General features: G+C 34.2%; 2 protein-coding genes, 1 long non-coding RNA gene and 1 pseudogene across 3 annotated transcripts; 1 reads left to right on the top strand and 3 right to left on the bottom strand.

The window, feature by feature from the left end:
* Positions 1 to 32346: 32346 nt before the first annotated feature.
* On the bottom strand, positions 32347 to 52364 carry LOC111994082 (linoleate 13S-lipoxygenase 2-1, chloroplastic-like; annotated as a pseudogene).
* LOC136068422 (uncharacterized) lies at positions 39800 to 44460 on the top strand. The gene is made up of 4 exons (XR_010629776.1): positions 39800 to 40545; positions 41157 to 41283; positions 43667 to 43746; positions 43962 to 44460. It is a non-coding gene; the product is annotated as an uncharacterized LOC136068422 (long non-coding RNA).
* Positions 52365 to 60816: 8452 nt separating the features above from the next.
* On the bottom strand, positions 60817 to 64173 carry LOC136061520 (S-adenosyl-L-methionine-dependent uroporphyrinogen III methyltransferase, chloroplastic-like). The gene is made up of 4 exons (XM_065775561.1): positions 63798 to 64173; positions 63610 to 63679; positions 62799 to 63076; positions 60817 to 61762 (listed from the first exon to the last, which is right to left on the bottom strand). The coding sequence occupies exons 2-4, from the start codon at positions 63653 to 63655 to the stop codon at positions 61613 to 61615; spliced, it is 474 nt and encodes a 157-aa protein (XP_065631633.1). The 5' UTR covers positions 63656 to 63679; positions 63798 to 64173; the 3' UTR covers positions 60817 to 61612.
* A 196-nt stretch (positions 64174 to 64369) lies between these two features.
* Positions 64370 to 68410, bottom strand: LOC111988572 (S-adenosyl-L-methionine-dependent uroporphyrinogen III methyltransferase, chloroplastic). The gene is made up of 5 exons (XM_024020364.2): positions 67764 to 68410; positions 66908 to 66985; positions 66711 to 66780; positions 65924 to 66201; positions 64370 to 64898 (listed from the first exon to the last, which is right to left on the bottom strand). The coding sequence occupies exons 1-5, from the start codon at positions 68304 to 68306 to the stop codon at positions 64749 to 64751; spliced, it is 1119 nt and encodes a 372-aa protein (XP_023876132.2). The 5' UTR covers positions 68307 to 68410; the 3' UTR covers positions 64370 to 64748.
* Between the last annotated feature and the right edge of the window lie 3679 nt (positions 68411 to 72089).

Here is a 72089-nt window from a genome sequence, read left to right as displayed (position 1 = left end):
ATGTTCCTAACATGATTCACATATGTCTTAACAATGCTACTTATATCGGAATAAAAATCTTCAGTCCCACTCCACCAATGATCATTAAAAATAGGAAAGGGCATTTTTATTCTCTTCTGCAATGTCAAAATTGAACTGTACCAAAATGAATCTGTGCCCCATATACAACTTTGATATCATAAGATTTCTACTTAGTTATTACATAAACTTTTTTAAAGATAAAAGGTAATGAAAGAAAATTAATGGAAACTGCCCCAGTCAACTTGTCCTTGTAATTTTTCATCATGTTTTGGTTTTGTCCGTGGGAAATTGGAACTAGCACCACTGTGACTTTGAGAAGAATAATAGTTAGAAGAGCCATCTTTTCTTCTGCAAGAAGAGAGAGTTTAAGATCTATGACTACGCCTAGGGCTAACATCATTCTCCAATAGTTAAATAAAGGAAATAAGGGAATAGAAAAAGGAAACACGGACCGTGCAAAATGGGTGTGGACATTTCAGAGATACTGAGAAACTTCGTCACGGAATCATCATGGAAATTGTTTGAAACAGCGCTGTAAGTGCCATGAAATTTGAAATCAATTTCCAGAGATATTGTATATAGGGAGGGATTGGCATGAACAAAGTTGAAAACTCTTGCTACACAGAGTCAATACTTTGAGGGGAAAACATACATACCGACATAATGCCGTGCAAGGTGCGAAGATATGGCAAAAGAGCTTACCCCGCGTGGTCAGAAATTTTAGTTGCAAAGAGATTTCAAGCATGCAAGCCTCTATATTTTTATGAACTGGCCGAGACGTGTAGTGCAAGTTTCTTTGTCGACAAGTATTATATTTCAAAAAAAAAAAAAAAAAGTATTATATTTCAAATTTTAAATGCATCTGTGAACATTGTTATAGTATCTTCCTGGCAATAGAATACGAAATTACATGGTAAGGTTGCTCTCCATATTACCAATAACATTTTATTTCTTTACTTTAAGAATCTAAATATGGTATATTTTACATTATTTAAAATATTAAATAATATAATAGAAATATGTTTTTAATTTGTAATTATTTAATCTAAATGATGAAATGGATATATTTAAAAGGGACCAGAGCTTTTTGTGATAATTTGTGACTAAAGTCACCAAGCTTTGGCTTCTTAACAAACACATTCAAATGAAATTTTCAATAGGAGCAATGCTAGAGGCATAAACAATTTTACAAACAAGTAAATCACCAAAGATGCATATAGAGACAAGAGGGTGAGGAGAAGGAAGGGAGATAGTTGATTTGATTTGATTTTTTAATAAGAATTGTAATGAAATTTTGAAAAAAGTTAGTAAAATTGTTTGTGGCTCTTGCATTACTCCCACTAATATGTAATTAAATAAATATAAAAACTCACATCAATGAAATTTCCGCTAATATACTCTGCAGTTTCTCTCCCCACATAGCCTTATGAATTTGTACATAAATGAATTTGTGTCATAGATATAACAAGGAATGAAAGAAAATTAATGAAAACTTTATCAAGGACTATATATAATATTGTATGGATCATTTTATTCATTTATTTTTCTTTTGATGAATAAATTGGTATCATTATTTCAGCTATATATTACCATGAAAGGTCCATTTTCTTAATCAAAAATCAATTAGCTTTTACAAAATCAAAACCAACTAATATGGTCTATCAATGACGCTAGTAAACCATTTCTTTCCTTTTTTTTTTATTATTTATTTTTTGCCTTGGTGTGTGGCCAGATCAAAACCAATAGGCCAAGAATGTATTGACCCACTGTAATAAATTAACCAATTAATTAGCCAAGTTAATTAATTAAGTTAATTAACTTGCAATACGCGTAGTAGGACAAATGAATCACTAACTACGTTAATATGCAGCGGAAAATAAAGTTGACACGATGATTTGTTTACGAATGAGGAAAACCTACACAGAAAAAACCCCCACCAGGTGATTTTAAGATCACCACTCCTGAAAATTTACTATTATCCCAACAAGCGATTACAAGTAAAGGAATCCTAATAGTTTATACCAATCTACAGTTGAACTCTTACCCTAATACCCAATTGGACTTGTTCTGTAATGATAATCTCTCCTTTTAATGTACCGCCCTCAGTACGTAAAAAACCAATCGATGCATGGATCCTAGTACGCGGCTTACACACCAACTTAAGAAAGATGTTGGCTGCAAAGTTCTTCAATTTATCCACACGATGAAGATCATGAAACTCCTTGGTTACAAAACTATGGCGTACTAATGCAGCAACTTCTTAAAGAGAAAGATGAATTAGGGCAAATTGTCTCCGGTCACAATATACTTGTGTAAAACCTTTACATCAAGCTGTATACGTACTTGCTTGCATCATCTATGATAGTCCTTAAAATAATCCTTATATATGTTTAGAATTGTGAGAAAAGAAAGCCTAAACATGTATCCACGGATTGGAGTAAAATCAAATTTGAAAAACTGATTTTCTTAAATCTCGATAGATAGGGTATCTATTGAGTAGCTGTCGAGCATCGGGCTAAATTGCCTTTTAAATCTCGATAGATGGTAACTGTCGAGCTAGCTGTCGAGTTTTAAAATCCAACACTTCTTCACTTGATTCTTAGATAGACGTGCATGACTTTAACACTTAAACTTGAAACCTTGTTTTTTGAAGTATTAAACATATTCTAGATCTACCCAATTACAAGTAAAGTGCATTTTGTCAAAGGATTAGCCAATTCTATAATGACATATGTTTCTAACATGATTCATATATGTCCTAACAAAAACTAATTAGCTGAATGGTAGGACAAAGATTGTGTATTATTTTAATTTTTTTTGAAGGGAGAAAAAAATTATCTTTGAACGTTTTGTTAATTAAAAGGACCAAAATGCAAAAGACATAGATGCCCAGATGCAATGCAATTTGGACATTTCCCTAAATAAATAAATTTTATTCCAAAATGCATATTATTAATTTTTTTTTTTTAATCCTGGGTGTTGGGTCTATGTTTCCAATGCAGAGTACATGCAAATTTTTTTTTTTTTTTTTAATTCAGAATGCCTAATTAATTATATTTATGTGCATGTAAAGAAAATGTGACTCGTAAATTCAAAAACCCAGGAAGAATACCACATAGGTTTGCATCTCCCAAAAAAACCTAGGAGGCCCAAGTGAATGTAGCTATGTAGCTAAAGTCTTTTCCTTTTATTTATTTATTTATATAAATTAAGAACACATCGTTGTTGATATGGCAACTCTGAATTGGGAAAAAAAAATTAATATCACTATTAACTACGTCAGCATTTATTTTGACACAATAGCAAAATATTAGGAACTAAATTGACATATTTGAAACATTAGGGACTAAAAATGTAATTGAATCTAATTATTTTTAGTTTTTTTTTATTGAAAAAATATTTTTTTAATAATAATAGAGTTATGGACAAAGGAGTGACAACAACAATACGTAAGTGCAAGCTTATTGGACCAAAGTAATAAAAAAAAAAATTCAAATTAATGAAAATTGAACAAAATGAAATGGAGTAATTTTTATTTTCATTTCACTAAGTTCAATTAAAAAGCTTTTTTTTTTTTTTTTACAAGAAAATATAACAAACATAAACATATATTTATGTTTACTAAAATTGTTGTTATTTTATGTTGTTTTTATTTCGGTAATTAGTATGAATAATAATAATAATAATAACAGTAGTAATAATATGCTCTTTTTAGTGGGTTTTAAAAACGCTGTTATAAGCCCTTGGAAACGCTGCTATAGACCCAATTTTTTTTTGTAATACCCTTGGAAACGCCACCAAAAAACGCCACTATAAGCCCAATTTTTTGTAGTGCATACACAGGACGTCTAATAAGGGAGATAAGGGATTATAGAACCGAAATGCGGACCATGTGAGAGGGTGTAGAGGTTAGATACTGAGAAACGTCGTCACCGAATCATCAAGGAAATTGATTTGTAATAACGCTGTGGGTGCCATGAAATTTGAAATCAATTTCCAGGGATATTGTATGTATATAGGGACGGATTGGCATGAACAAGATCTTGCAACTTGCAAATTGCAACACGTACAGAGTCAATATTTGCGGGAAAAGCATACACCAACGTAATGCGGTGCAAGCTGCGAAGGTGGTAGGAATGTTAAGGTGCAAGCTGGTGTAAAAATGGTTACCCCTCGTGGACGTTCGGAAATTTCAGCTGCAAAGACAATCATGCATGCATGCATGCATGCCTGAATTTATTATTAAATTTTTTTTTTTTTTTTATGAAAGCTTCCTGCATTTTTTTTATGTGTAATGCAAGGGAGTCAATCTCGAACTGGAGACTATACTGGTTTTACCAGATATATTTTGATACTAGTCAATACCGGTGTATAAGGTTGTCAAAATCGGAATCCTACGTAGGATCATAGGAGATAAATAGGATCGTGGATCGTAGGATCAAATCATAGATTGTAAGATCCTACATATTTTCAGATTTTAAGCAAAAAACTTATTAATAGTGACTTTGTATGTTATATAATCACTTAAAATATGAATCCATCTATTAAAAAAAAAATTACATCATAAAATGTAATTTGCACGCACTACATCATTCTTATGTCAATCTAATGAAACAAAATATATTTAACTTTTGACATAATGTATCTAAAAATTTTAGTACATGTTTAATTAGCAACTAAGTACCAAAATATTATCTACACATATGGAAAATGTTTTCTAAATTCTAAGTTCCAAATCCAAAATAAGTTAGGCTAATTAGCATATAAAAACTAGCTAACTACAAATTTATAATATGTAATCCAAAAAAGAATTCTCAATCTAAGGTAAACTAGCTAATTACAAACATGAAATCCAAGAGAATTCTCATTTTAAGGTTCTTCTAACCTAATTACTGTCATTGTCATATCCCGTTTCATCATCTATATCCTTCCTAGTATCAACATCCAAAACGTTAAACTTAAATACTATAGGTTTTTTCGAAATTTTATGTTGACATAGGGGTAAATTTGGGACTTCAATTCATTATTGGGCTTCTAATAACCCGTTGGGCTTGTGGGTTTAGGTGGATTATCTTACCCAAATGAATCCCACTTAAAAAAAAATAAAAATAAAAATAAAAAATCAAGCCAAATGGTAGGATTGGTAGGATCCCATACGATCCTACCATTTTTATGATCCTGCTACGATTTTAAACTTTTTGGTGAGGTGAGATCATAAAATCGTACGATTTTACGATCCGAATCACAATTTTGACAACCATGCCAGTGTACCATTTTGGGTTTACCGTTATTTTATATATGTGTGCGTGCGTGTGTGTGTGTGTTAATAAGTATAAAAGTTTACCATAAAACATTACCTCAATTCAGAACAAATTATTCATTATTTTAAACTTTAACATCAATTAAAAGAAAAAAAACACAATATAAAAAATAGAAAATTTAATTAATCATTGCATACTAAGCAAACAAATAATACCAATAAGTTAATACAAATAAATTATCATTTTGTCCTTACAGAAATTCAAAAATTCCAACCAAAAAAAAAAAAAGTTTTCCCTCTACCGTCTGGTATGCCCGGTACTGGCCGGTAACACCTGAAATCGGCCAGTATGGCCAGTACATGGCTGGTACACCCAGTATTTAAACCAATATGAAACGTTGGCATTTTGATACTAGTATATGTAGTAGTACGGTACATACCGACCGGTACGGCATCGACTACCTTGGTGTAATGACTTAGTGCAAGTTTCTTTGTCCCCAAGTCTTAATTGTAATATTTCAAACATATATTAAAATTGTTAATATCTTCCTTGTGAATTCTTCGGAGTTACGTGTGTGGTAACTAGGATAGTATATGATTAAAATTTTTATTTTTTAGGTTCAATAAAGTAAATTATATTATATTATTTGGATATTTAAATAATATAGCATAGATACACTTTTAAATTACCGTGCAAGGTCCATTATATTTAATATAAGATCAATTAATAAAAAGGGCGGAGCGACAAAGCAGTGCATAATTTTTTAGAAATATATATAATTAAAAAAAAAAAAAAAAAAAAAACATCATGTCCTTCATCTTACAAGCACTTATATTCGTTGGCCAAGCTCAGTCCCCTTTGACACTAATTAAGGTTAAATATGCAAAGTACATAAATGTTGAAATCATTTCTCTCACATGATAGTTAGTCCCACATCCTATATGTATTGGGTAAGTTTGAACTCGTTTGATTCCAAGAGTAATTATATAATACTTTAGACTTGCAACAAACGTACTTACTCCTATCTCCCTCTCACTTAACTTAATAATAGGTCACATTGATTAAAATTTAAGATGAGATATACTATTTATGTGAAAAAAAAAGTATACGACAATATTGTATTCTTTGAATATTGTATAATTTATTTTCTAACACTAAGATATGTGACACAAGGTTAATGCATCATCCCAAAATAGTTGCAAACTTGCAATAAATAATAACTACAAATTAAGCTTTTGTTATGAGTATGGTTTTTTTTTTTTTTGCTATTATTTATGGGAAGTTGTTCAAATTAATTAATCATTATTCTACTAAAATTGTAACATTGTCTGAATAGAAAATATTAAAGATATTAAATATTTTATTGTATAACATTTACAAATTAACTAACATAACAATGAATGTAAAGGTGGATTTAAACAAAATAATAAATTAATTAAATAATTTATTGTGATTGTTGATACAATAATTTGTAAAAACTTATGTTAATTATGAAATTTGTAGCAACTTTTACGTAGTAATTATAACCAAAAGAGAAAAATGCACGAGATAATGAATCTGTTGCTGTGCTATAATCGCACTATGTCGCCATTTAGTTCACTTTTTGGTTTAAGATTTTCCCCCTAATTGCTAGTGTTAATGTTAAAATGCTTTTGTTTGTTTGATCAATGCCAAACCTCTTTATTCCGTTTGGTTGAAACTTATAAAAATAGTGACTACGTACCATGGCAGTTGTTTGAAGTTTTAGCTAAAAGGTTGTAATTAAAAATGAGTCATGTAAACGAGTGCTTTTAGGGTAATGATTAACAATTTATTTTAGGAAAATTTTGATACCATTTTTATGGAAAATAAAAAAAGCTGTAAAAATATTAATTACTTTTTTTTTTTTTCCTTTTCCCATAAAACATTCTTTAAATGAATTATTAACAATTACCTTAAGGACATCCGTTAACATTTTACATATTAAAAATATGTAAATAAGCTCTTTATCCAACTATTGCCTAGCAAGATTGTCTTGCCTTCTTTAGTGCCTGGTTTTTTGAGATAGTCACATATAACACGGGACGGGAAGTAGGGTTTCAACTATGAAGCTCCTAGTGTTAAACATAAATTACTCCCAAATAACAAAATAAAATAATCATAATATTAAAAAGATTAAAGGATCCAATTAAAAAGGCGTGAAAATTATCATCAACACTTAATTAAGTTAGATAAATCATGAACTATCAACGGGAAAGCAATTGCATGCATGTATATTGAATTTCACTTCTTAATAATTAAGGTATACTTATACATCAAAGTGAGCTGCATCAATCCAAATTTCTCTACCTTTGTAAACCCTAGACTACAATCCACCTTGATCACCATTTTAACTTTCCTCTTCTTTTTATTCTTTAATTACAAATTTTCTTCTAAAAAAAAAATTTTAAAAAAAAAAAACAATAAAAGAAATGAAGAATATAGGTTAGATGCATAAAGGATATGGTTGCAACTTCCAAATGATTCATAATCTAGCATAAGCAGCTTGCACCCACTTTCAATTCGAGTCATTTGCTATAACTTAAGGGGTGCTTCCCTTGGGCATAGAGGAAGAGGGAGGACTCTTCTTCTTTGAAGGAGGAATCCAGGAGCGCGGATTAGGCGCAGATGGAGGGACAGGATCCTTTCCCAGCAGTTGGCGTAGCGATGGAGATACAACGATATTATGATAAGTGACAAAGGGCTTTCGGTTCATCATTGAGGGATTAATATCGCCGGTTTTTGTTGGATTGGGAACATTATATGGAGGGGCTTTACCTTGGTCAACTGCCCCAAACAACTTGTTTTCGTTTTGTGCATCTGGGAATCTCCTAGCCTCATGTACTGGCAAGCACAGGATAAGAATAAGCACGGGGACTACTATGACTATGACAAGCATATTTAAAATCTTCATTTTTTTTCTGCATGTAGAGATTACACAAGAAAGTACTGATGAGGAATGTCTTGAGGCTAGCTCAAGCTAAAGGTAGCTATTTATATACAAAACGAGGAACGTTGCTGGAAATGGAAATGGCAGAGGAACTTTCGCCATGGAAATTACTGTGAAAAACGAGAGTCTAGCTTTAGGTGCCCATATCCAAATTGAAATCAACGGTGGCATGTATACAGAGCCAAAAACTGTGGGCAAAACCATACCAACAAAATACCGTGAGCCAAGGTGGTGGACGGAAATTTTCTTTGAGGTGCCCGCGGGATGTACAGATCGACCAAGTTTTCTTTGCCGTCAAGTCTTGCTTTCCAAATTTTAGATATACTTAAACATTAAGGGTTGTTTGATTCACTATGATATATCCATGATATGATGGACATTACATTGATGTGATATTAAAATTTTTGGTTTATTTTATTTTTTCTAATATTACCATAATTTATAATAACAAAATATATCACAGCATTTTAATTTTATCACATTTTCCAAACAATTTAATGTTGTATTTTTATACTGAAATTACATTAATGTAAGATTACAATAACATAATATTACGGTATAATGTAACATCACGGTGAACTAAACGCCCCCTAATAATAGTTTTCTAATAGTTCCTAATTCCTAAAAGGGAATTGGAAATTACATGGTAACTAGGGTTGTCTCCATTTTATAATTCTTTTTAAAAAAAAAAAATTGACAGTGTAAATGGTATTCCATTATTTAAAATTTGAACTTATATGTGATTCACTTATATTTTTAAATTTTAATATTTAATTTGATAATTTGTGGAAAGTTTGGCACAAATTCATCAATTTAATGTGTCTGGAACTAATTCAGGATATTAATTTGTACTTTGTAGTTGCACTAATAGCAGCAGAATTAATGTGTGAAATTAGTTTTAAAACTAATTTGAGTTAGGAGTAGCAATTTATGTTTGAGTGTAGAATTCGAGTCATGTCGACTCATATGTATTTGACTATGTGTGTCGACACTAACCCGACACATTTATTAAATGGGTCAAGATTCTTCAACCCTAACATGACCTGTTTATTGAATGAATCAATTGTGTCTACCCATTTATCACATTTTATCAAAGCAATAAAAATAAAAATACAAATTTTAGGATTAACCCAACCGGTCTAAACTATGAAAAACCAAACTAGTAGATTTTTAAATATAAAATTCAAAATTAACAGGAATAAAAATCTCTTCAAGTTCATGCTACTTCTACCCGAATAAAAATCTTCTATCTCATTCCCTTTATGATTCTCTAATTGCCAATCATAATGCAAAAGGATATTTTTATTCGCCTTTTTAGTCTCAAAATTGAGGTGTACCATAAATGAATCTATATCCCTATATAACCTTGATACCATGAGATTACTACGTGTGTGTGTATATATATATATTGAGCAAACACAAGGATTGAAAGAAAGTTAATGGAAACATTTTCAAAGATTATAATATACTATATCGATCGTTTTTTTTTTCTTTTCTTCTTTTTTGATGAATGATACAGTGTCATTAAACGATATATATATATATATATATATATCATGCAAGACCCATTTTTTTAATCAAAGATTAATTAAATTTTATAAACAAAACCTACTACTACGGTCTATCTATCATCTAAGACGCTAATCACCAACCCCCCCCCCCCCCCCCCCCCCCCCCAAAAAAAAAACCTTTTTTAGCGGCGCCAGATCAAAGACTAATATATATTTCAACCATATGATAGGACTAAGATTGTGCTCTATTTTAATTTGTTTTGAAGGAAATATTACTTATCTTTGTACCTTGTATTATACAGCCAAAAATGCAAAAAAAACATAGCAAAATAGCAAATGCCATACGCAATACGGTCCTCTCCTTCCTCTCTTTTTACCATATATCCTTTTTTTTGGGGTCTTTTATTACTTTTTTTAATATTTATTGGATCTTGGAAGTTGGAAGTGATGTTTCTAGTTTTCTTAACCATGCAAACTATTTGATGCTTGGTAGAAATTGCATGGAGATATTTACATCCATAAGGGAACTATACGCGGTTACAACGATGATATGATTAAAATACATCTAGCCGCCTCTATTGACCTGCCCATAATAGGAGAAATTATAGAATCTTTTGGTGGACTACGTCATTTGTCCACCATTCCACTAAAAAACTTTCACTTATTTAAAATTGCTGAATCAATAATTAATTTCTGTTTAAAAAAATTTTCTAACTAACAATTTTAAACAAATGGCAGTTTTTTAGTGGAATGATGGACCACATTAGTTGTCCACTATGTGGATCTTATAATTTCTCCCACAACAGGACACCACTCGTGTTCTTGCCAAGGTGCTTCTTAATTTCTTTCCTTTGTCCTTCAGAAAAAAAAAGGATACAATTCACATACAAAAAAGTCTGGAGAAAATTATAGTCTGCATGGAATTTTTGAATTGAGCTTATCGAGGAGGAATTGGAAGGATGGGACTTTATTTCTGCTGAAGTAGTAATATCAATTAGTCCAAATAATTAACAAAAAATGTGAGGTGGACAAATATTTTTACAATAGCATGCCCACTTATAGCCGTCCAATAAATATCTTGAATTTTAAATTTTAAATTGTACAAAATTGGCAAGCCTTGAAACATTTAATTTTCCCCCTCAATTCAATCTCTTTTTTTTTCTTTTTTCTTTTTTTTAATCTTAATGGCAAAACATAATTATAATAGGCATTTTTTTAATCTATTCAATAGGTAGATAATTTTTTCTTTTTTAAGAGTGATAAAACTGATATTATTGCCAATAACTATTCATTACATATTTATAGCTATTGAAATACTAGTAACACATGAAGCATTTTTGCCATTATTGATACATATTCTTCTTAAATAATTTGATTTCTGCTATTGTCTTTTTTCCTATGAACTAAATCCTAAAAGCCGCTGTAGATGCTACTCAATGATAGCCACCCGCATAATTAGTGTGGAATCATAGATCATCAACATCCAAGCTTTCAAATGAACTTGAAATCAAAAGATGGAAAAAAATAAAAAATTGTCAAAATGGGACGTAAAGATCAATATGATACATTAAATTTCTAAAAGAAAGGGGGGAAAACGTCACATTGCAAGTAGCAACATCATGCACTTGCCTAAAATTGAGATTATAAACAAACCGCAAGGCCTGCCCAAGGCCTAGACCTAAGGCCCCACAACCAAAAAAAAAAAATTCCTACTAAAAAAAGGCTCCATCTCCCATCGTAAAAGACCCAAAATTTTATTAAAATATCATTTTTTAAATAATTGGTACTTTTTAAAAGAATGATGTTAAAGATACCTCAAATTTTACTATAAGTTTAAGTTTAACTAACATGTCACCAATCACATTAAAAAGTAATTCAAATACAAATAAATTAAATTGTTGAAATTCATCAATTATAGTCATTATTACATTCTATTGTGAACATTTTATAGTATCTTTAGTATTTTTATTTTTTCATCTCTAATAAGGCTTCCAAAATAGGAGACCAATAGAAATTTCAACCAATTGAAACCTTAAAATGTTACCAAAAAAAAAAAAATGCGGCAAATGTGATAGATCATTAATTAATGATGACTAATCTCCTCTAATAGTTTAGATCTTAATTTTTGTAAACTAATCTCCTACAAAGCCACACAACAAATGATATCTATAGGGTTGATTTTTGTGGCCTAAGCCCAAAAGAAATTGGTTATAGGCCCAACGAACCCAGAACAATAAATTTGTAGAGAGTGGGTTGAAGGTTTAGGCGCCGACCGGCGTCTTAGAGGCCTGAACATCTTTTCCTTTTATTGAAGAAACCCTTGGAACGATTTACAACTAGGAGATGCTCCTTGGCCATGGGCCGAGGAGACTTTTTTCTCCAAAAAAAACCCCAAAAGCCTCCACTACTGCATTTTGCTTGTTTCTCTTATATACTACTCTCTTCTTCTTCCTGTTGATCGTTCATTAGCCTTTCCTCTGGCCGCCTGTCCCATCAGAGGTCGTATCTATGCTCAAGTGGTTCACCCTGATCGATGTAGCCCTGCCCGGGGGTTGCGTCCCCATTAATGCAGCCAGAAGGGTTAGGTGAACGTATTAAGTGCTGAGGTGACAACTGGCTCTGGGTCTGTCCCCCTTCCCCTATAGTTATCCTTAGTATGCCAAGGACGAGGGGATCCTCGGCGCGGATCCAAAGAAGGGTTTGCTCCCTAAATTGGCCTTGGGTAGTCATCCCTCCTCGGACTGGGCCATTTGGGCCTGGCTTGGAGTGGGCCGTGGCTGTACGATTTCCTGACCCCACAATAACCCCTCAAAATCTTGCTGCACACATCCTTGGGCGGGGAGGAGGATTTTGACATCCTCGGCCTCATCCCCCCCACCCCTCGTTAGTGCTGGGGCCCATTCACCTATCAAGGGCACGTCGCTGACGCTTCGGAACACGTAACGTGTCCATCATTAAATCCAGGCGGCTCTGTGCTCCCCACGTCCAAGGAGGAGTTATCCATCCAACGGTGGAGATTCGTCTGGCATTTATGAGCGGGAAAATCCGCATGGCTCCTCGATCTGGGGTATAAATACCCGTACGAACCGCTTCTTCCTGTTCCTCATTTGTAATCGAGGATATTCGTGCGCCCTTCTCGAGTTCAGACACCCCTTTACTAGCACCTCCAGCACAAAAGCCTGTCTGAGGAGCCCTTTCTCTTTCCTATAAGTCGCTCTCTCTTTGGCCCCTCTTTCTCGTTACCTTTTTTTCTGCTTCGCTTGTTCTTTCTTAGTTCTTTTTAGGCGTCTACTGGGATGGGTAGGTTTAAGAAATACGTTGATACTGAGGAGGCGATGAAGAAATTCATCACCGACTATAAAATTCCCGGCAATGTGAATCTGAGACATTGTGAGGATGGGGAGTGGTGCATATACAGGCAGGAGGGCGAGGTGGTAATTCCCGTAGTCGCCTTCCTTGAGGGGGGGATGACGATCCCCATGGGGCCGATGATGAGGGATTACCTCATGCACTTTCGGTTGGCCCCCACCTAGTGTGGGATAAATGTCTTTAGGATTCTGGGTTGTGTGGACGCCCTGAACGAGAAGATGGGGCTGAGGCTGACCCACCATGACGTGAACTGGTGCTACAATCTTCAGCTTCTTAAGGACCATTCGTATTACCTGAAAATGAGGGACGACAGGGTGCGGCTCATTCAGTGCCTCCCCAAGTCCAGCAAGGGGTTCTATGAGGATTTCCTCATTGTGTCGGGGGAGTGGCATGATGGCCTTCACTGCCCAACAACAGAGGGCACACTAGGTATGGCAGTGGGGGACAGATAGGGTCTCAAGCTCTCGTCACTTTTCTTCACCCCCCTTTCTTTTTTACTAACGTCCTGGTACTTTCCGTTTGCAGACCCGCACGCCTTCCAGCGTCACTTCCATCTAATCAACCGGGCAGACTTGCAAAAGGTGTTGAGGGCGCCGGTGTACATAAACGAGGACGACAACCAGGTTAGGGCCGCCCACATAATTTTGGGTTATACACCTACCCAGAAATCGTTCCCGGTTCCGAAGCACGTCATCCTCGCCAACGATCCTCGACTCNATGATGTATTTCCAAGTATATGTATGACTGTATGGGAATCCTCCAATTTTTGTGATTTTATTCAAAATAATTCACAGAAGGCAAAAATCCAAAGACGAATAAAATCCTTGGATGCAAGGATGTATCGTCTGTAAGCTTTCCTCTAAATAAGGATAAAACATGAAAAATAAACCTAAGGTACATCCATCCAAGCTTAAGACGAGATAAAACCTAAGGTATGTAAAACTAAATCATGGACGAATATTGTGTGTGCAAAACCACTGCTAGTCCATAGACGAATCTAACCAGCCTAACAATCAAACACATGGACGAGTATTTGTTGGAAATATTTTCGCTAAGGACGAGTAAATAATCGTCCCAAGTTTGAATAACATATAAAGCTAGCGAAAAGAAACGTCATTCATAGACGAGCTGTACTTTGAACATAAAGGATTCATTTCACTCTTTTTTGGCGATGTAAGAAGAAAGTCGTTCATATGCTCAAAACGAGATAAAATGGACGAACCATACAACCACGGAAATGACATGGACGATATTAATGAAGTATGTCCATAAAATCTTAAACGTGTTCAAACACAATGAAATGAGAAAATAGAAAACATTTATTCATTCAGAGAATTCGAAGGGTGGACGACCAACGTCCAAAAACCCTTTATGTAAAGACAATATAACTAATTGTATATAAAGCTCATCCATATACATGGACGAGATAATTGTACTTGAGTAAATTTTAATAAAAATAAGCAAAGCCCAAAACACCGGGCATTTCCAACGAAATTAAATAAATTTTCTAAAGGAAAGATAAAATCACTTGATAGATCACTAGGAATCATTGCAGTCTTCGGTCATTTGAGTCACTTCGTTATTCCGCATACGTTCATGAGGGCGGCAAACGACCAGAAGGAGGTCCTTAAAAAGGAGCGCGACTGGCGATACCAGGCCACCAATACTCTGAAAAATTCTGAAGCTGACCTCATCAAGGCTCGACAGGCTCTGAAGGAGGTGACCAGTGAGCGGGATAATGCACTGTCGGGTCTTAAGGGCGCCCAGACCCAGGCAACGGAGCAGACGATGCGCCTACGCGAGGCGGAAGAGCAATTGCGGATCGCGAGGGATCTGATCACTGACCTGCGGGCTGACGTGGCAAAGGCCGAAGGGAATCAGAGGGCAGCGGTGTGGGCAGGGACCAGGCCTGCGGCCAAGGATGAGGCTGATCATGTCAAGGAGATGGCCGAGCGTGCCAAGGAGAAGGCCGACTACAAGGCTCAAGTCCCTGGAGTGTGTAGGCGATATTGTCCCAGTTTTCTTGTAGCCTAAGCCCAAAAGAAATTGGTTATAGGCCCAACGAATCTAAAACAATAAATTTGTAGAGAGTGGGTTAAAGGTTTAGGCGCCGACCGGCGTCTTAGAAGCCTGAACATCTTTTACTTTTATTGAAGAAATCCTTGGAACGATTTACAACTAGGAGATGCTTCTCGCCCATGGCCGAGGAGGCTTTTTTTCCCAAAAAACCCCAAAAGCCTCCCCACTGCATTTTGCTTGTTTCTCTTATATACTACTCTCTTCCTCTTCCTGTTGATCATTCATTGGCCTCTCCTCTGGCCGCCTGTCCCATCAGAGGTCGTATCTGTGTTCAAGTGGTTCACCCTGATCGATGTAGCCCTGCCCAGGTGTTGCGTCCCCATTAATGCGGCCAGAAGGGTTAGGTGAACACATTAAGTGCTGAGGTGACAACTGGCTCTGAGTCTATCCCCCTCCCTATAGTTATCCTTAGTATGCCAAGGACGAGGGGATCCTCGGCGCGGATCCAAAGAAGGGTTTGCTCCCCAAATAGGCCTTGGGTAGTCATCCCTCCTCGGACTGGGCCATTTGAGCCTAGCTTGGAGTGGGCCGTGACTGTACGATTCCTGGCCCCACACTCACAATAAATTTTTAATGGTACATTATTATTAACTAATATTTGTGAGAAAAAATAATTTTTTAAAGAGAGAGAGACTAATTTAAGTACGATGAAATTCTCACATTAAAAAAAAAATATATATATATATGAAATAAACTCCTTTATATATACATTGTCTTTTCTGGTATTTTGACTCTCAAACTACTACTTTTATAAATGCTACTTAAACACTCAGCTTTTTCAAAAACACTTTTAACAGCTTTCACCATACACCGGTGAGTGTTTCCAAACAATTTTCAATTTTTAAACAACATTTCTCAAATTTCAACACACTTTTTAATCCACACGTATTTTCACAAAAATTTTTAAAAAATAATTTTCAATTTTTAAACATGTCCCTAGAGGGCACTTTTTCATTATACACTTTTTGAAAACTCTACTTTTTCATTACGCACTGTTACGAAAAGCTGAACCAAACTCAAAATCAACATATACCCTTCTGTTCGTGACACGAATTTCGAATAATTTTGGAGTACGTATTGGTTTGTAACTTGCCGCATAGCAACTTATCCCAGAATACAGAATTTGTCAAAACCCCTTCCTCAACTAGTTGACACATATAAGTTATTAAAAAAAAAAAATTGATGACATATATGACCTGCGACACGTAGATGAAAACAATCGCCCTGAGATAATAACACATCAACTTCTGAATACATATCACTGTCGATTTGAGTGATTGACGGGCAATGGTAAAAAATTTTCCTGTTTAAACCCTTGCATGATCCTGGTCTATTTTATTTGTTTACGTTAAATATTATTCATTTCAAAATTAATAGATTGTTAAATGAAAAATGTATACTTATATACGCAAGTCTGATGAGAATTCATTTGATGAAAACGTGCTTCAAATGGTTTTAATTTTTCTTAAGATGGTAGACAGAAGAAGATACAACATTCGTGGTTTGAGATTCAACCTCAACATTATCATTGCCTTTCAAAAGTGATAAAAACTAACAAAGTAAGTACAAATTGCAAATGTAATAATTTATTCTTTAACATTTAGATATGTATATAAATAGTAAACAAATAAATGATTATCTAATAAACTCAAGAGTTTAGTTACTATCTAGTTTCAATTTATATATATATATATATAATTTTAAAAATGCCATAATTTTTCATTTTATGAATCTATATTAACCAAAATATTATAATTTATATAATTTGTATTTGACTTGAAAAAATATCATAAAATAACTCTATCACGTGTAAAAAACCTAAAATAGATTAACAATAATTTTGTCTCTCCTAAAATCAAATTCTAAGTTGCATCTCAAATTGCCTTCCAAATAATTGCATACGGGGGAAAAGACTGTTACAATCCTATCGATCCTAGATAAGGTAAAGGTGATGATATTTTGAATAAAATTGTTTTATTAGACCATTAGTGCTCACATTATACTTCACCATTCACATATTATTACATATCTTTTAACATAAAATAACAAAAATTTAGAACCAATGATTTTCATTTGTGATATTTGAATCAACATTCCAATGTAAATTCAAGTTAAGAATTAATTGAAAGAAAAAGGCAAACACTGGATAGAGAATATAATAGAAATTACAAATAACAAGTCAGTGACAAATTGGGGGATTTATCATTTTTATGATAGTGATAAACAATCAGTTACAAGCTCTGAAAGTCAAACATCCGTAGCAAAATGTGTTAGAGCTTATCATACTAAAATTATTATCTTAATTGAGAATCGGAGCAACTAACATAATTAAAGTTTGTGAGAGGCAACACCTGTAATTGTCCATTTATAAATATTGGCAGAAAATTCAGCAAGCAATTCTTGCATGGTGCTGGCATTGAAGATTTAAAACTTACACACCATCTACCCTAGGTTCAGGAAAGTTGGTGATACTTATATCAACATTTTAATTAGGGATAGCAAAATAAGCCCAAACCCACCCATTCTAAGAGAATCCAAACCCACCCAATTATTAGTTGGGTTAAATAAGCATCAACCCAATTAGACTTGCTTGGTGCTGGCATTGAAGATTTAAAACTGACACACCATCTATCCTAAGTTTGGGAAAGTTGGTGATACTTATGTCAACATTTTAACTAGGGGTGGCAAAATAAGCCCAAACTCATTTGCCCACTCAAACTCACCCAATTATTAGTTGGGTTAAATAGGCATCATCAACCCAATTAGAACAGTGGGGGCTCCAGAAATTTTGTTTAAGAGAATCATTAAAAAACCTGAATTAAGAAAAAAAAATTAATAAAAAGAGAACTTTTAATATACAAAAAAAAAAAAAAAAGAATTTTTACAATTTCCTTCTACAAATTTTCAAATTTTGAATTATTTACACAATAGTTTGTTACAAGAATTTATTGCCAATATAGGTAGCTATGACCATTTTATTTTGTTAAGTTTGTCTAAATTTTTATTTTTATGTAATTAATATTATATATTTGTCATTGTTTTTATAAAAATATTTTAAACTAAATTATTAATTATTGATGCACATAACTACACTTATTTATACATAAAATACTTCATTATGTGTTTATCTAATCAATCATATGCTTGAATAATCACTAACTTTGCAATTTTTTTCTTCTATTTTTCTAACTTTATGACAAAAAACTATTATAACATGATAATTATACACATTCATGTAACAAATCCTCTCAATTCCCGTCTTTTCGTCTACACAAAAAATTGATTGGCGTCTTGATCTAATAATAAAAAGCTATCATCAGGAGCAGACGCCATAGGTTGAAACTCTCTAAAAAAAAATCCACTTTATTTCCTAATTATTAAATTATACAAAGTTATATTATACTTATATTATATACAAACATCCACGTACACATCATTATTTACACAAATGACATTATTAAAAAAATAATGCACACAATTAATATTAAACATAATCTTATACATATAATAAAAAATTTATAATAAAAAGTACTACTTACAATTCACAAACACTTACTCTTACTTTAAAGTCATAAAATACTTGTAATAAGGATGCATAAATTTTAAGTCGAAGTGTGCAAAAATATTTTTATGAAAAAGTTAATGTATTATACTAACAAAAAAAATATTAAATACATATATACATATATATAATTCTTCTATTTTTTTGAAGTCAGGGGGTTCAAATGAACCCCCCCCAACCAAAGAGTACCGTCCCATTGAATTAGACCCAATAATTATTGAGTTTTAACCAAAAACCCATTGAGCCCCATTTGACCTAAAAATAAAATACCCAAATTCAACCCAACTCCTCCCAATATTTAAAAAAAAAAAAAAAAAAACCCTTAACTTTTCAATGTTTAGGTTTTCATTTTTCCTCACTCTTCTTCGTCAAATTCTCTCCGGCAAAGATCTCCGGCATTTCAAAGACGATGATCTCTGAGATTTCTACGGCAGAGTCGGAGCCACCGGTTTCAGTCTCAACAATTGCCGCTGCCACTGCTCGTTGCTCGATTCTCGTCGGCTCAAGGAACTGCAGCTGCAGGACTTCAACGCTTGGTACTGGGATGTCATTGCTAACGCTAAGCTCGTTGACTATGGTCCTATAAATTTTTTTTTTGATTTTTGGATTCACAGTGAAATTTTTTTTGGGGTTTTGTTATTATTTTACCAAATAGGTATTTTGACTACACCAGAGAGATAGCTCTCTCTCTCTCTCTCTCCCTTTTCATTTTCCTCCATCGTCTTTGAAGAAATTCTATTTGTTTCAAGGACAACTACTTTCAAAATTTCAGGAAATTTTTTATCTTAAAACATTTCTTCATATTTGTTGCACTGTTTGGTTGCCAAGAAAGTGAGAGAAAATATAAAAGAACAGAAAATATTGTTTTATTTAGATTTTTAATATAACTGTTGATGTGGATGTGTGCTTATGTGAAATTTTTTAATCCTAAGAATGGAGATTAGAGAGTGGCAAAGGGAATCTAAAAAAGTGTCAGAGTTTTTCACTTTAGGAGCATTTTGGTAATTTAGATAATTAGATGGGTTGGGGTTTACCCATAATAATTGAGTTGAGTTTGGGTTAGAAGCAATTAGTTAAATTGGTTTTAATTGGGTAAATAGGTTTTATATACCTCATGCAATTATACCCACCCCCAAACTCACCCAAATCCGCCCATTTGACACCCTAATTTTAACCAAGCCAAAGCTAAAAATTGCTAATTATAACTAAGGGTTGTCAATGGGCTGGGTTGGGCCAGCCCGGCCCATTTTTACTTGGCCCATGGGCACAATGGACTGGGCATAATGGGCTATTAACTAGTTAATGGGCCAGGTCGGACTGAGCTGAAAGAGGAAACCTTAGCCCATGACCCTGCCCATAGACAAAGCCCATTTTGTCTTTAGCGAGTTGGACTATCGGGTTGGGCCTAATGGGTCACCCATGGACTTGTGTTAACATATTATTTTATTATTTTTATAAAGAAAGAATCAATTTTTTATAAGGAAATAATCAATCTATTCTTTTAAAGGAAAGAATTAAAGAATTTAATACTCAATTACAAATTTTTTACGGTCAAATCTATTTAATTTTTTGTTTTGTTGATGAAAATCTATTTAATTTTTCATTTATTAAGGCTTTAAATTGTTTTTTTTTTTTTTTTAATTTTTATCTTTATTAAAAAAATGTCAAATGGTTAATTCAAATTTGATAGACTACTAGAAAGATATATATTTAGTAAACTAAGTTTAACGCAATTACTTTAGATATCTTAGGGTCCGTTTGTTTCGGGTGAAAACGTTTTCAGGAAATGATTTTACGGAAAATGGTATGTTTGGTTGCTACTTCAAAATTGGTCAAACTGAAAATAATTTTCGATTGACCGAAAATTATGCCAAAATTGGGTGAAAACCGTTTCAGGTTTCATTTTCACTTCAAATAAAATTTTCCGGAAAACAAACCGAGAGAACGAAGAGAGAATGACAGAGAACGACCAGAGCAAGGCGAACCCAGACCCAGACCCACGAGCACGCCTTCACCCACGACGAACCCAGAGCATGACGAACCTAGAGCTCGGCGAACCCAGACCCAAACCCATGAGCACGAGCACGAGCACGGCGAACCCAGACCCAGACCCACGAGCACGAGCACGGCGAACCCAGACCCAGACCCACGAGCACGAGCACGAGCACGAGCACGGCGAACCCAGACCCAGACCCACCAGACCCATCGCCTCCACGCTCTCTCATCCTCGATCTCTCAATTTGTTTTTTTTTTTTTTTTTAATTTGATTGTTGTTTTTTTTTTTTTTTTTTTTTTTAATTTGATTGTTGTTTTTTTTTTTTTGGATGAACTGATTGTTGTTGCCGGAATTTATTGTTGTTGTTGTTGTGTTTTTGTTGCCGGAATTTGTTGTTGAATTGGTTGTGATGTTGAAATTTTTTGTAATAAAATTTGTTTGAATGCTGAGAAAATGTGAAAATTTTCCGAAAAATAGCATTTTTAGAATACATCCAAACACATGAAAATATTTTCCACAATAATTTTCATAATTCAACCAAACACTTAAAAATATTTTCCTTTTCCGGAAAATAACATTTCCGAAAATTATGTATTTTTCGAAAAACGTTTTACACGAAACAAACACAGCCTTAGTGGTTGAGGGAGTTTTCTTAAGAAATTCCTTTATGATATCTCAAGATCAATCCTTCATACATATCCTATATATATTTGTTATGAATTATGAGTTATTAGATTAGGCTAATGGGTTAAGCCAACAGGCTGGGCAACGGGTTGAGCTACTGGGCTAGCCCACCGAGTACCCATAGACATAAAAACTAGCCCATGGCCTGACCCGCTGGGCTAGTGGGCTACCCATGGACCTCAATAACAACGGGCCAGACCGCCCATTAGTCCAGTGGACCGTCGGGTTTCTAGGTCAGGCTGTGGGCCATGAGCTATTTGATGACCCTTAATTATAAAGAGAACATAAAATATATATATATATATATAGATAGACAAAGGAACTTAAATTTTGGAAATGTTATGAAAGCGTACCTCAGTTATTAATTGTGTAGGTACTTAGCAGCGTAAACAAAATTGTGCCCGTAACACTTTGTAAGTGCAAACTATCAAGTATTAACTCTCTTATGTGGTTCAAATGAACTACCCGAATCAATTGAAATCACTAATAAGATGCTTATGAAAGGAACTTGAGTAGCTATATCAATTGCAGGATGAAGGCCATTCAAGTCAATCCAAAGAAGGAAAAGTCAAATAGAAAAAAGAAACAAGCACCACAATCACTACTTTTTTTTTTTTTTTTTTTTCTAAACATAGAAAAGCAAAAACCATACCATTAAGAAATCCGTGGGTGTATGGGTTTCGAACATGAAGGCAGAAAATGCTACTTGGAGTCAACTTTCAATCCTGCATAAAATTAAATCAGGATCAAAATTTATTTTTAAAAAAAAACAAAGAACAAAAGTAAAATAGCTAGGGTTTCAAGGTCATTTTTAGTTAGGGTTTCATATTTAACAAAAAAAAAAAAAAAAAAAACCTAAACTTAAACACTAAACACGAAGGAAAGCAAAAACAATACCTTAAAGAAAACCGTGGGGGTGTATGGGTTTTGAACTTGAAGGCAGAAAACGCTACTTGGATCAAAATTGATTATTTAAAAAAGAACAAAGAACAAAAGTAAAATAGTGAGTTTCTAGGTTTTTTTTAGTTAGGGTTTCATATTATAAACATTTGGGTTTATATGATTTTAAAATTTGATTTCCATAGCAAATGAAACCAACGAGATTGACAAAAAAGAATGAAGAGAAATGGAGAACAATTACCTCAGCGCTTGGAGTAAGAACTACCTTAGTGAAGAGTACACAGCAGCGGGTAAACATCGGCGGTAACTACGGAGAGAGGAGTGGATGGCGGCGGCGGCGGCTAGGCATTGGAGACGGAGAAGGAAGTGAGTTACGGCATTGGAGGCGGCTAGGGTTTGGATTTAGAGAATCAGTTTAGTGAGTGCTGTATGGCGAACCAAAATACTAAATGGAGAAGTGAGACTGTAAGAGTTTGACAGAGCTTGGGAGAGGCAAGTAGAGTACTAAGACTGCAGAAGTGAAGAGGTGAGGAAGTGTGAAGTGAAGCCAAGCCATGAACCTTTAAATCTGAACTCAGACAGTCTGCAGTGAAGACTGAAGAGACTTGTAGACGATATCAGATCTTTGATATGTAATCCTCACCGTTAGATTGAGGCTTAATTTTGGGTTATAACCGTTGATTTAGAAATAGATTATTGTGCTAATGAAATCTTTTTTTTGAAAGGATTGTGCTAATGAAATCAGTCGCATCATACTGAGTGCTCTCATCAACACCACCGTTAAATTTAAATTTAGATTTGAGTTAAACGGTTGATATACATTTTGGGAATCTGTGAGAAAAATTTAACTTTGGTCCTTGGTTAGTTTACACGTTTTCCTTTCTGAGTCTCGGATACCAAAACGTGTGGGCTGGCACTACTGAGCTGTTCCTGCTGGCATGTCATGTCAAAATCTCATAATTATGACGTCAATATTTCTATAGTATCATTACGTCATCTCTTTTTCTATCCTTTTATAAACTTTATCACGCTCTGGGTCCCCAATGAGAAAAAAAAAATTTGTCGGTTTAGAAATCTAATTTTGAAAAGTTTAAGAGCAAGAGGATGCAATTTATACTTTTCTCATAAAAAAATCTAAGTACAATGTCTCAGTCCAACGGTGCCGTATTAATAGGTGCGGTTAAACTTGCATGATTAACAGAAATGAGACACATTATAAGACTTTTGATCGCGTGAAAAGTGGATTTTTATTTTTATTTTTATTTTTTGTTTTGTTTTTAAACTGAAAAGTGGATTTAATTAATCAGTTATAGCATACCAAAAGCTAGTAACAGTAGAGTTAACGGTTAGTAAGGGGGAATTTGGGTAACTAAACTCTAAAATCAAACTTTATAGTTAGTTGGCCCGGTTCGGAAAGAATATAAGAAAGTAGCATCTCGAGCCTAAAAGGGTCGATTTTGGGTCAAAAATCGACCTTTTAAGAATCGGTTTTCATGTTTTGACGTGGAAAGTATCCTACGTGGAAATCGAGTTTTATAAACTCGGTTTTTATATAGAGCCTTAGAAGCTCAATTTTAGTGCCTTGATATGCCACGTATACGCCACATAGATCTCGAGGCTTAGAGACTCGGTTTGCTAAAAGTGAAACCGAGTCTCAGAAACTCGATTTTCTAAGAGTGATCAGCATCTGAAACGTGGTCTGTGTCCCTAAAGATCAAAGCAGTTTATAACGTGTTCACTGCATTTGTCTCTCAGTCCCAGCAGACTTTATCATAGTCCTGTCTCTCAGTCCTTCTTCAGTTCACTTTATTTGTCTCATATGTTCACTGCATTTTTCTCATACATGTTCACTTTCACTTTTACTTTCACCTGTGCTATTATTTGTTACCCAAAATACTTTTATTGTAATGCAATTCAATCAAACTGAAGATTGAGAAGACATTTGTCTGAATCTAAAATTTGATGTTCTTTGAGCTATTATTGATTGTTGTTTTTGTTTAGTTTCATTGAAGATAATTGATTTGGTTCAGATTTACTTTTTTAAAATTAGTCTGAATCTAAAATTAGTGTTTTACTTTTCTTTTTCTTATTGTGGATTTTCACTGAAATTTTGTGCCTTCTGCTGGATTTTTGAATCATTGGGTTTGGAATTCATTTTTGTTGCAATTTTAGTTTTCTTGCAACCCTCTCTGGAAATTTATAGGGTTTTTTGAAAAAAAAAAAGTTGAGTATAATTCCAATTGTATTGTGTAGGGTCTCGTTTCTCTACGTAAACCCAAAGACAATTAATTTGTAGAGTATGGGTTGAAGAACTAGAGTGGACAAGGGAGTTTTTCCGCAAAAGAGTATCACTTCTTTTCTTATTTCTTGATCAGCTTCGCCCACATTCCATGCCCCGTTTCATACCCTCACCCTCTATTATATAGCCACTCTCACTCTCATCCCTACCATCCACGTGCTCCCCATCCGTGGACGTGCTCAAGTACCTGTCACGTCAGGCAGCTGCTTTTCATCTCTGTGTGAGTGGCGGTAGGTCATGAAACACTGTTCAGGTGTCTTCTCCACATAAATGCGGCCAGAAAAGCTGTTGCAATGCATTGAATACGGTGGCAGCAGCCTTTCCCTCAGATATTTCTTCATCCTTATCGTTTTTTTGAGTGTGCTTTGAGCTTATCTTGATCAGGTGGGCTCCTCGGACGATCAACCAGGCCTTTCTCCGGCTCAATTAGTCTCCGCTATCATACCAGGGTAAAACTTCCTTCTCGGACAGGAGATGTCCTCCTCGGACTGGAGACATCCTCCTCGGAAAGCAATGATCCTCTGCCCAGAGGATTCCGCTCCAATCTGGACCTTGCATTCTACTCATCCTTCTCTTCGGATGTGAAACAGTTCTCTCGTGGGTGTTCGGCCCGTTAATTTGGGCCTGATCCTTTTATCCCCCACATATTGTACTAATATAAAAATAAAATTGATACTATCAATAAGTGTGTGTATACAGTATGCATGACTTTTCATAATTCTATACGATTATTTAGTCTAAATATTTATTTTAGTAAATTTAAATATTTGCTTCCTTTGATAGTCATTAAAACCTTCTGTATGTTTTTCTACTATCCATCCTCATGTATTCAGTCAGTGACCATATCAGAAACTCAAACCAACAAAGAATAATACCATCAAAGAGGAAATGAGAGAATTTTAATTTTAGTTTGAAGATGAACAGCAGAGAAGATCCTCATCATTTTAGTGTCAAATCAAAATAGACTGGGCTGAAATAAATCACAACAATAGTGAACTTGATTGTTTACTACTTGCCCATACAATTTTTTCACATATCCTAAAAATGTAAAAAAGCAACAATGATCTAGTTGCACACTACAAAAAACGCGGGGTTTGGGCCGCGTTTTTTTGGGCCGCGTTTGCAAAAACGCGGCCCCAGACGAACTACAGCCCCGTTTTTCGAAAACGGGGCCATAGAAAGGGTCTAAGGCCGCGTTTCAAACGCGGCCCGAGCCTCATCAGAGCCACCCTTTAGTTCTAAAAGCTGCCATTGCATCCTGCTAACAAGTTTGTTGATAGGATTATTATAGTTTGTTTCTACCAAATTTTTATTTTTATTTTTAAAATACATTGCAGGATTAGATGAAAAGATATTTTGAAATCAGTAGCTCCATTAATAGCTCCTAGAAAATTATTGTCAGCATACAGGATCAAAGGTAAGCAAATCAAGTATATAAATGCAGCGTTAGTTCAAAAATATGAATTACATTTAAAGAAGAGAATTATTTCTGAAATTTTATTTCCATAGGAAAAGGGCTAAAATTGAAGGCTTACATCTAGTTATCAACTCTACCATCAATGGAGGACATTCAGGCCAATAAATGGGTTAAAGAGACAAAGGTGATTCAAGAGAAATTCATGATAAAGTATTCCATTAGATAGAAGTAGCCAATATAGTAATATTTCCAAGCGAATGAAACCTACAGCAAATAAAACAAGAATCATGCCAAACATGAAAAGAGAGAGACTAAAACATACAAAGTGTAAAACTGCAATTTTTTGTTAGATTTCTTCTTATTCTTGCGGCGCTTCTTCAAGGAACTTAGACCTACATCTGAAGGCTCTGGTAACACAGCAGGCACAAATTCAATTGGCAAATTCACTGCTAGAGATGGTTTAGGTTTTGATACAATGAGTTCATGGCTAACTTGCCCAAAACTTTGTCCTATTCTAACTCCAAAGGGTTTAGGGTTTTTAGGGTTTAGGTTTTAGGGTTTGGGGTTTGGGGTTTGGGTTTAGGGTTTGGGGTTTGGGGTTTGGGGTTAGGGTTTAGGGTTTAAGGGTTTAAGGGTTTAAGGGTTTAAGGGTTTAGGGTTTAGGGTTTAGGGTTTTTAGGGTTTAGGGTTTTGGGTTTAGGGGTTAGGGTTTGGGGTTTGGGGTTTGGGGTTTAGGGTTTAGGGTTTAGGGTTTAGGGTTTAGGGTTTAGGGGTTAGGGTTTAGGGTTTAGGGTTTAGGGTTTAGGGTTTAGGGTTTAGGGTTTAGGGTTTAGGGTTTAGGGTTTAGGGTTTAGGGTTTAGGGTTTAGGGTTTAGGGTTTAGGGTTTAGGGTTTAGGGTTTAGGGTTTAGGGTTTAGGGTTTAGGGTTTAGGGTTTAGGGTTTAGGGTTTAGGGTTTAGGGTTTAGGGTTTAGGGTTTAGGGTTTAGGGTTTAGGGTTTAGGGTTTAGGGTTTAGGGTTTAGGGTTTAGGGTTTAGGGTTTAGGGTTTAGGGTTTAGGGTTTAGGGTTTAGGGTTTAGGGTTTAGGGTTTAGGGTTTAGGGTTTAGGGTTTAGGGTTTAGGGTTTAGGGTTTAGGGTTTAGGGTTTAGGGTTTAGGGTTTAGGGTTTAGGGTTTAGGGTTTAGGGTTTAGGGTTTAGGGTTTAGGGTTTAGGGTTTAGGGTTTAGGGTTTAGGGTTTAGGGTTTAGGGTTTAGGGTTTAGGGTTTAGGGTTTAGGGTTTAGGGTTTAGGGTTTAGGGTTTAGGGTTTAGGGTTTAGGGTTTAGGGTTTAGGGTTTAGGGTTTAGGGTTTAGGGTTTAGGGTTTAGGGTTTAGGGTTTAGGGTTTAGGGTTTAGGGTTTAGGGTTTAGGGTTTAGGGTTTAGGGTTTAGGGTTTAGGGTTTAGGGTTTAGGGTTTAGGGTTTAGGGTTTAGGGTTTAGGGTTTAGGGTTTAGGGTTTAGGGTTTAGGGTTTAGGGTTTAGGGTGGTTTGGGTTTGGGGTTTAGGGTTTTGGGGTTTGGGTTGGTTAGGGTTTAGGGGTTTAGGGGGTTTAGGGTGGGTTTAGGGGTTTAGGGTTTTAGGGTTTAGGGTTTAGGGTTTTAGGGTTTAGGGTTTAGGTTAGGGTTTTAGGGTTTAGGTTTAGGGTTTAGGGTTTAGGGTTTAGGGTTTTTAGGGTTTAGGGTTTAGGGTTTAGGGTTTAGGGTTTAGGGTTTAGGGTTTAGGGTTTAGGGTTTAGGGTTTAGGGTTTAGGGTTTAGGGTTTTAGGGTTTTAGGGTTTAGGGTTTAGGGTTAGAGGGTTTAGGGTTTTAGGGTTTAGGGTTTAGGGTTGGGTTTAGGGTTTAGGGTTTAGGGTTTAGGGTTTAGGGTTTAGGGTTTTAGGGTTTAGGGTTTAGGGTTTAGGGGTTTAGGGTTTAGTGGGGCTTTTTTTTTTTTTTTATTTCTATAATTGTAAATCATTAGTTGCAATAAGTTTGGTGAAGTTTTTGATGATCTTCTGGCACTTACAATCTGGTTTAAAAGTGGATTATGTACTAGGCTGTCACTTCACAAGTTCCTGATTTGTTTGAATCTACTAATTTTGTTAATTTGTGATTAAATTCAGCTTAGACTAATTTGGTCGGTTCAGCTTAGATTCATAATTGCCTATTTTACAATAATAGTAAAATGATTAAATTCATTCTACATAATGGCTTCAATTTTTGGACAGGTGGCAGTTTATCATTTGATATGAAGTGTTCTAGACCAGTAGTTTATCATGGTATCAAAATAGATGTTGTGTACAAATTATATCAAATGCTTTCATTTCTTCTTAACTTTTGTCTATTGCCTGGTAATGTAGAATTTGGAAACAAACTTTCAGATACTTCTGAAGTGAAAAACATCCGCTTTAGTGGGAGCATGGAGGATAAGAAAGGACCCAACTTAATTCAAGCCTCAAGCTCTGACTCTCCTACTTCTAGTGTCCCCATTGCATCAAATTTTCCCTCCAAAGTAAAATCTACCACATTAGCTGGTCCAAATCTGCATCCTGTTGGAGAGATACATGGTCACGTCAATGCCTTGTGGAAAAAGTTGATGAGCTTAGAAGAAAGAGACAAAAAGTAGTAGAGAAAATTTATTCAAAAAGATTAATGACTTACAAAAAAACCATGGAGGAAGGATCGGTGGGGCGTAAGCCTGTCAGCTCTGGTGAATTTCATTATTAGACACCTTGAGTTAATTTTATGATCTATAATGTTATGGCATTGTCATTGCAAATTTGAACTTTTAAACATTCCACAGCCATGGTGCTTGCTGCATTGAAAATCATTATCAAATGATGTATATTTTGAAATGCGGCGTTTTCAAAATGAAAGTTTGAGCTTTGTGTTTTTTTCCTCCTTAACCCTTCTTAGATAAACTGTAGAGAAACCAAAGTGAATAAAAAACCTTTTTTAAAAAAAGGTTTAAAATTTAAAGCTGAGATGTCAAAGTTTACTTAGAGTAGACACAAAACCATGTTTTTATGTCCAGTTTCAGATTCTTCCTAGAACCATATTACCAATATGATGCAGCAAAAAGTCGTAGTGAATAAGGGAGAAAACTGGTAAATGCTTGGCAATCTGGCATTGCTACACTTGAACTGATGAATATAGGGCCCTATCAGTTTAAAATTCACAATTTTTTGCTCTTAACACAAGTGAAAAAGAAATTAGTTAACATTTAACCTATTAGTGAGATATTTCCTTTTATCCCCAAACAAAAAACTAATCAATAAACCTACTTTTGTTACTTATCAAAAATAAATAAACTTACTTTTGTTAAAATCAACCGCATAGATAACAAATACTAGAGATTTAGAAATAGACAACCTCAACCACAAAATCTGGGCTGTTGTCTTCTTGCAATTCCTAAAATGTTCAAAGCCATCCCAAAGCTAGGAGAAAATACACTCTATTTCGGGTGTATGTTTCTCCTCTCTCACAACTGGTGGGACCCACAACTGATGGGTCCCACCAACTTGTCAGAGAGAGAAAGCATACACCCAAAACATGGTATATTTCCTCCAAAGTTAGGCATAAAACCATGTATAAAAATTAGATTGATATTCGTAACTGTAAGGCATAAATTACGTCTTCTTATATAAATTAAGAAGTAGTAGCAAGTAAACCAACACATTAAGTATGTGTTTGGATAGGATTATTTCTGCATTTTGCGTCCACATCTGGACTTTCACGCGTTTCAGCCTTTTTTTTTTTTCTCTGTGTCGTGATTGTTGACTTAATATAGTGTGAACAGTGCACACTTCAGCAACATTTCCAACACCTTTTAATCAACTTTTCAGCAACTTTTCAGTCACGGGACCCACAAATCTCACTTTTCAACAACTTTTTCATTAAAAATGAGTCTCATGGCACTATTCACATATTTAAAAATTATTTTGCTACAATGTTTTCAGTTTTCAATTTTCAGTTTCAGCAAAATAAGTTTTATCCAAACGGACTCTAAGAAGAAATCATACAAATTGAAGAGGAAATTCAAAGTTCATAGTTCATCTAGGATTATTCCAAAGACATACAAAGCAAAAACCATCCTGTAATAGGAAAAAAAACATCAACCATGAAACAAAGATTCATAAACTAAAGAAACTCAAGATAATTTGAAGTGTAGGTTCTTTAACATACCAAAATTTTTAGAACTTCTCAAGAATATTTAATTTTAAAACAAAAAAGGGTATTACCATTATGTTTTAGTTTGTATATGAATTTCATTTGTGGATCACTAAACTGTGAGCTTAGTAAAGGTGGCAGATTGAATGATATTGTTAGAAACTTTGAATTGGTAGAGATTTATTGAAAAATTAAATTTAAATTTAGAAAAATGAAAAATCACTTGAGAAGGAACCTTTAAAAAACAATTTAAAAAAATTTAGAAAAAAAATTACATCATAAAGAAGTATACATTGACATCTCAGCCTTAATGATTTCAAACTAAATTCCACCAGCCAAATTCGACGAACAACTTCAATATTCTATGATCGACTGAGAGAGAGGGTCGCAACATCCAGAGAGAAAAAAAAAATTTTATATATATATATATATATAGTTTTAGTTACATATATAATTGCTACGATATTTCATAAATGTTTGAATTTCCATCATTTAATATTGATTATGTTAGTTACATATATATGATTATTTGAGTTCAAAAAGTCAATTACAAAAGCTCAATTATTCAAGAAATTTCTAGAATTGCTTAATCATTCAAGAAATCCTTGCAAAAGTTTAGTCACATTTTGAAACAAAAAGATATCTATAATGTGAATCCAAGCTTGCATAAAATAAACCTTGTATGGCGTAAAGAAAAAGCAAATCAAACTCATTTATATCTTAATTTGATGATGAAAAATAAGGAAAAAATTTAGCTATAAAATTGGTTGTAGTGTAAGGCAATCTTACTCAATAAAATAAACATTACTACATATTTTGAAAATCTAACCGTTGAATTGTATGTTATTTACACTCTTAATACACATGTTAAATTTTGTGTTAATCGGATATTATATAATATATAATCTATAAACTTANCATAGAAGATATTGAGTAAGGTTGTAGTTTTAACCTTATTATGAAACAGATGCCATTACTTCAAGTGTAGCATATCTGTGAAATAAATTCTGATATACTTCAAATTCAATATTGCTAGATAGAGCTCTCTATAAAGGGGCATTCTGAGCATTTAGAAGACAAAACTAGCTTTGGCTTAAAGTTCTTTGTGCCAGCTTGTGCTAAAATTCTCTCTATATATGTATTCTAAAAATAATTCTAAAGTTTTTTAAGAATACATCTTTGATGCTTGAATTGCAAGACTATTTCCAGAATGTCATTGTAAGTGAATTTTATCAATTCAAAGTGAATGTTGATCTATTACTTATTTTTCAGTTTAAAGTTATTTGTTTCCGATATTTGTTCAGCAATGACAAGATTACTAATTCTATTGGTTGAAGTCTTGAAAATGATGGTTAGGAATATGCATAGGTAGCAAATGGGCCTAGGGCCTGGTATCCATCAAATTTTGCTCATGCCTGTTGGCTGGCCTGATTGCAAGCACGTTGGATTCTTATTTTGGTAATACTTATACTTGGATGTGAACTTAGTATTTGCCTAGAACAACTCATTTAACTGAAATTGAAATTTTTTTTCTTAAAATTACTGTAGATAATTGTTCAAGCCATAATGATAGTATTTGTTCTGGCCTTTGTTTTAATATTCTCTAAGACCCTGATCCATTGGATGCAAATTGTGGATTGTAATGGGTTGACTCAAGTTCTGTAATGGGCTGCACTTAGTGACTTCTCTAGGCCTGTTCCTTCTCTTTACCTGTTCTGTAAATGTGCACATTTTGCACTTGCTTGCTCCCCATCTCTCTCACTCTCAGGCACTCAGCCAGTCACTCACTCACCCTCCATCTCTTGGTTCTTCTCTCCCCCTCCACAACTCATCACCGGCCCCACCAATCTCACCACCGATCTATGAGACGTCCACATCAAAGCTTCTTTGCGAATCGCGATATTATCACCAAGATGCTCCTGATACTACCTAAAGTCCCATCTCAATTAAGATTTGTATGCAAGTCATGTAGTCTTTTAACCTTCAATCCCCAATTCATCAAAATGCACCTCAAAGTTGATTCCTTAGCTTATTGAGGTTTTGACTATAATTATTGTGGTGACCAAAAATTAGATGTGATTGGAATTGAACTAATAGCATTTTAAGTTTTAAGCATCTTATCAAAGACCAAGAAAATCATGTAGGATGGAAGAGTTGTGAAATTCCTTAGTACATGTACCCAATTTTATTTACACAAAAACTGATGCTACTACCATCGCATTAGATGGATAAATTTTATTTACACAAAAACTGATGCTACTACCATCGCATTAGATGGATATGATATTAGGAACTCCCCTACCAGTTCCAGTGACCCCTGGGTTTGAGAATGGCTTCAACAGCTCATATGATACAACTCCAGCTCCAACTCTATTCTTCAGTTTCAAATTGGTGTTCATCTCATCAATGATTCCCTCAAGCTCCTTCAGTCTACCACTAAACTGTTCAAATGCAGCTTTTATGATAGGATTTTCTTCCCAAGATGGTTCCATATTCTCACTAAGATACTCCTCATCTGGTGAGTGATTTGATAGAACATCCAAAACAGCCATCACCTTGGTTGCTTGAATCTGTGAAGGGAAGCATTTCAACAGTTCAACTTCTGGTTTTTTCAAAAAGCTCTTGAATTCTTCATCAGATGGATTCTCAGTTGGCATGTTGGTTCAAGCTATAGTTGACCGGTTAGGGAAGTAACCAGCAAACATATACTGCCCAAAGTTCACAGCTGCATGGTGCCCAGCAGTTACCCAGGTTATGGTTGTTAAAATATGAATTAGATTTTCTGGTGTTTTTAGGACAGGCCACCATGGCTCATCCTTCTTGTCTGCATGGCCTTTTGTTCTAACTTCTGTCCACCAAGCTTGAAGCTCCCCATCAGACTGAACAAGAGATGGTTCAGGGTAGTAGTGGTTCACATAATCACTTACCCATTGCTTAATGGCATCCCAAAGGATTAAACCATCATTGGCAAAAGGGTAGTCTTCGATGGTCAACCTCAAGCCATGCTCAGCCGTTGGATCCTCAACTTCCATTCCCCTGAAAAAACAGCAAAACCAAGCCTTAGTTCCCAAATTTTGGGATCAGCCATGGAACTTCAACAGTCTAGTCATTATTGATCACATGTATTCTATTTCACCATTCTAGTCAGGGGCACCATTCCCCTGAAAGTTGATCATCATTATTGTTTTGAAATTTCATTGAGGGTGTTATGCAAAGTAATTTGCAAGCTTGACGATTCATTAAGTATCAAGAAGTTGAGAAACTGCTGAGTGAAAAAGTAGCAACTTAAGTATAACCATAGAAAACTTTTCATCTGATTATGCCTTATAGGAACCATGAATAAAACTAGAACAATCTTATATTATTTTGATCATATGCAATACCTTCTAATCAAATCTGCTGGCAAAACTTCCATGTCAAACCGCCAGAGCTGGTTGTAAGTAGCAGAACTAAATTCAATGGAGTATTTAGCCGGTGAGAAGGCACTTTCAATTATCCCACCTGCATTAATGAGGCTCTCACGGGCAAGAGCATTGATTTCCATTGTGTACCTGAAATGAGGATGTAAAAGTCTGTAAATTGGATGCATTGCACTTAATTGTCAGTTAGCTGCAATTATGTATGGCTCTGTACAGCAGTGAGTCCGTAGCCTGCAAAAGTACAAAGAAAGAATCCCAAAAATCAATGATAACAATTGTGATTTGTCTGAGCCCAAGTAGACAACTAGCATGATATCAAGGGGAATTCTTTAACCATAGTTTTAGGGTTGTCCAAAATCAGTCACTAAAGAAGTTGATTGCAATGCCAATTTATCATGATTTGAGTTCATGTTTGCATAGTGTTCACCAGTGAATGACAAGCTGGTGATAACCAACATCATGAGCACAAACATGAGCTTTAGCCAGCCGCCACAGCCAGCAACCTGTGGCATCCCACGTTGGGGTAAAAACCTACTTCCATTGGGGTTTGTCACCAGTTGGAGGCCGGGCGAGTTCAATGGCAACAGGCCTTAGTGTGCCATCCTTAGTAAGGAAGACCAATGCCCTTGAACCATACAATGTAGTCCCTTCTACCTCTCTTACTTTGTTCACATAAGGTAGTAACAGATCATGATAATCCAACACCAATAGCCTCTTACTTTTCAAGGCCTGCAACCATGGAAATTAGAGGACTCATTCATCAACCATTCAGGTGGATTGCCTATGAAGAGAGGTAAGTGCAAGATGATACAGTTAGATAATCATTGGAAATTTGGGTAAAACATGCTATAAAATGATGGGAGCACTTTTTGCTTCTCAAGATTTCCCATGTAATAAAAAATTTATCTTTTAGTTTTTATTACATGTATACCTATCTGCACACTTAGCATTTGATAGAAAGCATATTTAGATTAAATACGTTTAAGTGAGATGCAAATGTTGAAAATAACTATTCGGACAAGTAGCAATTGTAACTGTACAAAGAGAGGCAAATTTATAGGCACGCTTTGAGTGGAGCAGTAGCATCAAAAGGAAAGGAACATAGGGAGATCGACATCTAATTATGTGTACATATGTAACCTCATTAACAGTCATAATGCCTCTGATCTCTTGTTCCACTAGTTCTGTTGTAATCAAAGTTTCAAGCGGTCCATAGATCTTAGGATCGAGCTTACTCTTCATGGGCCAATCCTGCATGACATAACTCACAAATTTTATTGCCATTTAAGATTATAAATAAAATTTTCCACTGAATTACTCAGATATTTAGCCATTTGATATATAGCAAATTTGCAAATCGAACATATTTCTTTGGTTCTGAATCTTGAAAATATTATGGCTCAAGAGACCTAAACTCATTTGAGGTCTATGTAATGTACCTATGTACTTTTACTGTAGGAGTAACTTGGGGAAATTTGAGTTGGTTCCTATTGGTGTGGTGCACAATATGGATGTTCTGGTAGGGATGTTGGGTTGTAGGCAATCCTCTTTTCCATTGAGATATTTGGGCCTACCGTTGGGTGCTAAATTTAAGGAGTTGTCAATTTGAAATCCTATTTTGGAGGAGACGGAGAGGAGATTAGCAGGGTGGAAGAGGTTGTATCTATCTAAAGGGGGTAAGGTAACTCTTATTAAAAGTTTTCTTTCCTCCTTATCTACTTACTTTCTTTCCCTTCTGCCTTTACCTGGGAAGGTGGCCAATCGTATGGAGAAGTTACAACGAGACTTTCTGTGGAGTGGTATTAGTGGTGAATCTAAACTACATTTAGTCAATTGGGCTAAGGTTTGTAAGTCGTTATAGGTTGGAGGATTAGGTATTAGACGATTGAGGAGTTTTTATTTTGCCTTGTTAGAAAAATGGTTATGGAGGTATGGCATGGAGACTAATGCTCTATAGAAGAGGGTTATTGAGGAGAAATATGGGAATGATTGGGGTGGTTGGTGCACGAAAAAGGTGACCAGTGATTATGGTGTTAGCTTATGGAGATATATTAGAAGTGGTTGGATGAATTTTTCTAAACTCCTCCTGTATGATGCGGGGGATGGTACTAGAATGAAGTTTTGGAAGCATGTATGGTGTGGAGATTATACTCTCCTAGAGTCTTTTCCGAAACTTTATTGTATTAGTAGGACAAAAGATTCTCCAGTAGCGGAGGTTATGCGTTGGTCTGGTGGGAGGATTCATTGGGATGCTAAATTTTGTTGTCCTCCACAAGATTGGGAACAAGAATCCTTTGATCTGTTTATGAATATGGTCTACTCTTCGACGGTAAGGGGATTGGGTCCTGATAGGGTTTGTTGGAAGCCAGCAAGGAGTAGAGGTTTTGAGGTTAGAGGATTCTATTTTTCTTTCTACCCTCCTACTCTCTTATCCTTCTCTTGGAGAATGATATGGCAATCGAAGGTTCCTCCAAGGGTAGCTTTCTTTTCATGGTTTGCTTCCTTAGGTAAGATTTTAACACCAGATAACCTTCGCAAACGATGTGTGCTAGTTCTTGATTGGTGCTATATGTGTAAGAATTGTGGAGAGTCAATGGATCATCTTCTTCTTCATTGCCCCATAGCTTGTGAGTTGTGGTCGTTGGTGTTTTGTTTGTTTGGAATTCATTGGGTTATGCCTCACAAGGTTATTGAGTTGTTTGAGTCTTGGCAAGGTATGTTTGGACGATATAGAAACATAGATTTGTGGAGACTTGTGCCTCATTGCTTGTTATGGTGTATTTGGCATGAAAGAAATGCTAGAAGTTTTGACGGATGTGAACGCTCTATGTTAAAGATTAAGTCTTTTTTTTACACACTCTCCTTGATTGGAGTGTGGTATTTTGTCATTTTTCTTGTTCTTCCCTTCCTGTTTTACTTGATCGTTGTAATCTTGGTTCTTGATTTGTGCCCCCATAGTACATTCCTAATGTACTCGGGTTGGCTGTTTTTCTTTGTTTAATAAAATTTTCATTACTTAAAAAAAAAAAAAAAAAAAAAAAACCTATGTACTTTTACAGCAAGAAAAAACTAATCGTAGTCACACAAGTACTACAACCCTAAGGTTAGCCTAGTGTTACCTACTGCACGTATCTTACATTGGGTTCATTGTAGGACAATAATTCAAATAACAAAGATGTGGTCGTCAAGGATTTTCTATTATGGGCATAGGCCATTAGGCCACACCACATTAATTATGACTTTTGCTTTCTCTCTCTCTAACAAAAATTCAAATCGTGAAGATGAAACTAGTGCTTAGCATGAACTGCCTATGTAGTGAAGTACCTTCACCAAGTGTATACACGTAGACGGACATTGGGAAATAATTTTTTTTATTTTTTTTAAATTCTTCTTTGTATAAGTCCATGAAAAATGCATACCGTAACTAGTTGTATGCTACATGGGTTAAGACCAGCTAGAGTTTGCCTAGAAAATTCTTCATCCCTGAACCAAGCAAAAAATTCTTCATCCCTGAACCAAGCAAATTTATCTCCTGCAAAAGAAGATTCATGTATACAAATGAGAGCCAGACAGAGACAAAGATAGAGAGAGTGAAAGTCATACAAAGAGAATGAGATGCATACTATCAATGAATGCAGGGGTCTCAAAGGGCAAAAGATTCTCTTGAGTATCAGTTACAGCCTTCACAAGCCTTGGTAGTATTTACTGAAAGAAGCCGGCATTTGTAGGCTTAGGCAATGTGAGTCCTTCACAAAATAGTGAGTCTATGGCAGTGAAGTGTGGAAATCCCAAGTGGGGGTCAAGAAGTGATATCTCAAGCTGAGGCAGCAGTGCATGCATCACAGATTTTAGGGTCTTTGCTGAAAATGTCAACTGCTTCACCTCTGAGAATGCCTCGTCCCTAGGCACATATACACTGCTGCTTCTTTGTTCCGACAAGGGGTCTACATTGTCAAAATAATGAAGAGTCACAAAGCTTCAGTTATTGATGATCTTATGTAGTTGCCACTGTCCTTTATTATACAATCTCAGATAACATAATTGTATAGTACAATCAAATGGTATACGTTCATAACCGTTAATCATTATAGCTTTTTATTCAGGAACTACTCTGTTTAAAGTTACATTCTACAACATATCACATTCCAATTCTTTTTCAAATTTCAACTAGACACAATAACATGTCTTGTACTTCTTACTCTTAAAAAACGTGTGGCATTCTATTAATGTATTTTGCTGGCATAAAGTTAAAACTAGAATTTTCAGACTGTATACAAGGACAATGTCACGTTTATAAGTAACATATTTGAGATCAAGTACTTAAATACTCAAAGAAAACCAGGTCTTTTTTTTTTCCTGGTTAAATTCTATATTTTGTCCTCAACTTTTGACAATATATTCTAGAATCATCTTCATATTTTAAAATGGTTCAAAAGGTCTTACCGTTATCTAATTGATAAAAAATGCTATTAAAGCAAACATAATTCATGAAACTAATGTATGAATTTCGTTTCTTATGTTAGCTTTTTCCTAATTGGACTGAATAGAAATTGTTTAATTTTAAGGAAGAACAAATTATTTTCAACAAATTTTAGAGAACAAATTATACATTATATTATAATTACAAAATATATATATTTTTTTCACGTATCATGTGGGTCTGCATTGTCCTTATTTCTTTTGGTTCTTCTTTCACATCTTCAATATGTGAGTGTAATTGATGATTGTTGTAATTTGTTCCTGTCCATTTACATACTAACATCAATTATTGTTTTATTGTATTTCACATGCATCAGCACAAGACAAGAAGTGGAGAGTAAATATAGGGCCCCATGTAAAAGTGATGTAGTGCTTTTAATCTCAAAGTACATTGAGATACAGGGATGATTGCTTTCATATAGTCTGCATATAGTTTCAGGACTCCTGTGAAAGGTAAGCCTACTTATCTAAAATCGTAATGGTCTAACTACTGCTTTTGTATATTTTGGTATTTTAGATTTGCAACTTTTCCTTCTCATGTCTGAGTTTGTTTCTAGGTATAATTTTTTAATGTTCTTTATTTTTTCCCTCTAAATATCCAATGATACTTCCCCAAGTAATGCCAGAGCTGTTTCACTAGTTCGTATAGCAAACGAGATATGCTTGCTTGCATCATAGTGCTTCTTTTAAGACATTTTAGCTTTATCTATTGAATGGGAAAGGGGGAGGAATATGAGGAATTTAATTCCTGTGAACCAAAATAATATGAAACATAAGATTGGAAACTAATTTTTGTATTTTTTATCACTTATTTGAAGAATGCAGGAGGAAATAGGTCATGAGTGCATTAACCTGCTCACATGAGTACAACTGTACTTTTATTCACTTTCAGTAAATCAGTAATTCAACACATAGTTGATTGTTTCAAAGTGAAATATAAAAAAATATTAATAATAATATAAAAAAAAGTAAATGATGACATGTGTTATCTAGTATGGATTCATTTGCAGAACTATTTCATATTTTTTTAGCATCTTATGAATCTCGATTAGAACGTTGTTTTCTTAAGTTGGTAATTCCTTCATAAATCTGCAGCTTGCGTTATAATCAAATGCTAAGGATACAGCTTATGAGAAAGAATGTAACATGAGATGTTGGTCAATTAATGCAGGTCAACAAAAGCAAATGAAGTTTTTCAAACAAATTTGTGGAATCCAAGTTCCTGTGCTAGATGATGAAAATTTTTCTATGAGAGTATTGGTGAGTGAGAATCTTTATCATTTTAGAGCTGAATCAGGAAACTTGTGTTGAAGAGCTTACGGATTATTCACTTTTGAATTGGTTGCAAGAAAAAAAAAAAATGTATCCTCAGGAACTGAAAATTTGGGTTCCATGAGTAAACTATGTTTCATAGATATATTTGCAGCCAGGTCTAGATTGAATGTTAAAAGAGAGCAAAACTGAATTGATATTCACAGTACAAAGCCATCATCAAAAAGTAATAACAAGGAACCTAGACTAACCCCATTTTGATCCTAGTAGCACTGGGTAACTTGTCTTATAGCTAGGTAGAGATAACTTGACCTACAAGTATAGGTTTAAAAAAACTATGGGCTGTAATATGTTTGGGCTCAAGGGCCCAAATCTATATATTACTAAAAGTTGAAGCGTAGCAATTAATGTTACTACGCTCACATTGAGTCACGTCAGCAGCCATGTCATTCCCAACCTCTTTTCTGAATTTTTCATTCAATTTTAAAATAGTTTTTACCAATTTTAAAATACAAATAAAACTAAAATTATTTCCAGTCTTATCTCCACTTTAAAGTCCAATTCTTATACATTTATTTCCACTATAAAGCCCAAGCCCAAACTCAAAGGCTTTTCAACTAAATCCCTTTGTCATACCTAATTTTTTTCACGGTTACAACATAAACCCAAGCCTGACTTTTGTGTTCACAGTTTCAAATTTAATCGGCAAAGCTTTCTGTCTCCCCACCTTTTGGTCTACCGGGTTCCATGGTTTGAGAAAAACAACCCTTCATCAGTGTTTCAATTTTCAACGATTACAATTCTTCAATGGCAACCCTTCAGCTTGCTAGCGCAAGCCTGCAATGGCAGTCTCTCTGTCTTCCCTCCTTCCTCTTTTCCTCTCCTCAGAGTATATTAATACTAGGATGATTTAGTTTAGGTATCTCTAAATCCCAGATTCTCTTATAGCAACCGAGTTGTTAATTGAGCATTTATGATGTAGTTGGAGCATGAAAAAGAAGAAGCTGGGTCTGAATACGAAGAAAGAGAAAGTGAATGAGGAGAGGGAGATGAAGTTGAAGCTAACAATAGAGATGAGGAGATGGAACTATTAGAAGAAGAGTATAAGCATCTTCAACACCGGGTATGACTCTTTTATTGTTTACCACATTGGTTATGCACTTGTGTAAAAACATAGAAACATTGGTTTTAGTTGCTGGGTGTGTTTTATATGATTTTGATATGGCCGAATAGTTAATGTAACCAAAAGAATATTTGGCTCAACAATTTCGAATAGCTAAATTTAACCAAAAGAATATAGGTGTGTAATCCCTTTATATGGAAAGCTAAATTTAATAAACTCTCGATTATAAATTTCTGCTTCAGCATACTCTAACGGTCTCGGCTTCCAAAGAATGGCCAAGTGCTACCTGTCAGAGATGAAGCTAAAGCTAACAATAGAGATGAGGAGATGGAACTATTAGAAGAAGAGTATAGGCATCTTCAGCACCGGGTATGACTCTTTTATTGTTTACCACATTGGTTATGCACTTGTGTAAAAACATAGAAACATTGGTTTTAGTTGCTGGGTGTGTTTTATATGATTTTGATATGGCCGAATAGTTAATGTAACCAAAAGAATATTTGGCTCAACAATTTCGAAAAGCTAAATTTAACCAAAAGAATATAGGTGTGTAATCCCTTTATATGGAAAGCTAAATTTAATAAACTCTCGATTATAAATTTCTGCTTCAGCATACTCTAACAGTCTCGGCTTCCAAAGAATGGCCAAGTGCTACCTGTCAGAGATGAAGCTAAAGCTAACAATAGAGATGAGGAGATGGAACTATTAGAAGAAGAGTATAAGCATCTTCAGCACCAGGTATGACTCTTTTATTGTTTACCACATTGGTTATGCACTTGTGTAAAAACATAGAAACATTGGTTTTAGTTGCTGGGTGTGTTTTATATGATTTTGATATGGCCGAATAGTTAATGTAACCAAAAGAATATTTGGCTCAACAGTTTCGAAAAGCTAAATTTAACCAAAAGAATATAGGCATGTAATCCCTTTATATGGAAAGCTAAATTTAATAAACTCTCGATTATAAATTTCTGCTTCAGCATACTCTAACAGTCTCGGCTTCCAAAGAATGGCCAAGTGCTACCTGTCAAATATAAATTTGAAAATATTGTTTAATGATGAAATGATATATTTTTCTAGCTTAAGATTATTGGGAGAATTTATGTGAAACAATCTTGGACAATATTAAGGGTCTACTTAGATCCATAGGAAATTTTAGGAAACATATGGATAATTTTTCAGATCTGTAAAATTTTCATTTGCCCAAACTCAAACACCCAAAAAGACCTCATACAAGCTAAGTTTCATAGACTACAAAAATTCTTTTTTTACAAATTCTTTATGCAATGAGCTATTCTTGGTATAAAGTATACATAATAAAAGAACACCAAAATCTGCTTAAAATTCGGCAAGTCGAGGATTCTGTTAATATAAAGAAAACAAAATTTTCCCTATCCTAGCTGCCTTGACTAAGTTCAGTGGGAAGTATCATATTCTTTTTTTCTTTTCCTGTCTTTGATTTGTTCATTTTGGATGTAGAGTGTCTATTTTTTAATATGAAATTTTATTGAATTACATCCCCATAATACGAAATTATATAGAACCCAAAAAAGCTTCTCAAAATTTGAACCCTAAGTGAAGAACAGTCCATTCAAGCCTTCACAAGATGAAAAAACGGGGAAATTGTATACCAAAAAAAAAAAAAGAACCCAAATGCTTTAGAGCCGCAACATGATCAAATGTAAATAGCAAAGACAGAGGGAGATTTAAAAAAAAATTAAAAAAAAAAAAACGAGGTTGGTCTAAAGCCAATCTTCTAGCACTGGGACACTCTTGCTCCTTCCATATCCCTTCCAAAGTGAACAGTAAAAAAATCCAGCTTTGAGTCTATTTGATTGTATTCTTAGCCATCTCATGGATATAAATTGAAATAAATGCTCAACCACTCTAGAAAACTTCAACTTGGCTTTCCATATAAATGGATTACACGCCTATTGCTTTGCTAGGAAATTCCATTGTTGCCCGAACAGTTTATATAACTAAAATAATATTTGGCTCCAAAGTGGATGATATGTAGGGTATCCTTGACATTGGAAAAGAATTGTTTGCTGAAGCAAAAACTACAAGTGGCTAGCTCACAAGAATGGCCAAGTACTACCTGCTGATTATAAATTTGAAGATATTGTCTAATGATGAAATGATATAACCACTTATAAATTACATATATCAGAGTGTGAAGATTAAAAAGGTGCAGTGATATGTAAGCTTAAAAAATCTGCTTAAAATTTTGCTGGTCAAGGATTCTATCATTATAAAGAAAACAAATTTATCCCTAACCTAGCTACCTTGACTAATTTCAGCATGAAGTATCATATTCTTTATTTCTTTTCCCATCTTGGATTTGATCAAGGAGGATGAACATGTTGTGGCCATTTTGGATGTAGAGTGTCTAATTTTCAATATGAAATGTTACTGAATTACATCCCCACTGTATGAGAGAATATAGAACCAAAACAAGTTTCTCAGAATTGAAACCCTAAGTGAAGAACAGTCCATTCAAGCCTTCACAAGATGAAAAAAATGGGGAAACACATGATCAATTGTAAATAGCAAAAACAAAGGGAGATAAAAAATAAAAATAAAAAATAAAAACAAACAAACAAACAAACAAGAGAGGTTGGTGATGACTTGGCAAGTTAGATTGTTAAATTTTTTAAATATTTGTACAAGCATTAATCTTTATTTTTTTTATCTCTGCAGATATATCATACTATTATTTTTTGTATGTTTGATTAATATTTTTTTTAATCACAGTTAGTTAGGCTAAGATACTTATATGTGGGGTGGAATTAACTAGGTTGTGGGGTTTACTTAAAAGGCAACCTGCTAGAGTAAGAGTAAGCTGTGAAGAATACCAAGCATTGACAGTTTAAGGGTTCAAATTGTTTACGGGTTTTTGTTTTATGTATGGTTTTCAATGCAACTAACATCAATTTAATACACAAACATGAAGGTGGAAATGAGAGTTCTCAATGCATTTTTTTAAAGCTTTTTTTGATTTATTAATTTTTAGTGCTTACTGTTTCAATGTTAAGGACTCAGTGAAAAACTTATTTTGTATTTGTACTATTGTTTTACTTTTGGGAAAAATTTGATGGGTTTTCTATGTTTGTGTTTGCAGTTCGTATTGATTTGCTGGATGTGAATGGTGATGTGGGTGACTTAGACGAAGATGATGAGCTACCTGTCTTCTATCTCAAGGTTTTTTTTTTCCTTTATATATTAAGTTGTAAATGCGTAATAGTTTCTTTGAAATCTTATATAGATTCTATTTATAGTCATAGGGTCAACATAATATATTCAATTAGACTCCTATTAATTATTTTTTTCTTGAGTTATTGAATCAAACATGCATCTAAATTCTATTTTAAATGGAAATAATTCAATTGAAGCTTATTTACATTTTTTTTTCCTAGACAAGAGACGAATGTTTACATTGAATTGTGTACCTGACGGTGCAATCCCCCACATAGATAGCGTGGAAGAAAACCATAAACTGGAGTTCTATGGAGTTCTTGAAATCTTGCCTCAAGTTATGATTAGGAGTTCTATGATGATTGTATGTACGTAACTTATTATAGAACATGGTGGGAAAATTGAATCTAAAGGAAAGAGGAAACATTTTGGTCGAGAGCAAGTGTCACAAATGTCTCAAAAGCTATTAGCGCATGTTGACAAGTTTGGGGTTTGATGGTGCCATAGAAGTTTCAGTGGAAGCATTCTCTCAATTGCTAATCTGTAGTGTATGTAAATTAGGCTACCTATTGAAAGTTCTTGCTGAATGCTATAATTTCTAAAAGCTATGTTTAGCTACTAAACTACTTGAGATGTTCCTTAAAATTTTGGGATATAAGTTAATAGGAAACGTCTTTTACATTATGCTTTCAAATACAATTTTTATTCAACTTTGATGTTGGTTTTTATTCCCTTTTAGTTTTTATAGAGAAGTAAGAACATAGAATTTGTATTTTAATTTTTTGTGTATGCATATCCACATTCCCGCACACAATATATACACGACCAACTTATATAGTTGCAAGGCTAGATAGTTTAGCAAATACCTGTTAGTCTCAAATGGGGTTTTGCATTTTAATAATTTTTAATGAATTCAAAGTGGAAATTTGTTAGATAGCACGGATTGTGTTTTCAACCAATTGAATTTTCAAGTAACATTCAACATTTTTTTTTATGAATTAGTTTATGTAACATGCCTCATTAAACAGATCAAACATCAAATATTTAGAAAGAAATTATAAGTAGCATGTAACTTTGCAATATGAACTAAACGTTAGACTTGCATATCTCTTTTCCAACTACAAAATGTACCAATAATGAGAAACACTATTTGAAAGGCAATTTAATTGGAAAATAATTGTGCTTGCTGAAGGAGGAATAAAGATTCATAAATTTGCTTTTGCAAGTCTGGAATGGAGTATTTTTAAAGGCTATGATTATGGATTCATCAAACTTGCAACATTTAACCATTTAAACTTGCTGTTTAAGTGCATGAATATTAGAAATTAATCTTATAGTTTTCATCAATCTAGAGGAAGATGAATTTAAAAAAATGAAGTTCTTGAACATTTTTTTGAATTTTCCCGTGCATCGCACGGGTTAGCGACTAATAATAATTAAAAGTTAAAACCACAAATTACAAAGTATGGAATTTTTTTTGTTCTGTAGTTGGGGAACCTTTCATTTATACATCATCTGTCTGTTAACAGTTGCAAGAAGCCAGAACTTCTACCAGCACTGGATGTGGTGGAATGCCTCGTTAATTTGAAGATGCCAGTTATTTTTCAATGTTCCAATAAAAAGGTCACATTTGATTAATAGGCTCTCAATCTATTTCATTCCCTTCAAACTTCAAACAGCTGACAAAGGATTTGAGCAAAGCGCTGTGAAATTCTATCATTTGACTTGCCTGTAAATGACGTGTTTAATGTCCCCAAGAAAGAGGAACAACCTGAGATTCAAGTCAAAAGAGAGCATCTTTTCATTTTGTCTGATTTCAAGTTCCAAATTTTTGGAAGCCATCTTCGTTTTAACCTGTTTGAAATTTCTGGTTGCTGGCCAATTTGACTATTATTGTGTCTATATCTGCAAATGTTTACAAGTTTACTCTACATGATAGCTCTACTACCTTTGTCAACTAACAAAATATCAAGTGAGTCCAAGTTTTCCAGCTTTTACATTCCATCTCCTATGTACTTAGCAATGGATCTTTTCTAATAAAATGAATTCCAGTATGTCATCCACCCATTGAATCTTATTTTTTTCCGGGGTTATGGTTGGTTAACCTAGGGACCTCTTTTTTCATCAACATCTGAACTTTACTGCACTCTAAAAGGTATATATCTGCCCAAATAATTCCAAAATAATTTCTTCTTCATATCTTTCTAGCTTCAATTAATGTCAGTTTTGTTCTTCTCTTCTTGTAAGCTTTTCCTTAATGAAACGGCCAATTGTTTTGGATGCTCCGATTCATGAACGTGTTGGAAGAACAGTTCTTAATAGTAAGCAGATAAGGTAATGGACATATAACTTTTATCGGCTATTATTCAAAAATTACCATTTGGTTTAAAATTTCATTTTGTTACTCAGAAATGATTTGAAAGTTTTACACATTAAGTCATGTATGAGTATGGATATAAAAACAGGGAATGGCTCGAAGACTACCCTTTTGCCAATGATGGTCTAATCCTTTGGGATGCCATTAAGCAATGGGTAAGTGATTATGTGAACCACTACTACCCTGAACCATCTCTTGTTCAGTTTGATGGGGAGCTTCAAGCTTGGTGGACAGAAGTTAGAACAAAAGGCCATGCAGATAAGAAGGATGAGCCATGGTGGCCTGTCCTGGAAACTATAGCTCGAACCAACATGCCAACTGAGAATCCATCTGATGAAGAATTCAAGAACTTTTTGAAAAAACCAGAAGTTGAATTGTTGAAATGCTTCCCTTCACAGATTCAAGCAACCAAGGTGATGGCTGTTTTGGATGTCCTATCAAATCACTCACCAGATAAGGAGTATCTTGGTGAGAATATGGAACCATCTTGGGAAGAAAATCCTATCATAAAAGCTGCATTTGAACAGTTTAGTGGCAGACTGAAGGAGCTTGAGGGAATCATTGATGAGAGGAACACCAATTTGAAACTGAAGAATAGAGTTGGAGCTGGAGTTGTACCATATGAGCTCTTGAAGTCGTTCTCAAAGCCAGGGGTCCACTATGGTTAACCTCAGGCCATGCTCAGCTGTTGGATCCTCAACTGCCATTCCCCTGAAAAAACAGCAAAACCAAGCCTTAGTCCCCAAATTTTGGGATCAGCCATGGAACTTCAACAGTCTAGTCATCATCGGTCACATATATTCTTTTTCACCATTCTAGTCAGGGGCACCATTCCCCTGAAAGTTGATCAACAATACTGTTTTGAAATTTCATTGAGGGTGTTATGCAAAGTAATTTGCAAGCTTGACAATTCATTAAGTATCAAGAAGTTGAGAAATTGCTGAGTGAAAAAGTAGCAACCTAAGTATAACCACAGATAACTTTTCATCTAATTATGCCTTATAGGAACCATGAATAAAACTAGAACAATCTTATATTATTTTGATCATCTGCAATACCTTCTAATCAAATCTGCTGGCAAAGCTTCCATGTCAAACCGCCAGAGCTGGTTGTAAGCAGCAGAACTGAGTTCATTGGAGTATTTAGCCGGTGAGAAGGCGCTTTCAATTATCCCACCTGCATTAATGAGGCTCTCTCGGGCAAGAGCATTGATTTCCATTGTGTATCTGAAATGAGGATGTAAAAGTCTGTAAATTGGATGCATTGCACTTAATTGTCGGTTAGCTACAATTATGTATGGCTCTGTACAGCAGTGAGTCCTTAGCCTACAAAAGTACAAAGAAAGAATCCCAAAAATCAATGATAACAACTGTGATTTGTCTGAGCCCAAGTAGACAACTAGCATGATATCAAGGGGAATTCTTTAACCATAGTTTCAGGGTTGTCCAAAATCAATCACAAAAGAAGTTGATTGCAATGCCAATTTACTGTGATTTGAGTTCATGTTTGCATAGTGCTCACCAATGAATGACAAGCTGGTGATAACCAACGTCATGAGCACAAACATGAGCTTTAGCCAGCCTCCACAGCCAGCAACCTGTGGCATCCCACGTTGGGGTAAAAACCTGCTTCCATTGGGGTTTGTCACCAATTGGAGGCCAGGTGAGTTCAATGGCAACAGGCCTTAGTGTGCCATCCTTAGTAAGGAAGAACAATGCCCTTGAACCATACAATGTAGTCCCTTCTACCTCTCTTACTTTGTTCACATAAGGTAGTAACAGATCATGATAATCCAACACAAATAGCCTCTTACTTTTCAAGGCCTACAACCATGGAAATTAGAGGACTCATTCATCAACCATTCAGGTGGATTGCCTATGAAGAGAGGTAAGTGCAAGATGATACAGTTAGATAATCATTGGAAATTTCAGGTAAAACATGCTATGCAATGATGGGAGCACTTTTTGCCTCTCAAGATTTCCCATGTAATAAAAATTTTATCTTTTAGTTTTTATTACATGTATACCTATCTACACACTTAGCATTTGATAGAAAGCATATTTAGATTAAATATGTTTAAATGAGATGCAAATGTTGAAAATAACTATTCGGACAAGTAGCAATTGTAACTGTACAAAGAGAGGCAAATTTATAGGCACACTTTGAGTGGAGTATTAGCATCAAAAGGAAAGGAACATAGGGAGATTGACATCTAATTATGTGTACATATGTAACCTCATTAACAGTCATAATGCCTCTGATCTCTTGTTCCACTAGTTCTGTTGTAATCAAAGTTTCAGGCAGTCCATAGATCTTAGGATCGAGCTTACTCTTCTTGGGCCAATCCTGTATGACATAACTCGCAAATTTTAAAGCCGTTTAAGATTATAAATAAATTTTTCCACTGAATAACTCAGATATTTAGCCATTTGATATATAGTAAATTTGCAAATCGAACATATTTCTTTTGTTCTGAATGTTGAAAATATTATGGCTCAAGAGACCTAAACTCATTTGAGGTCTATGTAATGTACCTATGTACTTTTACTACAGGCAAACTAATCATAGTCACACAAGTACTACAACCCTAAGGTTAGCCTAGTGTTATCTACTGCATGTATTTTACATTGGGTTCATTGTAGGACAATAATTCAAATAACAAAGATGTGGTTGTCAAGGATTTTTTGTTGTGGGCATAGGCCATTAGGCCACACCACATTAATTATGACTTTTGCTTTCTCTCTCTCTAACAAAAATTCAAATCGTGAAGATGAAACTAGTGTTTAGCATGAACTGCCTATGCAGTGAAGTACCTTCACCAAGTGTATACACGTAGATGGACATTGGGAAATAATTTTTTATTATTATTTAAATTCTTCTTTGTATAAGTCCATGAAAAATGCATACGTAACTAGTCGTATGCTATATGGGTTTAGACCAGCTAGAGTTTGCCTAGAAAATTCTTCATCCCTGAACCAAGCAAATTTATCTCCTGCAAAAGAAGATTCATGTATACAAATGAGTGCCAGACAGAGACAAAGATAGAGAGAGTGAAAGTCATACAAAGAGAATGAGATGCATACTGTCAATGAATGCAGGGGTCTCAAAGAGCAAAAGATTCTCTTGAGTATCAGTTACAGCCTTCACAAGCCTTGGTAGTATTGACTGAAAGAAGCCGCCATTTGTAGGCTTAAGTAATGTGAGTCCTTCACAAAATAGTGAGTCTATGGCAGTGAAGTGTGGAAATCCCAATCTCAAGCTGAGGCAGCAGTGCATGCATCACAGATTTTAGGGTCTTTGCCGGAAATGTCACCTGCTTCACCTCTGAGAATGCCTCGTCCCTAGGCACATATACACTGCTGCTTCTTTGTTCCGACAAAGGGTCTACATTGTCAAAATAATGAAGAGTCACAAAGCTTCAGTTATTGATGATCTTATGTAGTTGCCACTGTTCTTTTTCTTATACAACCTCAGATAACATAGTTGTATAGTACAATCAAATGGTACATGATCATAACCATTAATCTTTATAGCTTTTTATTCAGGAACTACTTTGTTTAATGCTACATTCTACAACATATCACATTCCAATTTTTTTTCAAATTTCAACTAAACACAATAACATGTATTGTACTTCTTATTCTTAAAAAACGTGGGCCATTCTATTAATGTATTTTGCTGGCACAAAATTAAAACTTGAATTTTCAGACTGTATATTAGGACGATGTCACATCATTTATAAGTAACATATTTGAGATCAAGTACTTAAATACTCAAAGAAAACCCGGTCTTTTTTTTTCCTGGTTGAATTCTATATTTTGTCCTCAACTTTTGACATATTCTAAAATCATCTTCATATTTTATATTGGTTCAAAAGGTCTTTATCATTATCTAATTGATAAAAAATGCTATTAAAGCAAACAAAATTCATGAAACTAATGTCGCTTTGATGATATGAGGCCTATGACATGGCATGAATCTTGTTTCTTATGTTAGCTTTTTCCATCCATATAAAAACCTTTTTGAAGCAATTTTGTAAGTATAAGAACTAAAGTGAAACATTTTGAAGTGTAAGATTGTTTTTTGAAACAAATGTCTAAAGTTGAGAACTATATGTGTAATTTAACCCCTTTTTTAAGGAATCGGTTTGAGTTCAATGTACTAGAGCACTGGACCCAATCTTTAAACGCTTTTTGCAATATTTTGGAATTTTGGTTCCCCTTTTTACAACGTAGACGTCCTGTTCTGCAGCGCCTTGGGTATGGGTGGTCTTTGCCTCCAAGGACAGGTCGTGCCAATTCACTGCTTTTATCTGATCACCAAGGTCATTATATGTATCATAGTCATAGATTCTCTCAAATGTCTTCCTCTTCCCTTCTCCAGTGCCTCTTACATTTTCCAGCTCCAATTCCCTTAGCCTCTTCAATCCACTAGGAGTGTCTGATGGTAAACAGGACTGATTTAATGGCACAAATAAGTACAGCCATTAGTTTTCCACAGTAGTGATGATTTAACATACAACATCCCACTTTGACTTATTAATTGAAATGATAATCTCTAATGGACCAATTTCAACATTTCACATTCAGGGAATCCCCTGATGTTCATCAACCGATCCTTATCCTTCTAAAGAGTGAATTTAATCATTTAATCATTATTCTAACATTTCTTTTTACACGTGAGCTCACACTCCTTAATAAGTGGGATCCAACCTGTTATACTATAATGATAAACTGTCACTTGTTCAAGAAGTTTAAATTGTTAAGAAATAATGAATTTAATCTATTATTATACTAACATGGATAAATAGTACTATTATCGTTAGAATTTAATAATATAAATTATATCAGAATTATTTTTTTGGAGAATCAAATGCTATTAGATTTGTGAAGTAAAGAGTCTTCACACTAAAATAAACTATATTTTTTTTGGAGATGGACATGTAACTTTGCACGAGAAGAGGAAACAGAGGAAGTTGAGACCTTATTGGTGAAGAAGATCCTCTTGTGAGGATTGTCATACTTGGAATGAACCCATGAGTTACATGTAAAATACAATGGCCCATTTGGGAAGCCTTCGAGAATAATGTTGTTGACGTACATCTCCTTGTGGTGTTCATTCTCTAACAAAATAGCTCCAACCTTTCCAAAACTGGCTGGTACGGCAAAACTACTCTCGTATTTCACCTCATCACTCTTATGGCTCACTCCATGCGCATAGGCCTTGATTGTTTCCCTCTCCAACCCAGTATCTACAGTAGTTAAATACACGAGCATTTTCAGTTTTCAAATAGCTATGACTTATGACCCAATTAATTATCAGCAAATGCAGTACTTTGATAAATAAAAGAGGTACAAATTTTTAAAGCCTCACATATTTCTTAATACAATTTTATTTTTATAGGATTTATTTTTTAAGCAAAATAAGCCAAAGGACATAACCAAGACTCTAGTGGACTTATTTGGCTATTATTTTTTCCTTTATAATGCATGCCAAAGGTGGTAAAAATGTGATCCTTTTAGTTAGAAAATTAATTAGATTTGTAATATTTAATCTAAATCGTGAAATAAATTCATTTAAATAATGAGTATCCTTTTTTTTATTGGAATAATGGCTACTTCTTCCTAAAAATAAAAATAAAAATTCTATTCATTTCAAGAGATAGATATAATACCAAGTGCTCTCAAACTAAACCATTAGCTAAAGCTTTGATGTTGTCCATGCATACTCATATAGGTGCTGTTAAAAGTATGTCAAAAGGAATAATAGTGGTATTTCATGTAAAAACAACAAAGAAACTGGACACCAATGCAAACACTCCAGTGATCTGGTAGAATAATTACTTTCAAGTGTAGTTAATTAATATGTATGCTATATATCATCACTTACTAGGATCAAGCTCAGCGCTAATGAGCTCCAAAAGTAATGTTTTACCAAAAAAATCAGTGAAATCATCAACAGGTTTGGTTAACCCAAGGTTGGAGAAGAACTCTCCAGTAGTGACCTTAACTCTCACAACTGCCTTAATTGAAACTGGGTTTTGATCAATTGCAGCACCCATTGATGATGAGCCAGTTTTGGCACCAACATTATAATTGGCTCGTATGCAAAAGTTGGTGTTTCTTTTGAGGAAGTGTTGGCATGGATGGACAGGGAGAGAGGTGAAGCCATGGAAGAGAATTGAGGGTTTTGGTGAAAGGAAGAAGGGTGGATAAGAGTTAAGGCATTGCAACTGAGAGTTCAACATGGTGTTCATGAGTGGGTTTGTAAGTTCTGAGTTGCATCTGAAGGTTATTTTTAGACACAATAGGCGGATTTTGATCTGTGAGATGGGATATTTCTCATAGACATGCTAACCTGATCACATCACTTTTATTACTTACTAGCCGCGAACTCGTGCGTTGCGCGTGATAATTATTTTTATGGTGGTTTTATTAAAAAAAAAATTACAATTTAAACTAATCTAATAATGAGTAATATATTTCATAATTATATTTTTATTTAAGAACAATCTTAAATGTAATATAGGATCAATCCAAAACACCAAAAAAACATAAACTAAAAAAAATTAATAAAACTTAACAATGATTAATTGAACCAATATTAGGATAAAATTTTGTTTTTGATAATCTATTAAGGTTATTTTCTTTGTAGAAATTATAAATTCGGCCGCCCAAAACATATTATCAAATAAAAAATTATATATTAGCAAAATCTAAGAATTAAATTTCTATATATGCATTTTTATAAAATAATAATAATTAAAATAAAATTGCAAAAGTTAAAATTTGTCACCTATTCAATTATTTTTGTTTGGCTAACCTTTGATTTTCTTTAAATAAATGGCATTATAAAGTACTTCTAGTATAACTATTAAGAGTACTTTGTCCACCACAAAGGATTAGAAAATAAACAAAAATTAGTAAAGTCTCATAGTTTAACATCTAAATTGAGCACTATAAAAGATCATGCTATATAACAGAATAAATATCAAATTATCCAAATCATGCTATGTAATAGAATAATATTATATTTTTATATGCTATATTTAATTCTTTAGAACGTAATAGGATAACATTTAACATTCAAAGAGAATAAAAAATAAATAAATAAATAAAACAACAACAACAATTTAAAAAACAAAACTAAATCGCATTAACCCAAAATAGAGTTTTAAAGAATATAAAAAATTATCAACCTAAAGTAGAGATGCAAGGAAAAAAAAAAAATCCACCAAAAAATTTAGAGAGAGAGAGAGAGAGAGAGAGAGGGAACCTTTTTTTTTTTTTTTTTTTTATGAGGGAAAACTATGCATAGAATAGAAGAGATGGTGACAAATTTATAGTAAGAGGGTGTGAATAAGAAGAGACAAAAATAAAGGAAGATGAAGGGAAAGAGGAAGAATGATATATTAATGTAGAGGGTAGTGGGGAGATGAAAAGGTAAAGGAGAGAGAAAGATTGAAGAAGTAGTGGGGAGATGAAATGGTAAGGGAGAGAGAAAAGTTGGAGAAGTGTAAATATTAAAAAAATAAATGTTAAAAATAATTATAGGAAAATTGAAAAAAAAAAAAAAAAAAAACCCTAAAGCTTGAAAGGCTTCAACGATTTTTTTTTTTTCCTTTAAGCTGAAAAGGCTCACACAAAACCCTAAAACTGAACTGAAAATGTTTTGGATTGGACTTGATAGTGGAACTAAATAAATAAGAAGTAGGCTGGATTAATTATACAGATTTATTATAGGGTGATAGTGCAAGTAAATAAATAAGTAGTTGGCTGGATTTATTATAGGGTGATAGTGGAAGTAAATAAATAAGTAGTGGGCTGCATTTATAGGGTTGAAAATTGTAAAAATCATTTTAAAATTGTAGGAAAATTATATTTAAAAAAAAATGACATGACAACTGATATAACGCAACGTGAGAACAGTAGCATTAAACGTTACGCTTCAGCTTTTAGTAATATATAGATGTGTTCAGATCTTTTTCATCATCATAAATATATATAAGAGTCTAACAATATTGATAATAAAATTAGTAAAATTACTAGCAATTTGATTAAAGATTTTTTTTTCTTTTGACAATATAATAAATATGATTGGTGTTACATCAATAATATGATAAAAAAAATTGTTCTTTTAGGTCGATAAAATAATAATAATAATAAATTGTTAATTGCTTTCTTTTTTTTCTTTTTCTTTTTTTGTGTTTAGAAATTTTTAGAATTTGTTACATGCCTAGTATTTTTTTATTTGTTATTTTTTTTTTATATATACTAATGACTATGCTGATGTTTTTCATCCACTTATTATCATAAATATTTGAAAGAACGTTACACAACATAAATTTGGAAAATTATTAAGTATTTTTGCATTACAATCATAATGTACTATCTCTTTTCACATAAATAATAGATTTTCACTATGAATTTAATTAATATAACTCATTTTTATGTGAGAGAAGTGAGTATCATATCATTGTAAACTTAATTAATCCATAGACACCAAGAGTCTATTGAATGATACTGTCCAATTCTTTTAATGAATAAAACCTAAATTCAAATTCCCTTCCCAATGGTAAGGGAAAAAAAAACTATATAAAAATTACTTACTTAATAGTACTCCATACTCCATCGTCCACAGTTTACATGAACGTTAGGTTTTTTTTTTTTTTTTTTTGAGAGAATCCTTTTCTTAGTTAATTTGATGTAGTTGATATCATATGATTTGGTCAATTTTTAATGAATAATATTCATATTATTAAACACAACAGAAGGACTTGAGGCCTCTCCTCCTTGAGCTTCAACAAGAAGAGGCCGATTGAGCAGCTGGCCAGCATTAATTAGCATATGATATCTTATCTAAGAACATTATTCACTTTTCAAGAAGAGAGATAGATTGTACCTTTCTTTAAAATATTGCTTAGCTAGTTTTGGAATTGGCGTGTGAGTTTAACCCAAAAAAATATTGCTTAACTATGGGAAAATATGTGCAACACGAGCTCTTTTTTTTTTTTTTTTTTTTGGAGAAATAATCACATCCACCCTAATCCAATATTCAATGATTGAATTTATGAACACCGCCAAAGGCCTTGTAGCTGAATTGGCACCTCCCCATGCACAAGTACTTGGGGGTCTAGAGGGGAAAGGGTTTCAAACTGCGGAGTTAGCAATATGTTGTAATTATCTCTAAAAAAAATTATAAAAACAACCTATTTATTCAAAATTTTCAAATTTAGCATACATATCTGTTACCAAAAAAGAGGTTAATTCTCTAACCACACATTAATATTTGATCATACAAGCAATTGCAAATCGCTGCACTAAGTCCTCCAACCAACCATTTTCAATTTTTCATTATAGAATTCAGCAAAACCATTTCAAAAAAAGAATAGTATTATTGCAAGAGCTATTTTTTAAGATTTGTATGAGTTTTAAGTAAATCATGGAGCAATCTTAAAAAAGACACAAAATCTTTTTTGCAATTTGTTAAAATGGTATGTGATTGGATCTACATGAATCTATCATTAACATTATTTTTATTATATTTGAATTATAACACATCACATTAGCAATTATGAAAATTTCGTGGTCCTATAATTATTGGAACATTATAATATCTGAAAGTTGTAAAACCAATATATCATATAGTGGAGACTTTGGAAAATAATTGCATACCTCACCTTCAAAATCTATTATGAGATAAGGCATACAGCAGAGATTTAAGTTTGCCCATATATGACATAAAATCCAAGAAATGGAGCTGCATTCATGCATGGGAACCTTCTAAAAACTGTCATTAACTTATTATTGAACTTTGAGATGTTGTGGTAGAAAAATTATATCTTGTTTCGAGTGTATATACCATTTCTCTTATAGTAGGTGGGTTCCACATATCTGTGGGTCCCACATATCTGTAGGACTCACCTACTATGAAAGAGATGGAGTATATAGAGTTTGATTTATCTCTGGTATTTTTTTAACTGGAATTTCTTTTTATTTTAAAGGGAAATTACCACATTACCCACTTATAACTAAATAAAATGTGGAGATTAAAACTCATTATTACTTGTCATTATATATTTAAATAAAAAGGAGATAATCAATTAAAAATAAAGTGCTAAAAATAAGTTAAACCCGTCTATATATGTGTGGAACCTACCTACGGTGAGAAATATTGTAAGTAACATATTGAAGATACTGTAGGTAACATGTCAAATCCCTAACTCGTTGAAGATGCTGTAGGTAACATTTTGAAGATGCTGTGAGAGATGCTGTAGGTAAAATATCAAATCAAAATTGAACTGGCCTTAATATCACAAGAAGTCAAGTCACGGTCACGGTCTAATGACTCAAATCAAACAATTTTCGTTTTTCTTTTTTGGAATATCTTCCGAGATTTTTTCCTGCTTTGGAATATCAAACCATCAAAGACAAAAGATGTATGCTCTCCACATGCAACTATTGTCGTGTGAAGATAACATATGTGGACTTTATTAAATCATAATTTTGGCTCTTTTTGACATTGGTAATAGCCCCTCTTGTTTTGTTGATGTATTCAGGAAAGAGGCTGGGTGTGTTGTGATGAATATATTTCAACAATTTACTTTTATAATTAAGTAAATAGAATAACACATAAATCTCAGAGATTAAATTTAATAAGAACATAAAAACAAAAAATTTAATAAGAACATTGTGTAAACACCTCTTTTTACACCCAGTAATCATATAGTGTTACCTCAGATTTTTAAACTTGATTTCACTTAAAAGATTACGGCCTAACACACATGATTACTATACCTTAAATATATTCACATAATAATTTTATAAAAAAGAAAAATGTGCTCCGGTCTCCTTGTCTTCTTCTCTGTTATGTCTACCACGTCTCTTGTACCATCATCACCAAACCACACTCGCTGCCATCGCAACCGCCGCCACCGACTCTCAAGTCCTCTCCAATTGCCACCTCTCTATGGAAAACCCAAGATTCCTTCTTCAACTCTCTCTCTTCACCTTCACATTTTTAGTTTCCATGAATACTTTTTCTCTTGATTGGTCAACTTTTTTCCTTTAGAAGCTTAGGTCCTCCACCTTTTTCTTTCAGATTTTGCGTACCTCAATTGGGTTCTTTGAATTTTGATCTGGGTATCAATATATTTGATGTTAAGTTCAACTAAGTAAAGTCAGTTGCTTTCTTGTGTGTGTGAAATTTCTCTTTGTTTTTTGGTTATAAGATTTGTTCTTGGGCTGGGATAAACGACATCATTGACGGTGGCATCTCCTTACTCCGAAATTTTTGTTTTATCTTTTTTTTTTTTTAATAAATTAATATTTTGATATATTTAAGGGTATAGTAATCATTTGTGTTAGGCTGTAATCTTTTAAGTGAAATCAAGTTTAAAAAACTGAGGTGGCACCATTTGATTAGTTGGTGTAAAAAGGGGTGTTTACACCATGTTCTTCTTGAATTTAATCTCTAGATCTAATTATAAGCAACAACACAATAAGATATGAAAGGCAAAAACATTAAATAGATATTATATTATAAGAAGAAATCTGCAAGATAATTATAAACTCACAGATCAAATGCACGAAGGCTGAATGATACAGATTAGGTCTTGTGTTTGACAAAATCTCTTTAAAGCAAATTTCGCCCCTCATACAATGTTTGAATCTATGATGCTTTAAGATTTATAGACATCTGCCTCCCAGAATAAGATAATCCATAACATGGAGAAGGAACACACAAGGTCTATGCTATGCGAATTAATCTATATCTCTTTCTCTCTCTTTGACTCAAATGCTAATTAATTCACAAAAATATTTTCTCTGTGGGAATTTCTCAAAAGTTCTTTTTTTTCATGAAGGAAGGACTATGAACTGTTACCAATTTTACTGTGAAAAAATTATTATATTTTTATTTTGTGTTTTAAAGTTAACACATTAATTTATACCATTTGTAGTAATTATAGCATCACTCCATTGAAAAAATACCTTAGACATTTTTGTTTAGATCTACAAAGTCCTTGATGACTGTGCTATTTTGATGGTGAAAAAAGTTGTCTTAATACATCCTTGAATAATAAATTTATTGCATAATTTTTTTCTCTCACCAAAATGTAAATGTAAATTAGTTTTTGACATTAAAGAGATTTGTTGAGGCAATTTTTGGCACTTAACAAAATTTAGCGGAATCTGACTATCTCAAGGGCTTACTATAATTGCCAGAATAAGTCTTCAAATAACTCTCCACTTGTTGGCTTGTTGAGATGACTTTTGTCACTTCGATGAAATTGATCATGTTGTTTGTAAAATTTCAAGCTGTAGTTTTGGACAAAAATACATAGGACCACCATGGTCACATAGCAGTGGAAAAATGGAATCACAAAGACAGTTTGCTTCTTGGAAAGACCAATCCTCCAATAGAAATACTAGCTAAGTTAGGGAAATATCTTATGGGTTTATTCATTGCATTTAGGATCATATATATGACCTATATCAATTGGAAAATAGCAACTTGATAAAAGCAAACTGCCTCCAAGCTAATCTGATATAGCTTGAATAAGTCATATACTAATCTTATCTTAAGCTTGGCTTTATTCAGATTTTCATGAAGGAAGGACTATGAACTGTTACCAATTTTACTGTGAAAAAATTATTATATTTTTATTTTGTGTTTTAAAGTTAACACATTAATTTATACCATTTGTAGTAATTATAGCATCACTCCATTGAAAAAATACCTTAGACATTTTTGTTTAGATCTACAAAGTCCTTGATGACTGTGCTATTTTGATGGTGAAAAAAGTTGTCTTAATACATCCTTGAATAATAAATTTATTGCATAATTTTTTTCTCTCACCAAAATGTAAATGTAAATTAGTTTTTGACATTAAAGAGATTTGTTGAGGCAATTTTTGGCACTTAACAAAATTTAGCGGAATCTGACTATCTCAAGGGCTTACTATAATTGCCAGAATAAGTCTTCAAATAACTCTCCACTTCTTGGCTTGTTGAGATGACTTTTGTCACTTCGATGAAATTGATCATGTTGTTTGTAAAATTTCAAGCTGTAGTTTTGGACAAAAATACATAGGACCACCATGGTCACATAGCAGTGGAAAAATGGAATCACAAAGACAGTTTGCTTCATGGAAAGACCAATCCTCCAATAGAAATACTAGCTAAGTTAGGGAAATATCTTATGGGTTTATTCATTGCATTTAGGATCATATATATGACCTATATCAATTGGAAAATAGCAACATGATAAAAGAAAACTGCCTCCAAGCTAATCTAATATAGCTTGAATAAGTCATATACTAATCTTATCTTAAGCTTGGCTTTATTCAGATAAGCATAAAAATAATCAACTAATAGTAAAGCTCAACTAAAGATAAAGATAATGGTGAAGTAGTACTGAAGTAGAAGAATTGTGCAGCAACTGCATTCCTCGTGTGGCAATGCGTCCAACACCATATCACTATCCCAAACACAAACTAAATGTATGACAAATAACCCAAGCAATCCTTGTGAGCAACACCCATAATTGTCACCTTTCAACTTGCTAATAGCCAGATTCCTTCTCGGAACATCATAAGGAGATATATTAGTTGAACATCCCCACCTCATCTCACTCCTTAGTTTTTATTTCTTTTTTTTTTTTATAGGATTCTTGGAGTTTTTTTTTTTTTTTTTTACTTAAGTCTAAATGAGCATATCTTCAAGTGAGAAGAGAATTGTTGTTTCTGTTTGCCCTGTTTATTTGTCAGTTGATTGGAGCATCAATAGATTGTCCATTTTAAAATATCACATAGTAAAAACATGTTATTTCATTCAGAGTTCATTCAAAACATTATCAATGCATTAAATAAAGAAGCAGACATCAAAATGAAGCACCATGTCAAAGTTCAACTCGTATAGTCCCCTAATAGGAGAATAAATGTTGCAACTTGCAAGCATGATTTCATATCATATGGCTATTAATATATATATATATGCAAATACAAAAGTTACAATAAACCATAATTTCACACTATGCATCACAATTCATCCAACATTTTCAGGGATAAAAGATTGTCTCTTTATTCACCAACTCATTCATATGCAAATTCAAAAGTTAAAATAAACCATAATTTCACGCTAACCATCACCATTCATCCAACATTCTCGTAGATAAAAGAATGTCGATTATCAAGAAAAAAAAAAAATGTCTCTTCATTTACCAACTCATTCATCCCAATGAAGCTAAACTCGCCACTACTTAACCAAAAAAAAAAAATTAAAAAAAAAAAAGAAAAAAAGAAAATTTTTTTTTTTTTTTTTTTTTTTTTTTTTTTACTTAAGGCTAAATGAACATATTTTCAAGTGAGAAGAGAATCGTTGTTTCTGTTTGCCCTGTTTATTTGTCAGTTGATTGGAGCATCAATAGATTGTTCATTTTAAAATATCACATAGTAAAAACATGTTATTTCATTCAGAGTTCATTCAAAACATTATCAATGCAATAAATAAAGAAGCAGACATCAAAATGAAGCACCATGCCAAAGTACAACTCGTTTAGTCCCCTAATAGGAGAACAAATGTTGCAACTTGCAAGCATGATTTCATATCATATGGCTTAATATATATATATATATATATGCAAATACAAAAGTTACAATAAACCATAATTTCACACTATGCATCACCATTCATCCAACATTTTCAGGGATAAAAGATTGTCTCTTTATTCACCAACTCATTCATATGCAAATTCAAAAGTTAAAATAAACCATAATTTCACGCTAATCATCACCATTCATCCAACATTCTCATAGATAAAAGAATGACGATTATCAAGAAAAAAAAAAAAAAGAATGTCTCTTCATCTACCAACTCATTCATCCCAATGAACCTAAACGCGCCACTACTTAACAAAATAAAAAAATATGAAAAAAAGCTAGAGTTTTGTAAGCAAATAATAAAGGGCCCTTCCAAACTGCAATCAAATTGCCCTCATTTAGCATGTCCACAAGTAATCAGCATTGTCCTTGTGCACACAGTGCAATCAAGAATGCAATTATAACCTCATTAGAGGTAAACCAATGTATCAAGGAACTCAATCTAATCAGGCACACCTTAATCAGATGAAATCACACTTTTTCAGATGAATCTGATCACAGCTAAATAACTCAAAAGTTAGCTTTCCTTTGTTGATACAAGCAAAGAGACTGCGGCTCTCTTAATCTTCGTTGAGACAAATTCAAACTCCATTGTGCCTTCAGCATGGATTTCAACCAATCTAATGGAGTGTTAGAAAGGCGTCTTGCATGTAAGCCTACTCAAAAACCAATTTCACTGAATCTCAAAATCAATTATTGAAACACCAAACAAGTATTGAAAGATCTTTCCCATCCAGAAGCATCGTCTAGTCAACCTTTCATTATCGGCCACCATAACTGTGAATTCAACTGATAACAAATTGAATGTTCAACATTTCTTCAGGCCCAAATTTTGTCTATTTGGCCTGTACCAAACAGGATGCTTCATTCATAGAAAGTGACCACAATGGTGAAAGTGCAACAACGTTTCCAATGATCATCAGTGTTGGTGATACTAACTCTACTGTTGTAATTTTATTAGCAAGATCCTTCAGTTCTGCAAAAACCTGTATGATTGAGAAAGCAATGACAGTCAATTGTTGGCAAAAACAAACATAAAATGAACCACCACCTGTCACACAGACATTAACCACTACATTATCTTTCTTATAAGTGAACATCAACCTTTACAGGTTTCCATTGATGAGTCCTTAAACTTGAGATTTTGAGGCTTAGTATATTTTATTTTATTTTTACTTTTAAAGGTCCATGCACGGTAACTACAATTTCCTAGAGCTTGAGTTTTTCACAAACAACCCTTAAGGTTTTTGAGCATTCCCAGTCAATTTATTAGCCCCTAAAATAAATGCCTAGTTACAATAAACACACACATTTAAAACATTTTATTTACTGGTATTTAGATAATGAGTGACATGGTGAAAGGTAAATGATTTTGACATCATAAACCTAGAAAGGCCAATAATATATCATCATCTAAAAGCAAGCCTAGTTTAAATTTTCATCTAGTGATCAGACCTTTCAGCTCATCTAAAATCTCAGGTTAAACGTTCATAATTTTTATAATCTCCAACCCAACACCCCCCCACACCCCCCCCCCCCGCCCTATTATTTCAACTTGCACTTAAATTTTGTTATAGATGTACTTGTTGAAGTACAGCAGAACATCCCCACAACAAAAAAACTCCATTTAATTTTTATGAGCCTTAGAATTTGATTATAGTATGTTATTGCTCATTAGGATTTTATAAAATTTGTTGCCTAAAAAACTACAAGAAAGCAATTGCAATACAAAATAAAGACCAAAATGAAAGCAAGGTGTAAACTTATGTTGAAGCAAAATAAAAATCCTTCTTTCACAATTTTATCGTGCCAATAATGAGTCAAAACAAGAAAAAATTTCAGAACAGTAGGAATTCCAGCAACTTACTTAAAGGAGTTGAAAAATTAGAGAAAAGCAACAAATGAAAAAGTATGCTATTTGTAGACACTTCATTTTGTACTCCTTAGGACTCGAGCCCCCATGGGCGCTTGCGCCCACACTATTTACACCCTAAAAACAATTACACTAAGAATTGTGCTTACCATGCGTTGTTGTGGTGTGGTCCCTCGCTCAACTGCAACAGCTGGTGTATTAGGGGGAAGACCATGATGCATTAACTTTTGGGCAAGTGAAGGGAAGGTTGATAAGCCCATATAAATCACTAAGGTTGAATCAGGGTCAGCTGCATTTTCTGCTACAAACAAAGGATCTGTTCCTCCTTTCCTTGAATGCCCAGTGAGAAATCTTACACTATTTGCAACACCTCTGTGAGTTAGTGGAATCCCCAACTCTGCTGCTATTCCTGAAGCAGCAGTTATTCCTGCAAAAACAATGAGCATAAAAATTAGACTCTTTGGAAGCCTTTCTATTCAAGTTATGTCCCTAGTTTCATGCATCAAAGATCACATCATCATTCTAAGACTATTTTCCTCCCTCCATGAAAGAATTCTCCCCATAAATCAATGTACATTGTCCTTATATAAGTCAATGACACTATTCCCCTCACCATTTTGCCAAGCCTTTATTTGGAAACCTTTCTGCCACACTTTCCAAGTGATTCACAATGAAGTTAGGTTTTTTGAATTCTCTAGATGTAGAGAATAATTTGACTCAAAATTGCCAATATCAATGTTACGTTTTATCAAAACCACACATTCCAGATTTTAATAATCACTTTTGGAGATGGATTTCATCTTCCTGTCCTCGCTCAATTCAACATGATCAATCATTTTCTCAAAATGCTATGTCAATCATTATGGTTCCATTCAATTATTCATGAAGCATTCAACTTCTCCTATATTAACAGTTTCATCTTAATAATGAGATTTAAGAGACCACTCCACTATTTCATACCTGGAATTACTTTCACATGAATCCCTTGCTGCTGCAAAAAATCCATCTCCTCCCCACCTCTCCCAAACACCTAAAACCCCAAGAACATATTTCAGGGAAAAAAAAACTGAACAACAGAGCAAATGAAATTACATTTCTGGGCTAATACCACTACATTGCCCAGTAAAACATTTGCAGACAGAACTCACCAATGGATCCCCTCCTTTAAGTCTCACAACAGTAGCTCCTGCTTCAGCAAAACTTAGAAGCAACTCATGTATTTCCTCCTGTCACAAAACCAACTTAAAATAAATTCATTTCTCCAATCCCCACATGCACAATTGTACAAACACCTATTTTCCTGTCTAGGTGACTAACGAGCAATATGGGTGCCCCTGCATGACTTCCTAAGGTACCCATTTTTCAGCAAATCAAACCAACCGCATATTTAAGGGACCAAAATCAAACTAACCCTATACCTAAACGACCAAAATCAAAACCAGCCCCATATTTAAGGAATCAAAATCAAACTGACCCATAGATAGAGGGACAGAATTGTTCCTTCTTTTCAATTTTAGGGACCAAATCCGAATTTCTTATATCTGAAGAACCTTAATTGAACCAATGAACTTACACTAAAAGCATTCTTCATGCCCCCTCTCCCAAAAAATAATAATAATAAAAGCACACCCACAATCCCAATTCATTGTTTCTACCAATATCATCAACCAGAGTTTTAAATCAATATTGTATCAAGGAACTCAATCTAATCAGGCACACCTTAATCAGATGAAATCACACTTTTTCAGATGAATCTGATCACAGCTAAATAACTCAAAAGTTAGCTTTCCTTTGTTGATACAAGCAAAGAGACTGTGGCTCTCTTAATCTTCGTTGAGACAAATTCAAACTCCATTGTGCCTTCAGCATGGATTTCAACCAATCTAATGGAGTGTTAGAAAGGCATCTTGCATGTAAGCCTACTCAAAAACCAATTTCACTGAATCTCAAAATCAATTGTTGAAACGCCAAACAAGTATTGAAAGATCTGTCCCATCCAGAAGCATCGTCTAGTCAACCTTTCATTATCGGCCACCATAACTGTGAATTCAACTGATAACAAATTGAATGTTCAACAATTCTTCAGGCCCAAATTTTGTCTATTTGGCCTGTACCATACAGGATGCTTCATTCATAGAAAGTGACCACAATGGTGAAAGTGCAACAACGTTTCCAATGATCATCAGTGTTGGTGATACTAACTCTACTGTTGTAATTTTATTAGCAAGATCCTTCAGTTCTGCAAAAACCTGTATGATTGAGAAAGCAATGACAGTCAATTGTTGGCAAAAACAAACATAAAATGAACAACCACCTGTCACACAGACATTAACCGCTACATTATCTTTCTTATAAGTGAACATCAACCTTTACAGGTTTCCATTGATGAGTCCTTAAACTTGAGATTTTGAGGCTTAGTATATTTTATTTTATTTTTACTTTTAAAGGTCAATGCACAGTAACTACAATTTCCTAGAGCTTGAGTTTTTCACAAACAACCCTTAAGGTTTTTGAGCATTCCCAGTCAATTTATTAGCCCCTAAAATAAATGCCTAGTTACAATAAACACACACATTTAAAACATTTTATTTACTGGTATTTAGATAATGAGTGACATGGTGAAAGGTAAATGATTTTGACATCATAAACCTAGAAAGGCCAATAATATATCATCATCTAAAAGCAAGCCTAATTTAAATTTTCATCTAGTGATCAGACTTTTCAGCTCATCTAAAATCTCAGGTTAAACATTCATAATTTTTATAATCTCCAACCCAACACCCCCCTGCCCTATTATTTCAACTTGCACTTAAATTTTGTTATAGAAGTACTTGTTGAAGTACAGCAGAACATCCCCACAACAACAAAAAAAACTCCATTTAATTTTTATGAGCCTCAGAATTTGATTATAGTATGTTATTGCTCATTAGGATTTTATAAAATCTGTTGCCTAAAAAACTACAAGAAAGCAATTGCAATACAAAATAAAGACCAAAATGAAAGCAAGGTGTAAACTAATGTTTAAGCAAAATAAAAATCCTTCTTTCACAATTTTATTGTGCCAATAATGAGTCAAAACAAGAAAAAATTTTAGAACAGTAGGAATTCCAGCAACTTACTTAAAGGAGTTGAAAAATTAGAGAAAAGCAACAAATGAAAAAGTATGCTATTTGTAGACACTTCATTTTGTACTCCTTAGGACTCGAGCCCCCGTGGGCGCTTGCGCCCACACTATTTAGACCCTAAAAACAATTACACTAAGAATTGTGCTTACCATGCGTTGTTGTGGTGTGGTCCCTCGCTCAACTGCAACAGCTGGTGTATTAGGGGGAAGACCATGATGCATTAACTTTAGGGCAAGTGAAGGGAAGGTTGATAAGCCCATATAAATCACTAAGGTTGAATCAGGGTCAGCTGCATTTTCTGCTACAAACAAAGGATCTGTTCCTCCTTTCCTTGAATGCCCAGTGAGAAATCTTACACTATTTGCAACACCTCTGTGAGTTAGTGGAATCCCTAACTCTGCTGCTATTCCTGAAGCAGCAGTTATTCCTGCAAAAACAATGAGCATAAAAATTAAACTCTTTGGAAGCCTTTCTATTCAAGTTATGTCCCTAGTTTCATGCATTAAAGATCACATCAACATTCTAAGACTATTTTCCTCCCTCCATGAAAGAATTCTCCCCATAAATCAATGTACATTGTCCTACTCACCATTTTGCCAAGCCTTTATTTGGAAACCTTTCTGCCACACTTTCCAAGTGATTCACAATGAAGTTAGGTTTTTTGAATTCTCTAGATGTAGAGAATAATTTGACTCAAAATTGCCAATATCAATGTTACGTTTTATCAGAACCACACATTCCAGATTTTAATAATCACTTTTGGAGATGGATTTCATCTTCCTGTCCTCGCTCAATTCAACATGATCAATCATTTTCTCAAAATGCTATGTCAATCATTATGGTTCCATTCAATTATTCATGAAGCATTCAACTTCTCCTATATTGACAGTTTCATCTTAATAATGATATTTAAGAGACCACTCCACTATGGCATACCTGGAATTACTTTCACGTGAATCCCTTGCTGCTGCAAAAAATCCATCTCCTCCCCACCTCTCCCAAACACCTAAAACCCCAAGAACATATTTCAGGGAAAAAAAAAAAAAAAAAACTGAACAACAGAGCAAATGAAATTACATTTCTGGGCTAATACCACAACATTGCCCAGTAAAACATTTGCAGATAGAACTCACCAATGGATCCCCTCCTTTAAGTCTCACAACAGTAGCTCCTGCTTCAGCAAAACTTAGAAGCAACTCATGTATTTCCTCCTGTCACAAAACCAACTTAAAATAAATTCATTTCTCGAATCCCCCACATGCACAATTGTACAAACACCTATTTTCCTGTCTAGGTGACTAACGAGCAATATGGGTGGCCCTGCATGACTTCCTAAGGTACCCATTTTTCAGCAAATCAAACCAACCGCATATTTAAGGGACCAAAATCAAACTAACCCTATACCTAAACGACCAAAATCAAAACCAGCCCCATATTTAAGGAATCAAAATCAAACTGACCCATAGATAGAGGGACAGAATTGTTCCTTCTTTTCAATTTTAGGGACCAAATCCGAATTTCTTATATCTGAAGAACCTTAATTGAACCAATGAACTTACACTAAAAGCATTCTTCATGCCCCCTCTCCCAAAAAATAATAATAATAAAAGCACACCCACAATCCCAATTCATTGTTTCTACCAATATCATCAACCAGAGTTTTAAATCAATAGCAAACCAATTCTTAATTATAAAACGATCAAAAAATAATTACAAACTCGAATAGATACAGATGGAGGCAGAGTGAATAAAGAGAAACCCAGTTCAAAATCAAAAGAAACTCAAATATTTAACCAAAGTTGTGCATCAATTGAAAAACCATTCCTAATTTATAAAAATACAAAACTTCAAATAGATACAGATTAATGCAGACTGAATAAAGAGAAACCCAGTTCAAAATCAAAAGAAACACAAACATTCAATTCACAGAATATGCTATACATATATAGATAGATAGCTAGAGAGAGAGTGTGTGTGTGTGGGTTTTACCTGGGTTCTACTATGGTACCCAGCAGTCTTGCCAACATAGAGGAGCCTAGCATTAGGTCCAACCAAATCCAACACGTCATTGGAGACCAACCGATCATACAAGAGCAAATCAGCACTTTGAATGACTCTCACAGCCTTGAGTGTCAAAAGCTCAGGGTCCCCAGGTCCTGTCCCCACCAAGAACACATTCCCTGGCCCACACTTCTTCCACCCGCCACACCCTTCTCTCTCTCTCTTCTCTCTCAGCACCTGAAGCAGCTTCTTCAGCTCTGGCAATTGCAGTGCTATCTCATTTTGCCTAACTGAGTTAGAATCAGGTGGTGGGGAAGAGCAAGATGCTATGTTTTCTATGTTTTCCAATTGGGTCTTGTACAACCATTGGTCCCTGTGGTACCTCTCAATGGAGTGCTTTTCAGTGAAAGGTGAATGAGAATTATAGTGTAAAGAACAAATGGGGTGAAAGTTTAAGGCTTTAGTTGGTCTGATATGGTTTGAAGATAAAGAAGAAGAAGGGAAAGATTGGAGCCTAGTGCAAAGCGCCATATGAGGTCTTTGTGTCGAACTTGAACGAGTTTAAGCTATAAAGTACAAGTCTTTCAGAGTATTAAGAATGGAAAAGAGAGAGTTTGAGTTTGATTTGAGTTCGGTGTTTTTTTGGGCTTTTGAGGAGGCTGAGAAGTCAAGGTGGCTTTTGGGCTTTAAAAGGGACATCACCTTAAAAAAAACAAAAACACAAAAAACAAAAACAAAAAAATGGCATTTGTATTTTTTTTTTTTACTCGGCTTGTTAACCTAGTCCAGTTTTAATTTATTACTTTTGGGTTTATAATTTATTATTACACTGAAAAATATAGCATTTAAAAATTTTTCTTTTTTAAAGAGGTTAATGTTGAAATTTCTTACCCTCAAAGATAAAGTACTTATCAAAAATAGTTTGAAATTAATCTCACCACATTCAAGTAAAGTAAAGAAATAATTCTCAATGAGAGGATAAAGAACACTGAACTATATATGCATTGAGGGAAAATTACGGTTAATTTCTTTGTGTAATGTTTTTATGGTATGTTTGGGTGATATTATGTATGTTTGTGAGAATCTTCCTGAAATTATGCATGGAATTTTTTTTTTTTTTTGAGAAACATGCATGGACTTATTCTTTCATATGCTATGAGATTTTTTTTAATGAGAAATATGCCATGAAATATTTACCAAATTTGTTCTTTTTTATCAAGTATCCAATCATGAATAATGCTCTTTACTTTCAATAAATTATCTTCTCCATGAATGCGTGAAACCAAATTTTTACTCTAGTTTGTAAATTACAATCATTTATTAGTTTTTTTTTTTTTTTTTTACAAAACTTAGGGTTTTCATGGTGGAGATGATTTCAACATCTGAAGATCATTACTGTTGCAACCATTGAAACTTAAAAGAAAAGCAAGCGGGGAGCTTGTAGCTGATTGAAGAATTCAAGAAAGAAGTAGTCCGTGGATTCGGAGCCTGCGCGGTCGTGTCAGGAAGTTTTACTGGTGGGTAGCATTAGGAAGTCGAGCGGGGAGCTTGTAGTCCTTCTGTAAGAACTTCAATTCTTTCATAGTGAATTCAGGTAGCCTTGAGGATCGGTAGGTCAAATCCTCCCAGGTTTTTACCGTGTGGTTTCCTGGGTGATCATATCTTGTGTTATTTATTTTCCGTTGCTTTATATTCTTGATATGATTGTTTGGATGTTTTAACCTAGAATTGCTTAATTTGACTAAGTAACAACTTGGCTAATTAATCTAGCTACGCAATCTGTGTGTTTAAGGGGTCTAAACCGTTCAAGTGGTATCAGAACGTGGTAGCTTTTTTGTTTGAGATTTTAATCTCTGAGCTGATCCTTGACCCCTGTTGTCATGGAGCATGGACACTCTCTGTTTGTTCCTCCTCATTTTGATGGGAACAACTATGCCTATTGAAAGTAAGGATGAAAGCATTCCTGAATCCATTGATGAAAGGGTTGGAATTCCGTTGAATACGGATGGGAGAAGCCCGCTACTCTTGTGAGTGAGTGACAAACTTCTGAAAAGAAGCAGCAAGCTTCAATAGCAAAGCTATGAATGCTATCTTTAATGCTGTTCTATGTATTTAAGAGAATCTCTAATGTTGAGGTTGCTCATACTGCTTGGAAAATCCTCCAAACTGTGCATGAAGGCACAAAGGCAGTTAAGATAAACAAACTGCAGCAATTAACTTCTAGGTTTGAAAACATTAGGATGTCTGATGATGAATCATTTGATGAATTTTATGCCAAACTGAATGATATTGTTAATTCTGCTTTAATTTGGGTGAAATCTATGATCAACCTAAGATTGTTAGGAAGATTCTTAGATCTTTAATTGAAGACTTTAGACCCAAAGTGACTGCCATAACTGAAAGCAAGGATGTGGACTCCATCCCTGTTGATGAGCTTGTAGGATCTCTTCAATCCTATGAGTCTGACCTACCTAAAGTGAACAAATCCAAATCAATGGCTCTTAAGTCATTGATGATATTGATGTGGTGGATTTGATGATGAGCTCTCTGCTACAGAGATTGCTATCTTGCCAAAAATTTTAAGAACTTTCTTAGGAATACAAATAGAAAGGCAAAGAGGTACTACACTGCTGAACCTAGAAATTTTAGGAAGAATGATCCCACTAAGGTTAACAATTTGAAAAACCTAGAGAAAATTCTGGTCAATCTTCTAATAACTCTTTGGTCCTCAGTGTTTGGCTGTCAAGGTATGGTCATGTGAAATCTGAATGTCCTACATTCTTAAGGACTAAGGGTAAAAGCTATGGCTGTAACCCTTAGTGATAATGAGGTTTCTGATGATGAGTCCGGTGGTGACGAGGATGAAAACTTCATTGCTTTCATGGCTACTGCTATAGTCAATGAAGGCATATCTGCTGAGAACCCTTCTGATGGGAACTCTCTGAAGATGCAGATCTTCAAGAGGCCTATAACAAACTTTGCAAAATTGCTGCAAAAGATGCTATGAAAGTTGATCTTGGTCTAAAGAAAATTGATTCTCTTGAGCTTGAAAAGAGAAATTGCTTGTTAAACTGTTTGATGCAAATGAACTTTTGAATAATGTTAAATCTGAGAACATGCTTTTGCTAGATTAAAGTGAGAACTTTGGAACATGATTATCTGTTGCTAGATCTGCTAGTTCTAAACTTGATCACATGCTGAAGTTCAAAAGTATCCTTCTGATAAAACTGGTTAGGATATGTTGAAAGCATCTTTGATACTGGACCACATTCCACTACTTTGTTCCTTCTTCTTCTTCTGGACCTTNTCCACCATGAAAACCCTAAGTTTTGTGTAAAGGAAAGCTCCTCAAAGATCTCACACGAGATTCACACAAAACAGCAATGTATGAGCAACAATACAATATGGACAACCTTCAAAAACGTGGCTAGGGTTTTGTTTATATACCTAGGGTAAAAACATAAAACCCTAAACGTTTAATGAAGTAGGGCTGAGTTGGAAATTCTGCAGAAAATTCAACCTGTGCGATTTTCGATTGATCGAGTCTATTATTCGATCGATCGAGCCAGGCCGAGAGTCCCAAGTACTTCTGCAGCCACTCGATTCCAATTTTACAATATTAAACCAACTTTAAACAAGTCTAAATAAGACTAAATACAATGTTTTGATCATGGTTTGCCAACATTACAAATTAGAGTTCTAAATACATAAAATCCTAAGACCTTAGAACCTAACAGATTCTATTTTGTAAACCATCACGAACAGACTCAACTGTAACTTGACTAGCTTTTTTGGAATATAGTTTAGATTTAGCTAGCATTTTCTTGAATCGTGACAACCTATGTATATATATCTCCACTAAATTTATTAGAGTAACATTGCATTTGGCATTGGCTAAAAAATGCAGCTTTTTATGTTGTATGTCACATTAAGAAGTTTGTTTTTTGTGTTTGTTCCTATTTTTGATTAATTTTCTTCCCACCAATGGCAAATGAACAAAGTTGTATGACCTCAGTCACATATTCTGAGCAATAAAGGCCCTTCATAAACCACTTGTTCACCTCTCCAATTGATTGGCTGGGTAAATTTAAACTCAATGCAGCTAGCTACCAAGTCAAAATTTGCATGCTCAGCCTGTCTTGAGAGGAATAGCAGAGTGAAAATCGTTGGTTTATGGGATAAAATGCTATATGATACTCTAAAAATGTGAGCCTCTTCAGCTCCCAAAAAAAAAAAAAAAAACAAAGGCGATAGAACCGATGTCAGTTATCCCACACAAGGTTGCTCCATTTATATTTGTGTCTGTTTAGAAAC

The sequence above is a fragment of the Quercus suber genome, unplaced genomic scaffold (genome assembly GCF_002906115.3).
Source record: "Quercus suber isolate HL8 unplaced genomic scaffold, Cork oak 2.0 scaffold_114, whole genome shotgun sequence".
NCBI lineage: Eukaryota > Viridiplantae > Streptophyta > Magnoliopsida > Fagales > Fagaceae > Quercus > Quercus suber.
This window is presented reverse-complemented; position numbering and strand designations above follow the sequence as displayed.

What these genes read in the sequence shown, in the direction of transcription:
- LOC136061520 (XM_065775561.1), bottom strand. Translation starts at nt 63,655, where the DNA reads ATGGATTTTTTGCAGCAGCAAGGGATTCATGTGAAAGTAATTCCAG. An exon ending in TCATGTGAAAGTAATTCCAG is followed by an intron (nt 63,077 to 63,609) that starts GTATGAAATAGT and finishes TTGTTTTTGCAG; the next exon opens with GAATAACTGCTGCTTCAGGA. An exon ending in CCACACCACAACAACGCATG is followed by an intron (nt 61,763 to 62,798) that starts GTAAGCACAATT and finishes TCAATCATACAG; the next exon opens with GTTTTTGCAGAACTGAAGGA.
- LOC111988572 (XM_024020364.2), bottom strand. Translation starts at nt 68,306, where the DNA reads ATGGCGCTTTGCACTAGGCTCCAATCTTTCCCTTCTTCTTCTTTATCT. An exon ending in TTAAAGGAGGGGATCCATTG is followed by an intron (nt 66,781 to 66,907) that starts GTGAGTTCTATC and finishes TTGGGGTTTTAG; the next exon opens with GTGTTTGGGAGAGGTGGGGA. An exon ending in CCACACCACAACAACGCATG is followed by an intron (nt 64,899 to 65,923) that starts GTAAGCACAATT and finishes TCAATCATACAG; the next exon opens with GTTTTTGCAGAACTGAAGGA.